General features: G+C 38.8%; 3 protein-coding genes across 5 annotated transcripts; 1 reads left to right on the forward strand and 2 right to left on the reverse strand.

The window, feature by feature from the left end:
• Positions 1-13,348: 13,348 nt before the first annotated feature.
• LOC142170340 (uncharacterized) lies at positions 13,349-14,104 on the reverse strand. The gene has a single exon (XM_075232233.1). The coding sequence runs from the start codon at positions 14,102-14,104 to the stop codon at positions 13,349-13,351; it is 756 nt and encodes a 251-aa protein (XP_075088334.1).
• A 20,277-nt stretch (positions 14,105-34,381) lies between these two features.
• Positions 34,382-49,860, forward strand: LOC107769230 (ribose-phosphate pyrophosphokinase 4). Of its 3 annotated transcripts, XR_001644353.2 has the most exons (8): positions 34,382-34,913; positions 37,366-37,681; positions 37,803-37,898; positions 39,026-39,094; positions 47,773-47,901; positions 48,194-48,275; positions 48,355-48,393; positions 48,584-48,683. XR_001644353.2 is itself a non-coding variant. In XM_016588431.2 (7 exons), exons 1-7 carry the CDS (start codon positions 34,549-34,551, stop codon positions 49,564-49,566), a joined length of 1,209 nt encoding a protein of 402 aa, XP_016443917.1. In that variant the 5' UTR covers positions 34,382-34,548; the 3' UTR covers positions 49,567-49,860. The 3 variants fall into 3 exon arrangements, 2 of the variants coding, with proteins under 2 accessions (XP_016443917.1, XP_075089273.1); XM_016588431.2 differs by lacking the exons at positions 48,194-48,275; positions 48,355-48,393 and adding an exon at positions 49,433-49,860; XM_075233172.1 differs by lacking the exons at positions 48,355-48,393; positions 48,584-48,683 and having other exon boundaries at positions 48,194-48,351.
• A 282-nt stretch (positions 49,861-50,142) lies between these two features.
• LOC107769231 (uncharacterized) lies at positions 50,143-60,700 on the reverse strand. Its single transcript, XM_075233171.1, has 10 exons — positions 60,103-60,700; positions 53,919-54,401; positions 53,611-53,768; positions 53,203-53,286; positions 53,067-53,119; positions 52,068-52,149; positions 51,661-51,768; positions 51,380-51,503; positions 51,120-51,205; positions 50,143-50,721 (listed from the first exon to the last, which is right to left on the reverse strand). The coding sequence occupies exons 1-10, from the start codon at positions 60,452-60,454 to the stop codon at positions 50,497-50,499; spliced, it is 1,755 nt and encodes a 584-aa protein (XP_075089272.1). The 5' UTR covers positions 60,455-60,700; the 3' UTR covers positions 50,143-50,496.
• Between the last annotated feature and the right edge of the window lie 248 nt (positions 60,701-60,948).

Here is a 60,948-nt window from a genome sequence, read left to right on the forward strand (position 1 = left end):
AATGAAGAAAAAATCCCAATTTATAGAGATTAAGCCATCGAACCCGAAACGGTTCATCATAATTAGCACTAGAATTGAAATGGCAGAGACAATCAAAGGTTACGCGTGAATTGACGCAATACGTCGGGAATCGGCATCATCAAGAAATTTTACGTCATGATGTCACTTCTTTTCTTGGACTAGATAGTTCCAGAAAATTACCTGGGAAATTTAGGGTTTGAAATATGCGATCCACAAAGACATGTTTATCTTACGATCGTTGTTATCCGCTCATTGAACTCACTCACGAAGATGACCTCAACAAGCGGAGGGACTAGCTGTATGGGCTAAAAATTGTCATAATTATATGTGAGCTTAATCAATATTAGGAAAGACTTCGAAGGCCACCACATGTCATCAATGTGATGTCAACGAAGGATATAGGCGAGGTCGAGGACCCAACAGAGATCGAGGACGAGGACGAGTATTCCCTTTAGCAGAGTAGTAACAGCTAGTTATAGAAATAAGACTAGACTTTAAAGGGAATATTCCAATGAATATTCCTCCAATCTGTACTATTAAGGTTTTTGTGGCCCATGTACCCTTATAAATAGAAAGATATGTAGTTATAGTGGGGATTAAACACTCATTGTAAAAAACAACTTGCTATATCATATATATACAAAACACACCTTTTCTTTAGAACTTTATCGAACTTTTCTCCCATGATCCAAGGAGAAAAGAATATCAAGAATCTCACCCTTTTCCCTTGGACTCGAAGAGAGTATCATCTTTAATGAGTCTGTCACACCTCCTTTTTTACACACCACCCAGAAGGGTAATATATAAAGGAGTTTTTCCAATTTAAGTGACATTATTCGAAATAGGATTATTTATTCAATTTTATTCAGTCGCCACTTGGGATGGTTTGTTTTCTTGTGTCCTAAGTCACTGGTTTATTTTAAATCCCAAATCGAGGAAAATTCGACTTTCCTTTTTGAAGCATGCGAACCAAAAATTCTGAATAAGGAATTCTGTTAACCCGAGGGAAGGTGTTAGGTACCTCTGGACTCCGTGGTTCTAGCACGGTCGCTTAAACTATCATAATTGGCCTATTATCTGATTTTAATACATGTTTTAGCTTATGGTATAATTTTAGACTTAATAACCGCTTTTAATTACTTTTTAGGAAAGTTCAACGTTATTTAAAACACGTCTTTGGATCACGCCACATGAAATGCACCCGCGATCCGCGACATATTTTATTTAACGTTGTTAGGATTTGGATTTGGGTCACATGAAATGCACACCCAAGTTTAGGGAGGTAAATTATTAAAATAATGTACCTAAAGTGACTACGCGTTTGCAACTTTGCGAGGGCCGTGAAATTTCAACTAAACAGCACACCTCGAATTCTAAGGATCAACACAAGATTAGTTAAATGAGGGCCATGCAATTGTTATTTTTGTTTGACATGGCGCACCTCGATCTAAAAAAACCAATAATTATTTAAAGAAAACTGAGGACTCCTAATTACTCAAATATTTCTTAAATGATTTGTTGAAGGCCAAAGAAAGTAATACTTCATTCTAAAGAAATGTTCAAGCCCAATCAAAGAGCCAAATTTGTATGGGACATGCACAAGTAGAATGTTCAGAGATTCACGTATCGAACCTCCACAACAGCTGAAAGTAGTCAAATTCTTAACGTGTGCCAAATTAAAATTAAACCAAAAGCCATTGCAAGCTTTGGGGCTCGAAACAGGCCCATCTCTCAAACTAAGGCCAGTTGTACGTTAATAAAGAGGGAATTTTATCCCTTTGGGCTTGACATCGATTCCCCAAACATGGTTACCCATATACAATGATTCAATTTCAGATCCTATTAGTTAACAAACATTAATTGAGAAAAATAATCCATTCATGGAATGTGACAATGAAACTGGGTCGAAATTAATTTAACAAGAGAAAACTTCATGATGGGCTCATATAACTTAGACTCATATCTGTGACACTAAAATTAAACCCAGAAAAACAGTTTGACAAAGGCATTTATTCGAAATCCAAAAATTCAAACATCCATTCGACTTAACAAAAACCAATATTTCTATTATCCATGCTTCCCCATTGTACCAACTTACGTATGGATTTAGTGCTATTCTATCTTGGTTTATTTGAAGAATCAATCAACATGGAAATACATAACACAAATTTAAACCTATGAGAGAACCATTGAAACTAATTTAAACCTACTTGAATCTAATACCCAACTTCACTGCAATCTTCAGGAACACTACATGCTACCTCTGCATAAATCCATTCCTTATGACCTTTCATACACATTTGATAATCAACACATTAAACCAACAGACTGTCATTATTACATTATTCCACACTTAAAGCAAAAATAGAAAGATGTATCAGAAAACTGAACTAAACTAAGTAACTTCAACAAATTAATGGAATCAGAATTTGAATTCATGACATCTTTTATTGATTTCAGGTAGGGATAAACAACTTCCACACATACTCAAGCAAAGTTGGTCAGTTTAGATCCAAAAGAGTATCTGGAAGTGAAAAAAATAAGAAGATGAAGAATCAGCAGTACTAGCAGCAGGCAACCAACAACAGATACCAACCAGATTCAACAATTAAAACCAAGGAAATCAGCTCAGAAACCCAATGGAAGAGTAACCCTCAACAAGCTTGAACCAAAAACTTTCAACAATCAAATATCAATCCATTTTGAATATCCGAATAAGAACCTTTGCTTTCAGAAAATTAAAAATAAAAGTTCTGAAGAAAGCTCAATAAAATAGTGAAAACCAGCCGTTTATATTTTCTGAGTTTTTCTCAATCTCCTTCTCATATCTCACCCATTCAACTCTCATTAGCAATGCTTTTATGGGCAAGCTATTAGGACAGCAGAAATAGTTCAGTTTTTTTTGCCCTCTAGACCTTCCACAATTTTTATTTTTGCAGCTTAGTCCCTAAATTTCTAACTTGTTGGCCAAGTAAACTATTTTCAGCTTCTAAAAAGCTTCCTAAGGCTGTTATTCAGAGATTCCCTAAGTAAACTACCCAAGTTACCCCTTAGTTACCCTGTTTTTACTCCTGAACCTCAAATGGGTTATGGGTCAAGTTGACCCTGGGTCGAATCCATTTAGAAAACCAGCCCAAACCTGAACTCAAAGGCATGAACCTCAAGCCCAAGCATAATCAAAACCAAATTATCTGAATAAAAATGAAAACAAAAAGGAAACAGAAGCAATTCGAGCAATTTTCAAAAATCCGATTAATGAACTGAAATTGAAACTAACCTAATAAACAGACTATTTATACTAATTAAAGAAAAAAGGCTTCTTAAACTAACATGGATATAAAAAGGACGACTCTGAAGAAATTGGGAAAGCAAAAGAGTCCAGAAGGAGAGGAAGAAGCAAATGACAATAAAAGATAGAAAAGTGAAAGAAACAATAAAGAAAAACTAACAAAAGAAAACAGAGAAATACCTAAGTGGCTCAGTCAAACGGGAATTGGAATGAATCTTCACATCCTCAAATTTAGGCCGAGCTTGACCTTAATCGTGTGTTCTTGTCAAGGACACATGAATAAGGTCAAACTAGACATTAAACCTCGCTGAAGCTTCGGTTTGGGGTTTGGGGTTTGGGATTTTTAGAGTTCAGAGCTTTGATTTAATATTTGAGAAGTTCTGGGGTGATTTGAGGGAAAATAATGACGGAACTGGTATGAGGGGTAAGGGTGGTTATGTGGTGTTATTTTGGTGGGGTTTGGAGGTGGCGCCGCCACCGGAGAAAATTGGGCGGCACTAGGGTTCCGCTTATTTGATCTGAAATTCGAAGAGTTTCGAAGGGATTCGAGTTGAATGGATTGGGGATTTGGGATAAGGAGGTGGAGGAGATTCAATTGTGTAATTTTGGTGGCATTTGGCCGCCGGCCGCCGCCGTGGGCGATTTCGGGCGGGCGGCAGACGGTGGTTTTGGGCGATGTTACTCTGGGGTCTCTGAGGTGATGAGAGATGATGAGAGTGGGGGGGGGAAGAGTGTTCGGACATATATATTTTGAAGATACCCCTAGTTCAGAACTGTCAGATCAAGAATGATCAATGATTGAGATCCCTTATGCACAAAACGGGGTCGTTTGGATGGTGAGGGGGCTGGACCGGATTTACAGGCGGGTTTGGGCCGGGTATAGGCGATTTGGATGGGTTAAATGGTGGGTTCGGCCCAAAATTCAAGCATTTCTCTTTATTTAAAGCTTTTCTCTTCTTTTTAATTTCAAAATCCCTTCTTTTCTTCCCTTTTTTTTAATTAAGAATCCTAATAATTAAAATCCTAAATTATCTACAAATGTGCAATTAAAGTAATTAACTAATTATAAAAATTATAAACCTCACTCAAATCTATATTAAAAGTGAAAAATCAATAAACCAAAATTAAAAGATAAAAATGTAAAAATGAGCTATTTTTTTATTATCAAATTTTTATAAAGCAAATAATTACTGATTAATTCTAACAATGTAAACAAATCCTAAATTCAATACATGATATTTTTGGTGTTTTTTTCATGATTAAAATAAAAATTAAACGTGCACAAACAATTAATATAAATCCTACAAAATCCTATAAAATGGCAAATAATTAAGAAAAAAAATCTATCTTCTTGGATTTTATAGGAGTATTTCATATAGGGAAAAAATCACGTGCTCACAACTGCCCCTCTTTGCTCGAAAACACGAAGGGTTTTCGGGCAAAGACAAATGAGTAATTACGAGGGATTTTTGCCCATTTGACACTCCATGAGAAGCATTTTTTGAAAAACGTCTGACCGAACCTTGCTTCAGAGGTTGCCTACATATCCTTGGCTATAAAGGAATCAGGTCAGTGTAGTTCTGGAAGTTTTGATAGTTGGGACTACCGTGAAGCTATGATTTCACTGTTGTTGTTGCTGCTACTGCTTGCCGACCCCCTTATTACACCGAAAGGAAAATCAAAAGCTAAGCTACCTAGGCCTATCAACTACGAGTTACAAGATTCCTATCTATAAATCTCTTGAAGCTTGATCTTGAGTCTTAGCTGGTTCTTGCTATAAACTCCGATCTGAATCTTGATGCTCGCAAGCTGTAGGTGCTGGTTCTTTCTTCAGCATTGGATCAAGTCGGGACATGCGAAGCTTGTGACTTCAAACATATCATGAGAAGTCTGCATCTTTGTCCACTTCAGCACTTTGGTTCTTTTCTTCTTTTCTTTATTACGGATGAAGGCTCGTTCGTTTGGCCACCTTGGATCCTGTGCCTTGAGGTCAAACCTGCTCAGATGCCAAAACAAACAAACGAACGAAATTTTTCTGCCCCAGTTTTCACTAGGAAAATTTCGTGAGTTATTTGCAACACAAATCTAAGCTATTTTTTTTATTAAAAGCAATAAAAATCGGGATTGTGTTTCCTTTTGAATAGGGAGTGAAGCCCTAACTTACTAGGTTATGCTGGAAAGCTGACCGGGTTATGTCAGAAAAGAAAAAGGGACCTTGGGTTATGCCACGGAGAACCATAGGTTATGCTGGGATAAAAGAAAAAGGTCCTTGGGTTATGCTAGGGAGATCCGCGGGTTATGCCGGGATAAAAGAAAAAAGGTCCTTGGGTTATGCCAGGGAGGTCCGCGGGTTATGCCGGGATAAAAGAAAAAAGGTCCTTGGGTTATGCCAGGGAGGTCTGCGGGTTATGCCGGGATAAAAGAAAAAGGTCCTTGGGTTATGCCAGGGAGGTCCACGGGTTATGCCGGGATAAAAGAAAAAGGTCCTTGAGTTATGCCAGGGAGGTTCACAAGTTATACCAAGAATCAACTAGGGAGTGACACCCTATAATGGAAAAGACTATCAGGTTATGCTGGCAGCGACTAGGGAATGAGACCTTATGTTGGAAAGGATGTAGCTAGAGATTGGAGGCCCTATGCTACCATGATTTTAATTTTTTTTTTAAGAAAATGAGTAAAAATGCAGGAAAGAATTTGAAGGAGATTTCCCTTTTGGATTGATTGTTGCTGCAGAGCTATTTCTAGCCCTTGCACATTTCCTTTTTGATTGCACCTGCTTTTTGTACGGTTGCTTTGGATTGCACCGATTTCCTATTTTCAAACAAAGAATAGTTGTTAGTTTGAAACGGTGGTTGGTTTTGTGGCCTTGATGATTGATCACTCGATCTCGACCCCACTTTGGTGAAAACCTCTACTACTTGCTGGCTTTTCTGAAGATTGATCTCTTTCCTAAACCGAGGGACTCAACTTTTCAAAATTTATCGTGACGGCTCGCCCGTATGGGGTTTTGGTCCTTTCACCTTATTCTGCCTCTAGGGGATTTTGACTTTGCTTTATTTTAATTTCACTAACTTCGGGTTTCAGATCATCGGCCATCATGGCCAGTGAGGGTCAACTTGATGCGCTCGCTGAGGCTGGGTACTTTCTTTGGATTTGGACTTTATTAAACAGAACCCTATAAAACCAATCTTGCCACCTTTTATTTGCATTAGTTTCGGAACAGAGTTAGACCAAAAGGGATTCAAGGAAAAGTAAACAAAGGACAAGAAAATGAATTTAATGAGAAGTGTCCTTTTCGGGGAAGAAAGGCAGACTTATCTGGGGTGCATGCAAACTTCAATAGACATGACATGTTTCTTGGGTTGGATTCCTGATCCGCACAAACTATCCCAACTTCTCATAAACCCACTGCGACTCGTGTCTCAAAACTGAGAAACCTTGCCAGGACTCTTTCAGCACCAATGGTGGTGAGGGGTTTCTTCTTTTCGATAAACGACGCCCTTTGCGGGTTTTCGCCAATCGGCCTCTCTTATTTCTCTTCTCACCATCGCCTTGTAGTGCTCTTTTGCGAGTTTTCACTAACAAGACTCTCTCATTTTAGTTTCTCTACTCACCATTGTCTCACGGTGCTCGTAGGTTTTCACCAATAAGACTCTCTCATTTTATTTCTCATCATTTAGGTTGTATCGGATCCAAGCAGCTGTATCCTCTGATCCTTGAACATTCTTACCGATTGATCAGAAGGATTTGACCAGGGTTTGGGTAAAAGAATTCGATCGAATTACACCTTTGGAACCGTTCAGGCGGGATCATTGCCGAATCATTATAACATCTGCCCCAGTTTCACTTTTTGGGGAAAACTAGATTATTGTTTTGGTGTGACTGAACCCCAGAGAGAGGCTGTCTACGTATCCTTTCGGAATCATGTCAAACGTAGTTCAGGGAACATTTTGTTTTTTTTTTTGTTTTTTTTTTGTATTTTTTACAAACATCTTCGAGTTCCAAGGAGGGTAATGAAAGAAAGATAACCGGCTCAAAGGGTTAGAAAAGGATTGAAGTGTTTGGGGTAGTAAGAATGAAAGCCTTCATCATCCCAATCAGATAATGTTGTCGCTGCAGAAAGACTAAACATAGTACCTTTTGATTGCATCCGCATTCACAGCTGCTTTGGGATCATTTCCTTAGATATCTACCAAGTATAATGCCCCTCTTGGCAATATCTTTTTGATGATATACGGGACTTTCCAATTAGGAGTAAATTTCCCTTTTGATTCCTGATGATGGGGAAGAATATGTCTTAGAACGAGTTGCCCCACTTCAAAATTTCTAGGTCACACTTTCTTGTTGTAGGCACGGGCCATTCGTTATTGATACAACTGCCCGTGGCAGACTGCAACCATTCGCTTTTTATAGATCAAGGTTAACTGTTCCAGACGGGTTTTAACCCACTCACTGTCTTCAATTTCAGCTTCAACAATGATCTGGAGAGAAGGGATTTCAACTTCTGCGGGTGTCACAGCTTCAGTGCCATAAACCAAAAGGTACGGGGTTGCTCCGACCGACGTGCGCACAGTAGTGCGATACCCTAACAATGCAAAAGGCAACTTTTCATGCCACTGCCTGTAACTTTGAATCATCTTTCTCAAAATCTTTTTGATGTTCTTGTTTGCTGCTTCGACGACACCATTAGCTTTAGGCCGATAAGGAGTAGAGTTCTGATGCATTATCTTGAATTGTTCGCATATCTCCCCCATCAAATGACTATTTAAGTTTGCATCATTGTCTATGATAATAGTTGTAGGAATGCCAAAACGGCAGATAAGATTGGAGTGCACGAAATCTACCACAACTTTCTTGGTGACAGATTTGAGAGTGATTGCTTCAATCCATTTTGTGAAATAGTCGATGGCGACCAATATGAATCTGTGCCCATTTGAGGCTTTTGGCTCGATCGGCCCAATGACATCCATATCCCAAGCAACAAATGGCCAAGGCGCTGACATGGGATGCAGTTCTGTGGGAGGTGCGTGAATCAAATCACTGTGCACCTGACATTGGTGACATTTCCGAACAAAACTGAAGTAGTCTTTTTCCATGGTCATCCAGTAATAACCCGCTTGAAGGATTTTCTTTGCCAAAACATACCCGTTCATGTGGGATTCGCACACTCCGCGTGCACTTCGTACATGATTCTTCTGGCTTCTTCGGTGTCAACACATCTTAACAAGTTGAGGTCCGGGGTCCTTTTGTACAAGACATCACCACTCAGAAGGAAACCACTTGCATGCCGTCTAATGGTTCTCTTTTGGTCTCCACTGGCTTGCTCGGGGTATTCTTTGGTTTTCAAAAATCTTTTGATGTCATGATACCATGGCTGAACATTTGGTTCTGCCTCAACCGTATTACAGTAGCCATGCCTTTCCCTGATTTAGATTTCCAAGGGATCAATGTGGACATTGCCTGAGTATGGCAGCATCGAGGCCAAAGTAGCAAGTGCATCAGCTAATTCATTGTGATAGCGAGGGATGTACCTAAACTCTATTGACTTGAATCGCCTTCCAAGATCTTCCACATGTTGCCTATAATGAATAAGCTTGACATCTCGGGTCTCCCATTCTCCTTGAGCTTGTCGAATAATGAGATCTGAGTCCCTCATGATTAACAATTCTTCCACATCTTGGTCGATTGCCATGTTCATACCCATAATGCAAGCTTCATAGTCGGCAGTGTTGTTTGTATAGAAAAATCGAAGCCTAGCTGTGGCCGGATAATGCTGACTAGTGGACGAGATCAAGATTGCCCCAATTCCAACACCCTTTGCGTTTACCGCTCCATCGAAGAACATTTTCCAAGCATTGGTGTTTTCAGATATTGCCTCAACTGAGTTTACCTCTTCGTTCGGGAAGTAGGTGTTCAAAGGTTGGTATTCATCATCGACCGGATTTTCAGCCAAATGATCTGCTAGCGCCTGGGCTTCATTGTTGTACGGGTGACATAGACTATGTCAAATTCCGTAAGCAGGATCTGCCACTTTGCTAACCTCCCAGTGGGAATTGGCTTCTGGAATATGTATTTTAAAGGATCCAACCTGGTTATGAGGTAAGTGGTGTAGGCTTGCAAATAATGCCTCAGCTTCTGAGCGACCCAAGTTAAAGCGCAGTAAGTTCTTTCCAATAAAGTGTACTTGGCTTCATAACTGGTAAACTTCTTGCTCAGCTAGTAAATGGCCTGCTCTCTCTTTCCGGTCACATCGTGTTGCCCGAGGACGTAGCCAAAAGAATTTTCCAAGACTGTCAGGTACAAGAACAAAGGCCTCCCTGGCTCAGGTGGGACCAAGACTGGCGGATTTGACAGATATTCCTTGATTTTATCGAAAGCTTCTTGACATTCATCTGTCCATTTGATTGCCATATCTTTCTTCAACAATTTAAATATGGGTTCACATATGGATGTCAACTGAGCAATGAATCGGCTGATGTAGTTCCATCTTCCCAACAAACTCATAACATCTTTCTTAGTTCTTGGAGGAGGCAAATTCCGAATAGACTTTATCTTTGTTGGGTCTAACTCGATGCCCCTCCGACTGACTATGAATCCCAAGAGTTTGCCGGATGGTACCCCAAATGCAGATTTGGCTGGGTTCAGCTTCAAATCATATTTGCGCAACCGCTCAAAGAATTTTCTCAGGTCCCGAACATGGTCGTCCTGGGTTTTGGATTTTATGATTACATAATCCACATACACCTCTATCTCTTGGTGCATCATATCATGAAAAATGGCAGTCATGGCCCTCATGTAGGTTGCCCCGGCATTCTTCAGACCAAATGGCATGACTCTATAACAGTATGTACCCCAAGGTGTGGTAAAAACTATCTTTTCTGCATCTTCTTCATCCATCAACACCTGGTGATATCCTGCGTAACAATCCACGAAGGACTGTATCTCATGTTTGGCGCAGTTATCAACGAGGATGTGGATGTTCGGCAAATGGAAGTTATCTTTGGGACTTGCCTTGTTTAAATCTCTGTAATCCACACACACTCGAGTCTTCCCGTCTTTCTTTGGCACTGGAACTACATTAGCTATCTATGTGGTATACCGAACTACTCGGATCACCTCTGCTTTCAACTGTTTCGTGACTTCTTCTTTGATCTTGTCACTGATGTCAGTTTTAAACTTTCTTTGCTTTTGCTGGACAGGGGGGGTAATCGGGGTAAGTTGGCAACTTATGAACCACCAAATCAACACTTAGTCCTGGCATGCCGTCATATGACCAAGCAAACACATCTTTGAACTCAAACAGGAGTTAGATTAATGCGTCTAGGGTTTTTCCGTCTGTGTGAATGCTTATCTTGGTTTCCCTGATTTCTTCAGAACTACCCAAATTAACCGGCTCAGTACCATTTAAGTTTGGCTTAGGTTTATTCTCAAATTGTTCCAATTCTCGATTTATTTCCCTAAAAGCCTCTTCTTCATCGTATTCCGGTTCTTGGTTCATTATTTCACAATTAGACAGCGTATTTGGATATGGGCATGAAATCCGCAAGCATGTCATGTTATTTAAAGCCGCATTATTAGGACTGAAAGAAGAAATAAAAGAGAAATATAACAAAATCAGAAAGAATAAAGAAAGATGAACGATGAAATATTGATTTCATTTCTTTTGAATTTGAAGATAACGGGGTTTATATTGGAAATTAAAAGACAAGAAACTAAAGAAAACATTCGAGCTACACCCTGGAATAACTCGTGATGCAGAATAAGTGGCAGGACAGGTCTACCGGGACTCCCGCCTGATTGGGAATGGCGTAGCCTTCTAATTTTGCAGCTTGGCATTAGGTCCTATATACAACACTTCAGTGGTGCTTGAGCCCTCCCTTGGCTGGACCATGTGGGTTTCATATAGTATCTTCCTCATTGCCCACAGATCTCTTCAATCTCTTCGGCCGTAAAGGCCTCATCCTCTTCTTCTTTATTGTACTTGGGCCTGACAAATGTTTTGTACAGATGCGACACTGGCTGCGGTAATACCCATCCATCATTCTTTCTATCATCTTCCCATCTTACATCAGCTGGAGTAGGTTGGAAGCCTACCCCAAAGAACCTTTCACTGGCGGTCAGGGTGACATGTTCAGCTATTCCTTGCAATGATTTCCCAAGCCCCTTCCCAGGTTTGTAGCCATGCCTGATCATTTCTTTGGCCACCATGATTGATGCATTTGAAAGAAATGGTTGAGGGCAAGGTTTTCCTTCTTCGCACTAATCCGCGACCACGATTTCAATGGCTTGATAGACTATGTGCTCACTCCCCTCTCTTGCTTCCAGACGTGAGACTGATGGGTCCCGATAAATTGATTGCTCATCTTCCCCGTGGACCACAATCTCTTGATCCTCATGCTCGAACTTCACCATCTGGTGAAGAGTAGAGGGTACAACCCCCACTGCATGAATCCACGGCCTACCCAAAAGAAAGTTGTAGGATGTGTCCATGTCCAGAACCTGGAAGGTTACTTCAAAGTCTACTGGGCCGATGGTTAGAATTAGATCAATCTCTCCAATTGTGTCCCTTTTGATACCATCGAATGCACGTACACCGACATTATTGGGTCAGATTCTTTTGATACCGATTTCCATACGCTGCAGAGTTGAGAGTGGGCAAATGTCTACCTCAGAGCCTCCGTCCAACATAACCCTTTTCACGTAGTACCCTTCGCATTAGGCTGTCAGGTGCAGGGCTTTGTTATGTGCGGCCCCTTTTGGGGGCAAGTCATTTTTGCTGAAGGAGATCTGGTTGATTGCGAAAAATCTTTCTGCCATTATCTCTAACTGCTCTACAGAAGTCTCAACAGGCACATATGCTTCATTAAGGGTCTTGATCAATACCTTTTGATATTCGGTGGAGTTCATCAATAGAGACAACAAGGAGACTTGTGCGGGAGATTTTCAAAGTTGGTCGATCACCTCATAATCCTCCATTTTCATCTTTTGAAAGAAGGTCTCCGCTTCTTCGGCACTCACGGGCTTCTTAGATGGGAAGCGCTTTCTAGTGGCATTGTTCACCTCTTCCAAATTGAAATACTTTTCAGCCGTATTATTTTCTTGAACCTCTCTTGAGATTTCTTTGCCCTTATAGGTCACCACCGATTTGTTGTAATTCTAGGGCACAGCGGCAGGATCTGTCATGGGCTTCTGTGGCGCGCGATCAATAACCACGGGCTCACTCAGCCTTGGTGGATTAATTGGACCCCGCATCACATAAGCTCCCCTGGGCACATATATTTGGGTTATCTTGTTCAGCTCGAATCTCCTGGGAGGACTCAAAGTCATCTTCTTTTCTTTGCGGCCTCGAGGGACATAAAGAACAACATCTTTGGGAGGGGTTGCTCCAGTTTCAACTTCAATTTTCTTCTCTGACTTTGGAGGGGTAGTTTTGTTCTTTTTCTCCCCTTTGTCTTGCTTCGGGGAAGCTTTTGGTTTCTTTTCTACATTAGCGATGGCAATGATGGCCTTCAACGCTAGGTCAAATTCCTTGTCTTCACAAATCATTCCAATAACCGGCCCATTATTGTGAGCCGGTAGTGGATTGTTGGTTACATTAGGAACATTTTCGTCCCTTAGCACTGTTCTTTTTTGTTCTATCAGATCTTCCATAGCTCTCTTCAAAGTCCAACAATTTTCTATATTATGCCCTTCAGCCCCTAAATGATAAGCGCACCGGGTTCCACGTTGGTAAGAGGGTGATTATGGGTTTTGCCTATTCGGGGGTACGGGTGGCAACAAACCCATTTGGACCAATTTTGGGAATAGGCTAGAATAGGACTCGCCAATTGGTGTGAAGTTCGTTTTCCTTAGCGGCTCCCAGGCACGGAAGTTGTTTTGTAGAGGTCGGGGATTGCAGTGAGCTGGGTAAGGAGGTTGATTTCGGGGAAGTGGAGCTCTATTCTGGTTAAATTGTTGTTGTGGCCTGACAAAGGTTTGGGCATTCATCACTGTGTATGGCTTAGGAGCATAAGCTACATCTTGGTGAGGATAGTAGTGTTATGGGACTCTTTCAGAGAAAAAGGATCTGGGTGGACAGGATTTCCTTGCGCTCGAAGTTTCCATTGACGTTTCTTCCTTTTTCTTTCGATTTGCTACTCCTCTAGACCCACCCTGGATGGCTTGGGAGGTAGCTCTTATAGCAGATTGGCTCAAAATTCGACCTGTTTTCAACCTATTTTCAACCATTTCGCCAATATTGATGGCTTCAGCGAACAGTTTACCCATTGCGGACATCATATTTTGGAAGAAGTCAGCTTCTTGAGCTTGGAGGAAAACTGTGACCATTTCAATCTCATCCATCGGAGGCTTTACCCTGGAGGCCTGCTCATGCCATTTAACAGCGTACTCTCGGAAGCTTTCCGAAGATTTCTTCTTTAAGTTTGTTAATGAGTTCCTATCCGGAGCAATATCAATGTTGTACTGGAATTGCCTGACGAAATATCGAGCAAGATCATCCCAGATGTGCCAGCGAGAAATATCTTGGTCCATGTACCATTCAGATGCGATGCCAACCAAACTTTCTCCAAAGTAGGCCATGAGGAGTTCCTCCTTTCCACCGACTCCTCGCAGCTGGTTGAAATATCTCTTGAGATGAGTAATGGGATCCCCATGCCCATAGTATTTCTCAAATTTTAGGGTTTTTAATCCCAATGGTAGATACACACGAGGGAACATACATAAGTTAGCATAAGATACACTTTTCTGTCCACTCAAACCTTGTATGCTTTCAAGGCTCTGTTCCATACTCCTCATCTTTCTCGCAATCTCTTCTTGCTCATGAGTTTTGGTGTTCTTTTCTTACCCTGCAGCGAACTCATACTGGGGTAGTTGAGGGTAAGTATAAGTGGGAAACTGAGGAGGTTCCATTGGGAAGGTGGGTGTTTGGAAGGTCAAAGCTGAGGAGTCAAAACTAGGCCTGGGCAGTGTAGGTTGTGCCGTGGCCGAGCAAGGTGGAGCGGTGAAGATATTTGAAGCTGCACCAGACATTAACACCTGGGGGCAGACCTCAGAAGGCGTTCCCACAAAATGAGCTGAGATAGTTAGGTGTCCTAGTGGTGTATTTGGGTGACTGATCGGGACAGTGGAGGTATCTCTTGCTCTAGGAAAGAGTTTGGGGAATCCAGGGATTGCGCTTTGTGGCTCTCTTCCATTTGCCCAAGCGTCCCACATTTCCATAACTCGGAGGCAGAGGATTCTATTTTCTTTGGTAGCTGCCGATTCTAAGGTCGGGATGCCTGAGATTGGACTATCATCCACGATGAGAATTATTGGCGATGTCATTTCTGAAGACATTTCGATGCTCCATTTTGATCTCGTAAAGTATGGGTGCAAAGCCAGATTACCTCAAAAACCAACCACCATTCTATAACAACCTGGACTGGAAGTAACAGCAGCAAACAGTTAGTTTGAAATTAATAACAGATAGGTAATCGCACGTTGGGGGTGTGATGCACCTATACAGTTAAATGTGTTTCTACATGTTTAGCAACGGTTGCATGCTTCATCCTGGCTTTTCTTCTTTCCACTTCCACTCTTTCCTTTTCATCTTTTTTTTTGGGTTACGATCGAATCCTATATAGATTGCCTACGTGTCATGATCCCGCATGAATCAGACCAAGCTTAGTTCTGGGGGCAAAAAGTGTAAACAATAAATAACAAAACATTTTGGAATTTTCATTTTTTCATAAAAAGGAAATGCTTTGATTACAACAACTCAAAACTAACAGACTCGAAAAGGAAATCAACAGACTCCAACAGCAAGATGACAATACAGACTCAAGAACCGACTAACAGACTCCGACAGAAAGAAAATACAGAATCGAAAATAAACTGACAAACTCCAACATAAAGGATAAACACAGACTCAAGTGAAAATCAAGAATACATTAATGCTCCTGGGGCCTGCGGGACATCATTCGGTCTCGCCGCGGGCCTATATGCGAGATCCCCTTGCAGCCACTCCAAATCACTCATTATCTGGTAGACGAAAGTCATCACTGCATCAAAGAAAGTAGTACGAGTCATGTCCTCGCATGCTTGGCACTTCACGGTAATGTAGTCAGCAATGGCTCTGATCCTCTCTCGGATTCTACCCTTTTCCTAAAACAATTGCCTATCTGCTGATTCCGGGCTCCTAACACTTCAGAGTCGTGAAGGTGTTGATTTTGCAATTGTTGTATTCCTTCCTCCATCCGAGCCATCAAATCGTAACAGTGTTCCCTATCAGCTTTGAAATCTTTAGCTTGCTTGGCTGCCTCATTCTCAAGAGTAGTTACCTCTCTTCTCAGGCTGGTGATTGTCCCTTCATACTTTCTCTTCATTTGTTGCACAAACTATGTCCGACCTTTTGCATTTTCCGCTAATTGAGCCCGGGCTTTTGCTAGACTGGCCTCAGACTTTTCTAGGTCATCTTGACACTCAAGGGCTTTTTTTTCAGGCTGCTTATAAGCCGTTCATCCGCTCGGCTTCTTTCCGGGTTTCTAGCAGCTATTTTCATCTTCCGGATTTGAGCTTTGAGGGCTTCATTTTCTTGAGTTAGTTTTTTCTTTTCTCCCTCATATGCGGCGGCTCGCAAACCATTTTCAAACTGAAGGTCCATGACTTTCTTTTCCAACTTGCTTATTTTGGCCTTGTAGCTTTCTTCTTTTGCCAACCAGCCCCATTGCTCTTGCGAGTCGCTTGTAAATTGTTGAATGTGGGCTCTCTTGACAGGTCTCTCGGGAATCTGAAATCTTTTACCGAACCAAACAATGTACTTAGGGTCCACTTCACCTCTAGCTAGATCTCGCACCATGGTCTTAGGTTCAAGAAATCTACATTTATTCCACACCTGATGAATTCTCCCTTCTGGAAATACGGCTTTTGGGCCCAATTCAATGACATGTTTACTCAAATCTTCGTCATGTGGGACGGTTTGAAATCTTCCTAATTGGCGCAAAACTCTGTGGGGAGCATACGGCTGGATGCTCCGGATGCCCATCAGGAAGAGATAACACACTTCAGCTGACATGTATATTGATTCGGTGACAGGAAGCCATCCAAATGCCCACTCAATTTTATCGGTAGTCAAGGAGCTCAAATGTGCAAGCCAAGCTTCAGTACCCTCGGGGAATTCAATACCCACTACTCGGCTTTCAAATTCTTCAACGCAACTCAAATCGGCCATACCGTAATTCATATACCCAACCCGGTGGCAAAGATGTTCCTGCATCCATAATTGTAGTAATAGATTGCAGCCTTGGAATAACTTCCCCCTTCCTGACAGATAGTCAATGCTTGGTAGATTTCAGATAAGATCAGGGGAACCACAATGCTGTTGGCTTTCTTGATTGCAACATCGATCATTCCTACGAGACCCACCTCTATATTACCATCTTTTCGCGGACAGACTACAATACCTAAGAATGCTACTATAAAAGCCAAACCCCGCCTTGCCTCCCATTTGTCTTTATTTCCGGCATGGGTCAGACCGGTGTTCGGCTCTTCAAAACCTCGGGGGTTACCATAGTGTTGATACAAGAATTGGAGAGTGCAATATCCTTCAGATAAATTTCCATCCTGAATATCCCAACTAATACTTAATAGATCCAAAAATCTGTGGGGAGATACCGGTCTTGGTGACACTGGATATCGACTTCTAAGGTTTTCATTAAGGCTCGCATAACCTGCAACTTTCTCCAGTGTGGGTGTGAGCTCAAAGTCAGAGAAACGGAACACATTGCGAGTTGGGTCCCAAAAAGGTATTGAAACTTCAATTATGTCCAACCTTGGCTTGACGTTCAAAAGTCTGACGAGGCCTCCCAGAACTTTTACCACAGTTTCTCTACTGCCTTTTCCTAGATCATTCCACCACATGTGGATCTGCAAGGGGATCTCTTTAAGGGCTGTGAAGGGTTCAATTTCATTTGTGCTCATCCTGTACATTTATTAAGGTGATTTAATAACTCATTTTGACCCAAAAGAGTAATACCATTTTTCAAAATTTTACTTCAAAAATAAAACCCGATTTTGCAGATACGGCCGTTCACCACTTCGGGGAAGAAGATTTAAGTCTGTACCTCCTAACCGGTCGAAACATAAAAAATGACCAAAGGTGGATATTCTTGCAAAAACAGCCTTCCGTTGCCCTTTTTGGGGACATTCGGCTTATTTTAAACAAGAATGGCATCACCCTGCTTATTTGTGACAAAAAATAAAATTTTGTTGTTTTGGGGCTATTTTTGCAAAAGGGATGTTGGACCCGATGGGGGTTGCCTACGTATCTCACATCTGGTGAGAATCAAACTGGCGTAGTTCGGGCCGATTTGACGAAAATAAATAAATAAAAACCAACTATTTTTCAAACAAAAGATTTTGTCAAAATTTTGGCAGAGTTTTAGTATATTTTGGACACTGATTTTTTTCAAAACAAGAAATTATCTCTCTGAGCCCTCACACTGCTATTTTCTTTTCCCAATTTCTTCTATTATCCACAAGTTGGTCAACATGTGAATCTGAAGCAAATAAATACACAAAGCAAATAGAGAAGAAATATCAACACAAGGATTTAACGAGGTTCGTCTAAGCCTAATCCTCGGGGCAGAGAGATTTTTCCACTATGAATGAGAAGAAAAGCACAATACAATCTATAAAATCCCCAACTACAATCCCTATATATAGATCCCAAAAGATCTCAAACATATATGAGAAAGGTTTTCCAATTTGACAAGAACTATAGGTTTTCCTTTCCCAAATCTATTAGGTCAATGGGTTTTCCTAAACCTATAGGGACTATGGGTTTCCTAAAAATACAAGGAAATAATTCAAGCCACAAATAACAAATCTTCCCTTTGGCTTGAATTCTCTTCATCAACAGGAACAACGTCTCTCTACCTTGCCATCAGCCCTCGCAAGGGCTCTATTGATTGTCGCACGTATCAACCAAGTCTAGGCAATGCCTAAACTTGTTAAGAGACTCAATCTCTTTAGCCATAGGACTAATCCGTTGATTTGATTCTGTACTCTGAATAGCTTCTGAGTAGCTATAACACTCAAGTGCATCAACGGTCTCTACAACTGCCAAAGCAAATCCCACTAGATTCGTATACCCAAGAATATTCTCATCAACTACGTTTGCAAACCTTTGTGGTCGGTTGATCACTTTTTTCTCTCTGCCTGTTGCAATGCTATATTGTGGTTGTTGTGCAAGTGCATCAACATTATCATCTTGATCAATATTTTGCACCTCTTCCACTTCCTCTACTTTAGAACTACTGGGCTAAGCTAGTGGAGATTCAATTTCTAGCTCTATGGCTAAGTCGCAAGTGTCACAACTGAGACTGATTCAGATCACTTTTCCCAGAAGCTACAACAGCTTCCCCTTCAACTACATTGGCCTGAAGATGATACAATTTAGAATGTAGTTTACCCTCTATGAGTACCATGGAGCCTTTACACACTTTAAGTATTCCATTCTCGGAGTGAAATTTATACCCTTGATCATCCAAAGTCGAAAGAGAAATCAAATTTCTCCTTATCCGAGGAATATGCCAACACTCAATGTTTCTGATAATTCCGTCGAACATTCTCAATTTGATGTTACCAACCCCCTCTACTGGTAATTGTGGAAAGTAGCACCAGAATTAAGAACCTAAGAATTTTGACCATGACTAGAACTCACAATACAAACTTCCCCTACATAGTCACTATCATCAGAATTATTGCCAGTGTCAACAATATTTGCCGAATTATCTATTTTTTGCTTCCCTCTTTTCTCCTTCAGCTTAGGACAATCTCTCTTGTAGTGATCTTGCTCCCCGCACTCATAACAGTGTTGCTTCCTTGCTCTAGACTTTGAACTTGCGGTTGACTTTTTCCTGTTAAAGTTCTTTTGTTGTGTTCTTCCTCTAATCACAAGACCCTCGCCCTCAATTCTGTTGTTTGGAAAGCTCTTTTTCAACTCTTTAGATTTTAGTGCATTACTAACATCTTCTAGTTAAATGATGTATTTCCCATATAGCAGTGTATCGGCAAAAGTATCATAAGACTGTGGTAAAAAACATAACACAATCAAGGCCGGATCCTCACTCTCAGTTTTGATATCCATATTCATCATGCCTATTATAATTGAATTAAACTCATCAAGGTGAGTTTTAACAGGTGTACCTTCGTTCATACGGAGATTGTATAACCTCTTTTTCAGGTAGAGGTAGTTTGTCAGCGATTTCTTAGAATACAAATCTTCCAGCTTCTTCCATGCCGTTGCTGCAGAAGTTTCTTCAGCAATTTCTCGAAGAACGCTATCTGTAACGCTCATGAAGATCGCATTCAAAGCCCTCTCCTCCAGGTCTTCCTTCTTTGTCTCTTTCATATCTTCAGGAAAATCCTCATCAATTGTTTTCCATAATCCTTGTAACACCAGGGACGATTTCATCCTAATCTTCCATAGACTGAAACTAGAATCTCCGTCAAATTTCTCTACTTCGTACTTTGTTGAAGATGATGAAGACATCTTAACCCTAGATTATATGTAGAAACCCGAACCTTGCTATGATACCAATTGTTGCGAAATATCGTGGGTTAACTAGCACACAATCACATACAAAGCAAATAGAGAAGAAATATCAACACAAGGATTTAACGAGGTACAGCTAAGCCTAATCCTCGGGGCAAAAGCATAGAGAGTTTTCCACTATGAATGAGAAGAAAAACACAATACACTCTATAGAATCCTCAACTACAACCCCTATATATAGATCCCAGAAGGTCCCAAACATATATAAAGGTTTCCCAATTTAACACATATAAACCCATTAGGACAATGGGTTTTCCTAAACCTATAGGGACTATGGGTTTCCTAAAAATACAAGGAAATAATTCAAGCCACAAATAACAGCTTTGCTAGGTATGATTGTTCAACTGAAGTCATTTGATAGGAACGTTATAGCTAGGGTTGTTCATTTGGATCGGATATCTGAAATTCGAACCGATCATTTCAATTTTGGATTGGATCGAATTTTGGATTGTGTTTATTAAAATTCGGATTACGGATCAGATTCGGATTGGTATAATTTTAATACGATCCGAAATCCAAAATTATTAGGGCATGTATAAATACTAAACTTTAATTTCGGATAGTTAGTACTTCCTTTACATTTTCCTCCAAGTTATTACCTTTACAATTGATGGATTTAGCTATATTGGCACCATAGTACTCTCATAATTGCATAAACATGAATTTTCTTATTGTGTTGCCTCTTTTACAAAGAAAATATACATATGAGTTAGCAACTTTGAGGCATAATAATCCGATCTGATCCGATCCAAACTTTAAAATTCAATCCGATCCGATATTAATTCGGATCGGATTTGAATTGCATTTTCTAGAATCCGAAATCCGATCTGATCCATTCACAGCCCTAACTACTTACGTAGCACATGCTGCGCTACCCGACCGATTATTCTATTACTTTAAGACAGTCGAGGCGCAAGATTTTGATGTGTATTATGTTTGGCAAATTTTGGAAGAGAAATTATTAAGCTAACCACAGATCTAGAAAGTTCGACATTTCTTCTTCAACTTATTCCAACGAGCGCCTCTTTGTTGACTAGGCGGGGAATTATATAATTGAAAGTGTCATCTTTATTTGATTTGCATACACTGCAGCAAATATGATATTAACCATGAAATAATTATATAAGACAGAAAATTCATCACTAATTATTTATTTTTGTTAACAAAAAATTATATTTCATACTTAATGCATGAGTCACATATTTTTGGTGACGATATATAATGTCGTAACAAAGTTTCCCACAAAAGAAATGGATTGACGCAATTTACTGAGTAAAATTTGGTCAAAAAGTTATCATTGACACATTAGTTTCGTTACTAATTGTGTAGACAATTTGTGACAAAAACTGTTATTTTTTCTTACAAAATTTAAATTTTGAATTAAAAAATTCCATCACTAAAAATTTGCTGTTCCACTCGTGGAAATTAGAATTTATGTCCCATGTGCGTGTCTCATTTCCACTTTAAATTAAACTATATTAAGATGTTGTGACATATGCAATCTAACGAGCACCTCTTTGTTGACTTGGCAGTGAATTATATAATGGAAAGGATCATCTTACTTGATCTGCGTAAACTACAACCAATATGATACTTAACCACAAAATTATTGTCCAAGATAGAGATTTCGTAAGCTAATTATTTATTTTCGGTTAACAAAAATTATATTTCGTACTTTAATGCACGAGTCATATACTTTTAGTCGCTATGTAAAATTTTCGTAATAAAAGTTTTATATTTTTGTAAAAACCTATGACGACCCGATTGGCCATTGGAGTTCTATCCCTTATTTTCTTGTTCCGAGACCTCGATTAGCTCCGTTTAGTATTTTTTGATTTGTGTGCGCAATCTGCATCTTTTCCTGGAAAGATTTTATGTGAAAAATTGAAGAAAACATGAATTTTAGCTTTAAAAATGACTTGAGTTGATTAAGATCAACATTTTACGTAAACGAACCCGGATCGGTATTTTGACGATCCAGGTAGGTCCGTATCGTCATTTTGGACTTGGACGTATGCCCGGAATTGAATTTGGAAGTTCCTAACTTAATTTGACTTGATTTGTTGAAAACTAGTAATTTTAAGGTTTAAAGATTTTCTAGGTTTGGCAGTAGGTTGACTCCGTAACTAACGGGTTCGTATTTTGATGTTGAAACTTGGAATAAGTCTGTATTGCTATTTAAAACTTATCTGCAAAATTTGGTGCAATTAGGAATTGGTTTGATATGATTATTACGCTTATATGTGACTCTAGTCGTTCTTAAGTTCCCTTTGAAATTTCATTTATTTTGAGGTTCGATTTGCAGATTTAAATATTTTTTGGTGATTTGATCGCGTGAGAGAGTTCTTATGATGTTATTACACTTGTGTGCATATTTGATTTGGAGCCCGAGGGGCTCAGGTGAGTTTTGGACATATTTCGGATGAGTTTGGATAGTGCAAAGATAGTTGGTGTCTTTGCGAACAACAGCTTGCATTTGCAAGCGTGGGTTGGGCTAGGCTAATATCGCAATTGCGAGAAACTTGTTTGCATTTGCGAACTGTCAGTGGTCACTTTTGAATAAGGTATTGGGACTTGTTTCCATGATTGGACGGGGTCCCGAGAGGCCCGGGCTGGCCTTATGCATATCTGGTTCTGGCGCATCGCAATTGCGATGGGAGGGTTGCAATTGCAACTATTACATTTGCAAACTCGGGTTTTGATTGTGTAGGCACGGGTTGACTTTTAATCACTTTTTAAATTTGATTAAAGATCGATATTGTTGGGGATTGTTTCCTATGAATTTATTTGACGTTATTGAGTTGCTGTTGTTTTTTTACTAGATTTGGATCGTCTGGAGTTGAATTTGGACGGTAGGCGATTGTTGCTTAGTTTTATCTTACCGGACGAAGGTAAGTCTTTTTTCTAGCCTTGTAAGAGGGAATTCTCTTCATAGGTGATACAATTGCTACTTGATTCATGATTTAAGAGCCACGTATATGCGAGGTGACGAGCGTATATGCGTAGCTATGTTTTGACCATATTCGATAATTGTTGACTTGAATTGTGCTTTATTGGATTAGGTGAAGTTTCTATCCATGTTTAAATTAATTCTATGACTACGTGATAATTGATATTCATGATTTAGGAGCATGCCTAGGTTTATGTGTTGATTTGACATGCACGGTTATTTTGCCATATCGATCTTTATTATAAAGTCATAGTCATATACTTGCCTTATATACTCCATGATTGTTGATAGTTTATATGGACTAATTAACTCATGATAATAATATGATTAAGCTTGAATATGTTAAATAGCTTATTGAACCGTTGTGATAAATTAAGCGACATTATTTGCCATAGTCATCCCTGAGTCATTTGAGTTGTTATATGCATTCTTATTATCATGTTGTTGCCCTTTTATTATATTGTTTCATACACAAATCAAGAGATGGAAAATGTTGTTATTGAGCAAAGCTGAGGATTTTGACACTACGGGTACTTGAGCGGATATTGGTACTGAGTATTTGATTGTTGATGTTATGATTGGAACGGGTTGCGCACCACTACGATTAATTAACGATCATTAAGTAGAAAATGATCAATGGTTAGATTATGGATTTGCCCTTTTGGAGTCAGGTGATTACCCATATTACCTTGGTCCCTGTGAGTGATTCTTTTGATGCTTATTGGACACATGGCATGTGCCCGCGGCACATGGATTTGTGTTGTGAGTTATTGAGAAAGGGATCTTATACATGCATATATATATATATATATATATATATATATATATATATATATATATATATATATATAGACTCATGCTATGAATTGATGAAGGTATTATTGACCGGTATCTTGCTTTATTTGAGAAATAGGATGCTGATATCTTATTGACTTCTTTTATTTGAAAAGCATGTCTAAATTCAACATGAACTATATTTTGAGCTTTGATACTTATTGATGATATCATGCCCATTTTCATGTTAATTATTCTCTCATCTGATTATTTGACTATTAGTGAGTGTCGAAGTCGACCCCTTGCCTGTATTTCTTCGAGTTGGACTTGATACTTACTAGATACTGTGGTTTGTACTCTTACTATACTTCTGCATATTTTGTGCAGGTTCTGAGGCTCGTTTGAGTGGCATTCATCCGATTCAATAGGAGGGCTTGTGGAGACTTTGTGGTGAGCTACTCTACTTGATCTATTCATATCACATGGAGTCCCCCTCCCTACTTATTTCTTATGTCCATCTATTCCATTCAGACATATAGCGTATTAAGATTATTTTATATACTCTTGTTAAATGCTCATGTTGATTGTGACATCCGGGTTTTGAGTAGTATTGGTAGTTGTGGTCATGTTTAGACCCTGCCTTGGATAGTTAATTTATGTTATTAGACTTGAGATTAGTTTGTTTCTTATCATATTGAGTATTTTGTTAAAATTAGATTAATCTACTTTAGAATTATGATTGTATTGTGTTCGCTAACCTAACGAGCGAGTTAGACGCTATCACGACTTTTGGTGAAATTTTGGGTCGTGACAAGTTGGTATCATAGCACTAGGTTTTAAGGGACTCAAAATCATAAGCATGCCTAGTAGAGTCTTGTGAATCGGTACAGAGACGTTAGTATCTATCTACGAGAGGATATAGGGCTTTAGGAAACTTTTTTTTTCTTGATTCCCCATCGTGTGTTGATTATTGTCCTGAATCCAAATCCTTCTATTTTGTTATGGTGAAGACTTGTGCTTCTGGAGCAGCAAAGGATGCAGGGTGGTACCACCAGTTGTGACCGGGAGAGGCAGAGGTCGGGGTAGGGCCAAAGCTCCTGCTAGGGGCCGTACTCTTACAACTAGAGGTGGAACATCCACCGGAGCCCGTGGCCAGGCCAAGCCAGTTGCAGAGAACCCAAATGTGGACCAGATGGAGGAATAGATCATAGACGATCATATTGAGGCTCTAGTGCATACCCAGCAACTAGAGGGTTTCATCGATGCACCCGTGTTTTATGAGGCTATAACCAAGATAGTCCTAGTGGCTCTAGCCAAATCTCAAGCAGGAGGGTGAGCTTACACCCCAGTGACTCGTACTATGGAGCAGGCGATTGTAGCAGCTAGGCATAAGACCTTGCCTGCTATGTGTCACGACCCGACTGCATATATTTTTTGGTTTTGGACCTAGGCCCATATGGATTTGTCTTTTTGGGTTATGCCACATTGAGCCCCAAAAGGGCGCATACCATGTGAACTTGTGTCATGCCTTATAAGGTTCTTCACTTTTCGCTCCCATTCTCATATGGGGTTTGCCTAAGGTGACATGTGCACTCCTACTTCAGAAGCTTGCCAGTCCTACTTGACCCGCCCTCCATCATAGGCATCACATTCACTCCCCCCTTGGGACTAAGCATCCTCGTTGAGGTTTGCCCTACCATCATCTCAACGATGTGGGATTCGCCTAAACTAAGTTAAACACTGATAGTTTTCCCATCATCGTACTGAGGGAGATTCGACTCTGATACCATATATGTCACGTCCCAAGCTCATGGCACGTATTGTCTATTTTGGCCTTAGGCCCGCACGAATTTGTCTTTTTTGGGTTACGCCACCTCGAGCCCCAAAAGTGTGTGTACCATATGAACTTGTATCATGACTTATAAGGTTCTTCACTTTCCTCTCCCATTCCAATGTGATATTGACCTAAGGTGACATGTGCACCCCTTGTTCAGAAGATTGCTAGCCTAGAAGCCTGCAGTCCTACTTGACCCGCCTCATCGGCCCACCCTCTATCATGGGCATCACACTATGTCTGTTGATGAGCAGAAGAGATTAGAGAGATTTCAGAGGTTATTTCTTCCACACTTTGAGGGCAGTGCTTCAGAGGATGGCCAGGACTTTCTAGATAGGTGCTATAAAATGTTTTGCAATTTGGGCTTGGTAGAGTCCAACGGAGTGGACTTAACTACTTTTTAATTTAGAGGAGATGGTAGGAGTTGGTGGCAGACAAATGAGTTGGGCAGGCCAGTTGGTTCATCTCCTCTTACATTGGATCAATTTTCACACCTATTTATGGAGAGGTACATTCCACTCACCACGAGGGATGAGTTGAGAGGCAAATTCGAACAATTTTAGCAGGGTTGTATGTCAATGAATGAGTATAAGGAGAGATTCATAGAGTTGTCTCATCATGCAGCTTTCTTGATCCCCACCAAGGTAGAGAGGTGATGAGGTTTATTGAGGGTTTGACTTATGGCATCAGGGTTACTATAGCTCGAGAGTCAGAGATGGGGACTACTTTTCATCAGGCGGTAGAGGTAGCTCAGAGGATCGAGCGTCTTCGTAGCCATGGTACAGAGATCATAATGAGGGACAAGATGCCTCATCGTTCTTGTAGTTTTAGTTGTACCTTATTTGAAGGTAGAGGTCAGATCATTAGGGGCTATTAAGGTAGGCTAGCTCCTTTTACATAGCACGGGGCCCGTGGTGTGTTGTCTCGGTCATCTTTTAGTTCTCTAGTTCTATCATCCTTTAGTGCTCTTCCAGTAAACTCATTCTATGCTCTGTTGGTTTAGGGTTCCTCTAGTGGGCATTCAGGTCCTCAAGGGCAGTATTCGTTTTAGCAACCTCATTCAGCTTGGGGTTTCTATCAGTGTGGAAAGCTTGGTCATATGAGGATGCATTTCCCAGACTTATCAAAGGCGCAGCTCATTAGGGTTCTTTGTCCATAGTTCTGGAGCCAATTGCATCACCCAATGACTAGATAGCTAGAAGGGGAGGGCAAACAGTGAGATGATGCTCGAGAAGAGGGGGTCAGGTTAGTGGTAGTTAGACCAGTGGTGGTCAGGCCCGTTGCTATGATTTTTCGAGAAGACCCGAGGTGATAGCCTCCGATGCTATGATCACAAGTATGGTTTTGGTTGTCATAGAGATGCTTGTATGTTCTTTGATCTGGGTTCTACTATTATTATTATTATGTGTCATCATACTTTGGTCCTCATTTGGATACACCCGTGGTTCTCTTGATACTCTTGTGCATGTATCTACACATGTTGGTGATTTTATTATAGTGGATCGTGTGTAGTGATCTTGTGTGGTCACTATTGGTGGTTATGAGACTAGTGTCTATTGTTTAGTATGGTGGACTTTGATGTGATTTCAGGTATGGATTGGTTATCTCCATACCATGTTATCCTTGATTGTTATGTTAAGACTGTGACGTTGGCTACGCCGGGTTACTGAGGTTATAATAGAGAGGTTCTCTTAGATACACTCCCAGTATAGTGATTATATTTCTGAAGGCTCGGCGAATGGTTGAGAAGGGGTATTTGGCATATCTGGCTTTTGTTCGAGATGTTAGTGATGATACTTCTCTGTTGATCCAATCACAGTAGTGAGTGAGTTTTCGAATGTATTTCTACTAGGCATGCCACTTGATAGGGATATTGATTTTGGTATTAACTTGGTGTCGGGTACGCAACCTAAATATATTCCTTTGCATCGCATGGCTCCAGCGGAGTTGAAAGAACAGTTGCAAGAGTTGTTGGATAAGAGGTTCGGCAGGCCTAATGTATCACTGTGGGGTGCACCAATGTTGTTTGTAGAGAAGAAAGATAGGTCTATAAGGATGTGTATTGACTACTGACAATTGAATAAGGTTTCCATCAAGAACAAGTATCTGTTATCTTCCATTTATGATTTATTTGATAAATTTCAGGGCGCCAAGATGTTTTTAGAGATTGACTTAAGATCAGGGAATCAATAGTTGAAGATTAGGGCTTCGGACATCTCTAAGACAGCTTTCAGGACTCATTACGGGCATTATGAGTTTTTGGTGATGTCTTTTGGTTTGACTAATGCCCCAGCAGGTTTCATGCATTTGATGAATAATGTATTCCAACCTTACTTGGATTCTTTTGTTATTGTGTTCGTTGATGATATCTTGGTGTATTCCTATAGCTGGGAGGAGCACGAGCAGCATTTGAGGATTGTGCTTCGGATTTTAAGGGAGAATAAGTTGTATGCTAAGTTCTCCAAGTGTCAACTTTAGTTGGACTTAGTGGCATTCTTGGTTCACGAGGAATCTGGTGATGGAATCAAGGGGAACCCGAAGAATATTGAGGTAGTTAAAAGTTGGCCATGACATTCTACTGCTACATAGATTAAGATCTTCTTAGGTTTGTTTGGTTACTACCATCATTTCATAGAGGGATTTTCATCTATTGCAGCCCCATTGATTAAGTTGAGTCAAAAGGGATTCCGTTTAGATGGTCAGATGAGTGTGAGGAGAGCTTTCAGAAGCTCAAGACTACTTTGACTATGGCTCCAACTTTGGTATTGCCTTCAGGATTGGGGTTGTATATGGTTTATTGATGTTTCACGTGTTGGCCTTGGTGTGTGTTAATGCAATATGATAGGGGGATTTCATATGCATCGCACCAGTTGAAGCCCATGAGAAGAAATATTGGGTGTATGATTTGGAGTTACTAACTACCGTGCATGCGCTAAAGATTTGGAGGCACTAACTGTATAGCGTGTCTTTTGAGGTGTATATGGATTATCGGAGTCTCCAGCATCTGTTTAAATAGAAAGATCTGAATTTGAGGCAGTATAGGTGGTTGGAGTTGTTAAATGATTATGATATAACTATTCTTTATCATTGGGGGAAGGCTAATGTGGTAGCATACACCTTGAGTAGATAGGCGGAGAGTATGTTAAGTTTAACCTTCATTTAAGTTGCGGAGAGGCCTTTAGCTATGGATGTTCAAGCATTGGCCAATAGATTGGTGAGATTGGATATATCTGAGCCTAGCAGAGTCCTTCCTTGTGTTGTTTCACAGTTATCTTTGTTTGAGCGCATTAAGGCTCATAAGTATGATGATCCTCATTTGTTTGTCCTAAAAGACACAGTGCAGCACGGTGGTGCTAAGGAGGTGACTATTGGTGATGATGATGTATTATGACATCAGAGTCGGATTTGTGTTTCTAATGTCGATGTCTTAAGAGAATTGATTCTTGAGGAGGCTCATAGTTCACAATATTTGATTCATCGAGGTGCTTTGAAGATGTATCGTAACTTGAAACAGCATTACTAGTTGAGAAGGATGAAGATGGACATTGTTGGACATGTTGCACGGTGTATGAACTGTCAACAAGTCAAGTATGAGCATCAAAGGCCGGGTGGTTTGCTTTAGAGTTTAGAGATACCAGAGTAGAAATGTGAGCGCTTTGGTATGGACTTTGTGGTAGGGTTGCCACGTACTTGAGGAAATTTCATGTTGTTTGGATCATTGTGAACAGACTGACCAAGTCTATGAATTTCATTCCAGTCATGACTTCTTACACATCGGAGCAGTTGGCTAAGATCTACATCAGGGAGGTTGTCTGCTTGCATGGTGTGCATGTGTCTATCATCTCGGATTGTGGCACTCCATCAAATCACATTTTTGGAGAGTCGTTCAGCATGAGTTGGGCATCTAGGTGGATTTGAGTACAATATTTCACCCTCAGGCAGATGGGCAGTCCGAGCAGTACATTCAGATCTTTGAGGAGATGTTGAGAACCCCTGTTATTTATTTGGTGGCTAGTGGGATCAGTTTCTACCACTAGCAAAGTTTGCATACAGTAATAGCTGCCAATCGAGTATCCAGATGGATCCATATGAGGCCTTATATAGGAGGCAATATCGTTCTCTGATTGGTTTGTTTGAGTCTGAGAGGCTAGGTTGTTGGTCACCGATTTGGTTCACGATTCTTTGGAGAAGGTGAAGTTGATTCATGAGTGTCTTCATATAGCACAGTCCTAGCAAAAGAGTTATGATGATAGAAAGGTTCGTGATATGGCTTTCATGGAGGGTGAGAAGGTTCTTCTCAGAGTTTCACATATGAAGGGTATGATAAGGTTTGGGAGGAAAGGCAAGTTGAGTCCTTGGTATATCGGTCCATTTGATGTGTTAGAGAGGGTTAGTCAGGTGGCTTATAGACTTGCTTTGTCACCCAGCTTGTTGGGAGTTCATCCGGTGTTCCATGTCTCCATGCTTTGGAAGTATTATGAGGATTAGTCACACGTACTGGATTTCAACTCGCTGCTGTTAGATGAGAATTTAGATTATGAAGAAGAGCTAGTAGCCATTTTAGATAAGTAGTTTCTGAAGCTGAGGCGAAGGATATTGTATCAGTGAAGTGTCAATGGAGAGGTCGACCAGTTGAGGAGGCAACTTGGGAGATTGAGTGTGATATGCAGAGCAGATATCCTCTTCTTTTTGGCACTCTAGGTATGATTCTAGACCCATCCGTGAATTAATATTTATTTAAGAGGGGGAGAATACTTGTTTATCGGATTCAAATAATTGTTCCAGAAGTGGGAATAGGTTCGTTTTGTCATTTGGGACTTGTTTGTAAAGTTTGGATGAAATCCCAATTGGTTAGGCTTAAAGCAGATGCATGGTTGGAAGTTTGGAATTTGATGAACTTAGGAGAAGCTTAACTTGAATTTTAATCATTGATTCTTGGTTTTTATGTTAGTCGTGGTGTTTTGTGCATTTGGACAAGTTTGTCTTAGGTATTGGGACTCGTTGGAAAGATTGGATGGGGCCTTAGAAGGCCCGGGCATGTTTCGGAATGGTTTCGGAGCTTTTGGTGGCCTTGTGCATATCCGGTTCTAGTGTGTCGCAATTGCAATGGGAGGGTTGCAATTGCCACTATTGCATTTGCAAACTAGAGGTCACATTTTCGACATGGTCTTGTTGGGGACCTTGCATATGCGAGGGGTTAGGTCGTATTTGCAACAGTGAAGTCATGAGAGGACCTTTGCAATTGCGAAGGTGTTGTGCCGCATTTTCAACTAGGCGGCTGGTGAGGTCTTCGCATTTTCAAACCTTTGGTCGTATTTGAGAGGGCCGCAATTGCAAGCCAGAGGTCGCAAATGCGATCTAAAGCTAGGTTAAGAGTTGGAATTTTGGGATATTTTCTCATTTTCTCATATTTGAATCCTAGACTTCGAGGGGTAGAGATTTTGGAGAGCAAATTCACTAATACATTGGAGGTAAGCAATTTTCACTTGGATTTGACTTTATATCTTAATTCCCAATGGATTCTACACCTAAAACATGGGTTTTCAATAAAAAAAATTGGAATTTTTGTCCACAACTTAAGAGGGTGTATTTTGAGGATTTGAAGGCTGGTGTGGACTCGAATTTTGGAATATAACCACATATTTGGACTTGTGGGATTATGGGTAGTCGAGATCTACCCTTTGACTCGGCTTTTGATCGTGTGAGTCTGGGTTGACTTTTGGGAATTGTATAAAAGACCGAAGATTTATTGTTTGGGGTTATTTTTTATGGCTTTATTTGACGTTATTGAGTTGGTTTTTACGAGATTTAACTCATTTGGAGATGAATTTGGATGGTTGGCGATTGTTTCTTTATTTTAGCTTACTGGGCAGAGGTAAGTCTCTTATTTATCCTTGTAAGAGAAAACTTTCCCCATTGGTGATATAATTGCTACTTAATTCAAAACTGTGCTACTTCCAAAATGCTCCGGGTGGTCCAAAATCACTCGAGCCACCCGTAACCTCATCAAATCACACCAATAAGTCTATAAATAATATTCGTACGTATCCAAAGTCTCCAAACACATACGATAATATCACAACAATGAATCAAAGGCTAAAATACAAATTGAACTTCTCTTCAGTTTAAGAACCTTCAAACTTCAAATCAAGCGTCCGATTCAAGCCTAGCCGATTTGAATTACAACCAAACTTTGCACACACGCCCCGATGACATAACGAACCTATTCCAACTTTTAAAATAATAATCTGAATTCAATATTATCAAAGTTAACCCCCTGTCAAACTTAGAAACTCTCCAAACCGTCAAATTGCCAACTTTCGATAAAATAGCGTCATAATATTCTAGGAACCTCCAAATCCAAATTCGAATATACGCCTAAGTCCACAATCACCATACGAACCTATTGGAATTATCAAATCAGTAAATCGATGTCATTTACATAAAAATCAAACCTTGATCAACTCTTATAACGTAGGCTTCCAACAAAGGAACTAAGGGGTCATTTGGTAGTGTGTATAAGAATAGTGCGAAATAAGGTGTATTAGTAATGCATGGATTAGTAATACATGTGTTAGTAATGCAAGCATTAGTTATGCAGATATTATTTCTTATCTATTGTTTGGTGTGGTGTATTAAAATTATAATGCATTGCATAATTTTTAAGAAAAATAGTTGTTTACAAAAATGCCCTCATATTCTCTAGCTTTAAGGGACTTTAAGGATAATTTTGTCTTTAACCATACTAATGCATGCATTAATAGCCTTGGTATTACTAATGAAATGGTTTTCTATGCATTAGTTATACATATAATAATACCAAATATGATGTATAACTAATACAAGTATTAGTTATACACAAGTTGAAAAAATGTACCAAACAAGGTATTAGTAATGCATAGAGCTAATGCTTGCATTATTTTTTCTAATATCTCCTACCAAACGACTCCTAAGTGTTCCATTTCACTCCAAAATCTTCCCAGAACCATATCAACCATCCTCGCAAGTCAAAAAATAACAACCAAGCATATAAGAAGCATCAAATGAGGAAAAGATGGCTCAAATATACAAAACGATCGGTTGGATCGTTACATTAGTGATGAACTACATCTCTTGTAATTTTTATGGCATTCTTGTGAGACGCAAAGTAAGAAGCTATGGGTTGATTAAAATTTGGGTTAAATGCAAGTGTTGTTTTGATTTTTATTTATATTAATATTTTATTTTATAATTTTCTCTTATCAGTGTTTGTAATATATGACTGAGGATTTTACATGATAGAATTTCATTATTTACTGATCTATCTAAATACAATCAATATTAATGATTTTCAAGAACTCATACCTTTTTAACTTTATATTATACTCAAGGCAAAATGGCCTAAATGGAACCTATACATGTGCCACTTTGTCATGACGGTCTCCAAACATAACAATTTTTCAATTGAACACTTACACTCCTTCAAACCGTGTATAATAAATGCTTATGACAGGAGACTGGCAGTGCATGTAATACAATCTCCTATACGTAGGTTCAAACCCCCTGGACTAAAGTGGAAGGGTTGAGCTGCAGTTACACAAAGGCAGCTACAAGAACAAAGTTACAGAAGGGAAAACTCTGCTATAATCACTCAAGCCACACCAAAGACACAATCCACACCAAGCAACCAAGCTACAACAAACATGAATTGAAGTGATCAACTGATATTTTGAAGACTTAACGATGGATGTTTTTGTTAACTGTCTATGGTAGACAATATTTTATAAAGCTACTTCATTATATATGTTTCTGTTGACGGCCTGTTGTAGACAATATTTTGTAAAGCAACTTCCTTATTTTGGATATTTTATAACTGCCTATAACAGGCCATGATATTATTAGTGGAAGTGTTGTTGCTGTAATGGAACCTTTGTCAATATCACAAAGGTTCCTTCTTTGTTGAAGCTCGACTTTCAATCGACTTTCAAAAGAAAAGGAGATGACACAAATTGATGAGCAATGAAGAATCCTAGCAAAAAAAAATCTATTTTTCACTGTTGAAGCTAACAAGAAGAAGGCATCAGATTTGGATAGAAATTAGCTTCTATAATGTTCAATAATGGAGAATAAGATAGAAAGAAGAAGATGGCTGTTAAACAGGCCACATTATTACCGTTAGGGCTTTTTCAACTACCCTTACGCCCCTTATAGGCGTGTGAATCATGCACTAAAGCCAAATATGACACATAGGATCAGCCTCGTATCATAAGCGTTTATTATACACGGTTTGAAGGAGTGTAAGGCAAATTGTTAAGTTTGGACGACATGACAAAGTGGCTCAAGTATAAGTGTCATTTAAGCTATTGTGCCATACTCAAATACATTATTTAATAATATATTTTAATTGTATACTTGATATAGGTACATGTGCAAAGCGCATTACAAAATATCGTTCGTCTTTTTATATTTTGAATATAATTTAAATATAATATTTATATAATTCTTAAAAAATTATAGTTACCGAGATAGATTACACGCGCAACATGCGTATCCTATAACTAGTTAATTTATAGGTGTAAGTTATGTGTTGCGTGGCAAAAAAGAATTTACACATCATTTTACATATTAAGCAATTAAAAATAAATTTTTATGATCCTATTAATTGGTATAACTCACTTGTTTTCACATATTAGAATACGGATAATTGCAATATGTATAACTTATATTATATATATGACCAGAATCTAAGTTATATACGACAATAATGGAAAGAATTTTATTATTGATATAGTTTAATTTGAGAAAGTATGATAATTATATGTTTATTAAATTATCGGTTGATATTTATTTTTATGAGACTTGATTACATAAAGTTTTTTGTTACAACACCCGTATATGGAACCTAGGAGTATATATAAGTAGTTGTAAGTTAATGTAGCTTGGTCCGAGTGAAAGTGTTTTTATATTTTGTTTCCTTACAACACAAGAGAGCCGCCAGCTCTAGCCGCAATTCTAATAGTCCTCTTTAGTTCCGTCGCACACGCGGCGGACGACAAGGCATACCTCCACCCTTACGCAACCCGTTAACACTGACACACTTCCACCCCATGTCAGCCACAACTCCGCCGTCGCCGTCGCCGCCGGTCTTCTCTTCGCATTGCTCAAAAACCCTTGACAAATTCCATAATTCCACTTTTATCTTCTCGCGATCCTTCAAGCGTAATAAGGATTTTTCCATTCGATGTGAATTTGAGAGTAACCAAAGGTGGACGGTGGGTTGTGTATCAGCGACTGATCCAATTCATATTATTCTGAAACCTCCTTCAATCCCAATGTCTGCTGCTGCTGCTTTGGGTCCTGCTGGTAAGCATTCGAAAAGAGTTTGCTTATTCTATTGCGATGAGATGAAAGATCTTGCTGAGCGAATTGCTTCTCAATCTGATGCCATTGAGCTCCGTAGTATCACTTGGAGGTAAGATTCGCCCAACTCCTTATTTATTTATTCGACATTGTTTTCTTAGTAAAATTATCTTCTATACTCCCTCCTTCCCAATTTATGACATTGTTTGATCAGGCACAAAGTTTAAGAAAAAACACTTTCGAAACTTGTGATCTAAAATAAGTTAATAGACATACTAGTCATTGAGGATAAAATTGAAAGTTTAAAGTCAAATTCTTTCTCAATATAGAAAGATACTACACGGTTCGTTCACTTTTACTTGTCCACTATATTAAAAATATATTTTTATTTTTACTTGTCCATGTTAGTAAATCAAGAGAAACACAATCTTTTTTTCATGTTTTACCCTTGTCATCAACTACTAATTCCGCAAATTACTTCTCAAGACTTTAATATATTTTTATTTTTACTTGTCCATGTTAGTAAATCAAGAGAAACACAATCTTTTTTTCATGTTTTACCCTTATCATTAACTACTAATTCCCCAAATTACTTCTCAAGACTTTTTAAAATGCTATCATTATTATGGGTAAAATTGTAAAATGAGTACTTCATTTATTTTGTGTAAAGGGAGTGTAAAGTCAAAAGTGGACAACTAAAAGCAAACGTAGAGAATATTTTTTTCGGACAGGCAAAATAGAAAAGAATATCACATAAATTAGGGTAGAGAAGTAATTCTTATGAGTTAGTAGAATTTAAATATATTTTAACTAATCATATTAAGTAGTGGTATGTTATTTTCTTTAAAATTATTTACACAGTTCCATTTTATATAGCTGTATTTGATTAAGCATGGAGTTAAACAAATTTTTTTACTTGTATAATACATTAGTGATTGTGGGAAAAAACATTGAATTTATGGATAAAAGCCGGTTTGATAAATAAGACACCATATCAAAGAATTTAAATTCTTGAAAGTTTGTGAAGGTTGTAAAGACCTTCGCCAAGTAGGGGTAAGGTCTGCGTATACGCTACCTTCCCCATATCCCACTTGTGGTATTAAACTGGATAAAGGAATAATGCTATTGAACGATTTGGGATGTCCCAAGATGGAAAGTGTCATATAAATTGGGACAGAACGAGTAATTTATAACTAATTAATGAGCGTAGATGAGGTGGAAGACCGAGAAGAAATAAAAAGGGCAAATTGCTAGCTTTTATTAAGGGTTGTATACTGAACCAGAACTTTTAACTATTTACCTAATTTTTTATTCTACTCTTTCTTTTGTGTAATATACAAATCAAACTAATGCGTTAAGTTCAATGTCACATAAAATGGGGCAAAAGAAGTACCAAATTCATTCTGGTTAATAGGTCCACAAGGGTATACTTTGGAAATTGGAGTTTTACCTGCTTACGATGAGATCAAAGTTCCCTTCTTGGCGCCATAGAAACATGCTTGTCAAAATAATTTTAAACTAATAGTTTGATTAGATATATCTATGTTATCTAGACTTGGATAACAAATTTAAATCGAATTTAAGTAAAATGAGTGAGAGCGTAGAATTAATTGGGTTTTCTAACCCCTATACTTGCTGCATTATTAAGGGGACATAACTTAATTGAGTAAGAGGACCACAAGTACTATTTATTGTATTATTTTGCAAAGTTGATTTGGTCTAAATCAGTGTTGTCAAAGGCTCATTTAAGACGCGCTTAAGCCTGAAGAAGCTCAGGGTCACCTCACTTGAGCTGCGTTTGTGTAGGCAAGGTACCAAGACGTGCCCCTTATTGCCCATGAGTTCTATCTTGAATGGAGCAATGCTAGACTATCAATATGTGTTAGATATAGTATATTACTCCCTCCGTTCCAGTTTATGTGAACCTATTTCCTTTTTGGTTCGTTCCAAAAAGAATAATCCCTTTCTAAATTTAGAAACAATTTAGATTAAACTTCCAATTCTACCCTTAATGAGAAGCTTTTATAACCACACAAATACTCTGAAACCCTTTTTGACTTGTTTAGGACCACAAGTTTCAAAAGTTTTCATTTTTTCTTAAACTCTGTGCCCAGTCAAACAGGTTCCCATAAATTGGAATGGAGGGAGTAGTTGTTAAGGAAACAATATAAATGAATTTGTTACTTTTCTCTTTAATTACATATGCTCCATCCGTTTCAACTTATGTAAACCTATTTCCTTTTTAGTCCGTGCCAAAAAGAATGACCACTTTCCATATTTGGAAACAATTTACCTCTATGCAATGATTTATAGCCATACAAAATATATGTGCCTCATTTTACACCACAAGTTCAAAAGTTTCTCTCTTTTCTTAAACTCCGTGCCCAGTCAAATGGACTCACATAAATTGAAACGGAGGGAGCATATTTTTCTTTTTTTCTTGCATTGCGCCTTTTTTAACTAAAGTTCACACTTAAATTGCACTTTGGGCTTAAAGCCCCAACTGACCTAGAATGCTTTTTAGAGCTTTTCGCCTTTGACAACATTGGTCTAAATAAATTCAGGACTTTCGAAGATGGATTCCCAAACCTATTCATATCTAATGCTCATGGCATCCGTGGACAGCATGCAGCTTTCCTTGCTTCATTTAGTTCTCCTGGAGTGATTTTTGAGCAACTATCAGTTATTTATGCATTGCCAAAGCTCTTCGTTTCCTCATTCACGCTTGTCCTTCCGTTCTTCCCAACGGGCACATCTGAGCGCATGGAAGATGAAGGTGATGTTGCCACAGCTTTTACGCTTGCCAGGATTTTGTCAAACATCCCAGTTCCTCGAGGAGGACCAACTAGTTTAGTTACCTTTGATATCCATGCCTTGCAGGTGTATACCAAATTCATGGCTTCCTGAAAAATCTGATATTTTTTTATATTGGTCATTTTCTAGCTTATATGTCATTGTAATCTTAAGCTGACGCTTGTTTATGTGACTTCTTCGATTACAGGAGAGGTTCTACTTTGGAGACAATATACTACCATGCTTCGAGAGCGGGATCCCCTTGCTTCTGAATAGGCTACAACAACTCCCTGACTCTGACAATGTAAGTTTTTTTCCCTTTCCTTTTATCGTGGTATGAGGTAACATAAACAAGTTAATCATATGTTTGACATTACGATGCTGGAAATAGCGGTGTTTCTCTTCCGAATTTATTTGTATTCTTTGCAAAATCTGATTTTGAGGAACTCCAGTAAACTAACATGTTGATGAATCTTATAGCACATAAAGCGAAGGGATCGTGAGGATATTGAAACAAGTAAACTTCTCATCTCTTTAAGCTAAATGTTTTTATCCCTTCAGCCCAACCTCTTATGGGTAAAACTGGGTGGATGTGACTCGGTATTCTTTAATAAAAATGAGTGTATTAAGAATCAAAGCATCTTCTCTGGCAGATTAGCTACATCAAGCTTAATAGCTGTTTTTTTCCTTTTTGATAACTGTGGTGTCCGGGCCAATTTCCCCACACCTCAACTAATGCACTGGACACCTGCTAGCTCCCACTAGCACATATTCCGATTAACTTTGTCCATCAAAACTTAGACCGATGGAAAGAAATCACTATCATTTTTCACCTCTGATGGGATTTGAATCCTGCTCTGTAGTTATTTGAGCTTGATTGTTGCTAGGCCATACACTTGGAATTAGTAAAGCTTCTTAAGAGTTGTTCTAGTTTTGATGTCCAGTTCAGAGTCTTCAAAGATTTGCTCTCATACAGATGTACTGTTAGGTTTATGTTCTATTCCGATGTGCTTATAAACAGAATGAATTTGTATTAGTACTGCCTTCCAATAACCAGAGCCTATAGTTATTTTTTCCAAACTCGTGCTTAGATTCAACGGTTCAGAATTCAAGCATGAACTAGTTATGAACGATGAGTCTACACTATGATTTTAAAATTAATGAATTCCTTTGGGTTGCTTTTCCCATTACATGAAGAAAAATATAAAGGAAATGAATTCCTTTGGGGTGCTATTCCCATTACATGAAGAAAAATTAAAAAGGAAATGTAACGGTCTTTTTGGTCCTAAAATTTGTAGATCACATAATGTGCTTGTGACATTGCAGGATGCCGTGTTTTCACTTACTACTTGTACGATTGAAATAATGGAAGTGGTCAATGGTTAAATATTTCTTTCCTGCTAATAATCGGTGTCCTGTTGCTTTCTGTAGATATCTCTAGCTTTTCCTGATGATGGTGCATGGAAACGTTTTCACAAGCAGCTTCAGCATTTTCCAATGGTATTCCTTCAAAACTAGTTTTTTGCTCAAAATAACTCCATCAGCATGGTGATCATACATTTATATTCATACTTTTATGCTTGTAAACTTGCTCCTGTATGTTCTAATATGGGATTGAATTATAGTTCCCCTTTTTATTGTCTCGTATCTTCAGTTTCTTCGTTATGCACTTGTATTTTACAAATTGCAAGGACTGTTGACCTTTCTAAATGCCCTCTAGTACCTATGCTGAAAGTTATCATAACCCCCTTAAATAAGTATAAATTGTATTTTACGAATTGCAAATAGGATTATTGACTTTGATAAATGTGTTCGAGTACTTGTGACCCAAAGATGAAGGCCATAAACCACTCCTTTATATGACCCAAAGTAATTAGAAATTTTTTATTACCAGGGAAATGTGTACAAGCATAAAACAAAACCATATAGCTTTCATACTAAAGTTGGACATATAGCCCCAACTCTAAAGACATCTTAAACTAAACAGCACCAATACTCCTAATTCAAATCTGAAACAAACTAGCTAAGGATAAAAGTTTAGCTCCTGCAGTTGTTTGGCTAGTCTGGGACTCATACTTCCTCTACAATGAATCTCTTGAACTATTGCTCTAACAATATCATCACTGTTCCTCTTCTTCATGCGGAAAGTTCTCCCATTTCTCTCCTGCCATATATGATAGACAGCACTAGAGTTAAGGCCATTCTTTACACTGCTGCTAATGCAGTGTTATTAAAAGCGCTCGCTTTAAGCGCTGAAGCGACGCGAGGCGTAGGGCCATCGCTTTTCTGCTACAAAAGCGACTCACATTTAAAAAGCGCTCGCTTCTCGCGCTTAAGCGAGAAGCGCCTCGATGGAAAAGCGATAAAAAAGCGTGCTTAAGCGAGCAGAAGGCATCTACTAAGGTTTTTTTAAATTTTTTTGGCAAATAAGCCATCTGTTAACAAATAAACATACGCTCTTCAACGACTTCTTCTCCAGCGACGACGAAGTCTCCAGTTCTCGGTAAGTTTCTTCAACGACTTCTTCTTCTTCTCTTCTTCTTTCAATTTTTTTCACTTTTTAAGCGCTGATTTTGTGCCCTAAACGACTTCTTCTTCTTCTGTTCTACTTTGTGCTCTGTTTTATGCTTTATGCTCTGTTTTTTGCTTTATCATCTGCTTTATGCTCTGTTTTCTGGTTCGTGTGAATTAACTGTTATTTTTTTTTTGGTTGTTGATTGTAGTATCTATTATTTGCTTCTTGATTCAAGAATTGAAACATTTGCTTAATATGTTATTTTTAATGAGTTCTTAGCCATTTATCTATGCCTATTTTATTTTTTTTATTTATGTGTTAAATTGCGCTTCACATGAAAAAAGCGAGCGCTTCGCTTCGCGCTTTTCGCTTCGGTGAAGCGAGGCCTCGTCGCTTTTTTGCACTTAACGCTTTCCAAAACACTGTGCTAATGGTTGTCTTCCTGATGCATATTTTGTAGCCCTGCTGACCTCCTCAGTCCAACCTTGTGCATCCCTATTGATTCCTATCCAGTACAGCAGCTTTCTCCACGTTGCTGTTGAGTAGTTGCACTTGAAAAATAAGTGTTCATGGTCCTCTGCTCCTCCTTCACATAATGAGCAAAATGGACTGGTTAGTATGCCCCATTTGATAAGCTTGTCTCTGGTGTATAACCTGCCCTGTAATGCTATGTATAGTATAAAGATCCACTTAGGACTACTCTGATTGTTGCACAACAGCTTCCTCCATTCAACTTCAGGAAAGTCTCCTCTAAGTTTGTTATAGATGTCTCTAATGGAATAGCTTCCTGCATTCAAAATATCCTCCACTCTTATATTTGCTTCTGTTAGGTACTTTGCAGCACTTAGGTCATTTTGAGTTAACCATGAAGCTTGCTTGGCATATGTATTCCATACCACACCTTTCTTTATGTAATATGTATGCATCCATTATATCCATAATCTATCCTCCTCCTTACATAGATTCCGTAGGTGCTTTAGGACTGGTGCTTTATTCCACCTTAGTATGTCAGTGATGTTCAGCCCTCCTGCAGACTTGGGCCAACACAACTTCTCCCAAGCCACCAATGCCTTCTTGTTGCCTTCAGATCCACCCGTCCAAAGAAAATTTTTACAAATAGTTTCAAACTTCAGAATTATCTTCTTTGATAATGGAAATATTTGTGACCAAAAGGATTGGATGGCAATCATAACACTCTTAATCAATTGCAACCTTCCCGCATACGACAGGAATTTTGCTGTCCAATGGTTCACCTTTGCAAGCATCTTGTCTGACAGAGGTTGACATTGAGCCATCGATAATCTTTTTGTACTCAAAGGTACCTCCAGGTATCTAAAAGGTAGAGAACCTACAGAGAAACCCAGGCTTTGTGTAATCAGCTGTTCTATATCTAGTGGAATCCCTCCAAAATAGATATAACTTTTGTCTTGGTTTGCTATCGCGCCTGATGATCTTGAAAATTGTTCAAAGCTGTGAGAATACACGAGAGAAAAATCTATTATTGATATTCTATTAAGTGCTTTACAACAGCCCTATTTATAACTATACACAATACATATTTTACTCATATTCCATGTGGGACTAGGGTTATTTTCATAACTATCTAACGCTCCCCCTCAAGCCGGTGCATACAAATCATATGTACCGAGCTTGTTACATATGTAACTAATACGAGGACCGGTGAGGAATTTGGTGAAAATATCTGCAAGCTGATCATTTGATTTCACAAACTTTGTAGCAATATGTCCTGAGAGTATCTTTTTCTCTGATGAAGTGACAGTCAATCTCAATGTGTTTAGTTCCTCATGAAACACCGGATTTGATGCAATATGAAGGGCAGCTTGATTATCACACACAAGTTCCATCTTGCTGATTTCACCAAATTTCAACTCCTTAAGCAAATATTTGATCCAAACTAGTTCATATGTTGCCACATCCATTGCTCGATATTCTGCTTCTGCACTAGACCGAGCAATCACATTTTGTTTCTTGCTCTTCCAAGACACCAAATTACCTCCTGCTAAACCCAATATCCAGCTGTAAAACGTCTATCAGAAGATGATCCTACCCAGTCAGCATCTGAATACCCAACAATTGGCTTATGGCCTCGAACTTCAAACAATAATCCTTTGCCTGGAGCTGATTTTATATATCGAAAAATGCGGAAAACTACATCCCAATGACTATCATAGGGAGAATCCATAAACTGACTCACCACACTCACGTGAAAGGAAATGTCAGGTCTAGTTACTGTGAGGCAATTTAATTTACCAACCAATCACCTATATCTTGCAGGATCGCTAAGCGACTTCCCCATTCCTGGTAGAAGTTTAGAATTTGGATCCATAGGAGCGTTAACAGGTCTACAACCTATCATTCTTGTCTCCTCAAGAATGTCTAAGGCATACTTCCGTTGTGAGATCACAATACCTGAGCTAGACTGAGCGACCTCAATACTCATAAAATACTTTAATTTGCCTAGATCCTTAGTCTGAAAGTGTTGAAAGAGATGTTGCTTCAACTTAGTAATACCATCTTGATCATTACCGGTAATAACAATATTATCAACATAAACCACTAGATAAATATTGAGATTTGAAGTAGAATGTTGATAAAACACAGAGAGATCAGTTTCACTATGAATCATGCCAAACTCCTGAATAACTGTACTGAACTTACTAAACCAGGCTCGAGGAGACTGCTTTAACCATAAAGGGACCGGCGCAACCGACATACAAGGCCACTAATTCCCCCTGAGCAACAAAACCAGGTGGTTGCTCTATATAAACCTCATCCCCAAGGTCACCGTGAAGAAAATCATTCTTAATGTCCAACTGATAGAAAGGCCAATGGTGAACAACAACTATGGATAGAAAAAGGCGGATTGATGCTATTTTAGCCACGGGAGAGAAATATCACTGTAATCGAGCCCAAATATTTGGGTATACCCTTTGGCAACGAGATAAACCTTAAGTCGATCAACCTGGCCATCTGGACCAAACTTGACTGCATACACCCAACGACAACCAATAGTAGATTTACCCGAAGGAGGAGGAACAAGCTCCCAAGTACCACTCGTATGTAAAACAGACATCTCGTCAATGATAGCTTGTTGCCATCCTGAATGAGACAGTGCTTCACCTGTAGACTAGGAATGGAAACAGAGGACAAAGATGATACAAACGCATAATGGGGTGATGACAAACGATGGTAACTCAATCCAACATAATGGGAATCTATGTTGTGCGGACTTTTCAAAATGTTGTCGCACCTGTGTCGGATCCTCCAAAAATACACTACTTTTGGGGGATCCGACACGCACTTGGCGACATTTTAGGAGAGTACGAGCAACATAGATGGAAATTAGGATTAAGTGTGGACCATATACCTTTCTGAAGTGCAATTGGTTGACTATAAGGAGACAAGTCCACAGTAAAAGCATGGTCAAGTACAGGACGTGAATCAACTGGGCTTGATGCTGGGCGCAGACGACGATGATAAGTTAGGAGTGGTGAAGTTGTAGAAGGTTGAACTGGACTAGGTGATGGAATTAGAGCTATAGGTGGTGGAGTTAGAACTGAAGCTGTAGATGGTAGAGCTGGAGCTGTAGAGGAAGATGAACGGGAGATAGTGACTGAATCTCCAAAAGATGGAACCGATAGCACCTTAGAAATATCTAAGTGACTACCTGAACTGTGAAGTATGATTGGGCTTCAAAGAAGTTAACATTAGCAAACATAAGGTACCGTTGGAGGTCAAGTGAATAGCATCGATATCCCTTTTGCATTTTCGAGTAACCCAGAAACACGCAGTTAAGAGCACGAGGAGCTAACTTGTCTTTTCCTGGAGTAAGGTTACGAACAAAACACGTGCTCCCAAAGACACGGGGTGGAAGAGAGAACAAAGGTGGGAAACAAGACAGAGAATGGAACTTGATTCTGGATAGCTGAGGATTGCATACGATTAATAAGATAACAAGATATAAGAACTGCATCCCCCAAAACGCAACGAAACATGAAATTGTATGAGTAGGGTACGAGCTGTTTCAATAAGATGTTTATTCTTTCTTTCAGCTATCCTATTTTGTTGAGATTTGTACGGACATGATGTTTGATGAATAATCTCATGAGAGTCCATAACTGCTGAAATGGGGAAGACAAATGCTCTAGGGCATTATCACTACGAAATGTGTGGATAGAAACCCCAAATTGATTTTGAATTTCAGCGTGGAAGGTCTGAAAAATAGAAAATAACTCAGATAAATTTTTCATCAAAAATATCCAAGTGCACCTGGAATAATCATCAATGAAACTGACAAAGTAGCAGAATCTCGAGGTAGACATCTGAATGGACTAAAGTGAAAGGTAATTTTGCTCAATTATCAAGACGTCGAGGAGAAATGGGACCTAGTACGCTTACCGAGCTGACATGATTCACACTCTAGAATGGACAAGTGAGATAAATCAGGTACCATTTTTTGAAGTTTTGACAAACTAGGATGTCCCAACTGTTTATGTAATAAATCTGGTGAATCAGTAACAAGACGAGTTGTTGAAAGAAGATAAGATGTGAGTCCATGTGATTTTGTAAGGATAAGTAATAAAGTCCATTTGATTCATGCCCAGTGCAAATGATCTGCCTTGTACTGCATTCTTGTGTAAAATCAAGGTCATCAAGAAATAAAACAAAGCATTTAAGTGATTTAGCTAAGCGACTAACGACTGTGAGATTAAAAGGACTACCGGGAACATAAAGAACTGAATCTAAAAGTAAGAAAGGAATTGGGCTTGCTTGACTTATTCCAATTGCCATGGTTTGAGACCTGTTGGCCATTGTGGCTGTTAGAAGAGATTGAGAACATGAAATAGTAGTGAAATGAAATTTGTTACCAGAAATGTGATCAGATGCACCTGAATCAATGACCCTGAAATCACTTATAAGACCTTCCTACAGTTGGCAGTTCAGTTAATCTGCAATCTTCCATGAAATCCCTTATTTCATTTTCCTGGACTGTGATACCATTTATCCTGTCATCCATATCCAACATTGCGTTAAAGTCACCCATAATCAGCCAGGGACTATTCATCTGATCTTCTAACTCCCTTAGTGTCTCCCATAGGGCCACCTCTATGAGAAATTTTATGTAGGCCATAGATAGCAGTAAAAACGAAACGCCTAGTTGAACTATTGTTGCGTACTACCCCATGTATGAATTGTGTATGCCTCTGCAGTGTAGTAAACTGTACGCTTGTAGGGTCCCATATCCATATTCTCCCTCTGACATTAGAGGAAGCATTGGAACACCAGTTCCAGCCAGATACAACCTTTTCTATAATTTCCTTAGCTTTGGTTTCTTGAACTCTATGTTCAATTATTGGTATTAGATTTATCTTATTTACCTACAAGAATACCCTCATCTCCTTTTGCTTATAGACTTTATTAAAACCCCTCACATTCCAAGTAGTATCATGTTGAACTAGTTTGGGGTGGTGCCTCTTCCACATCTTCACCTGTACTACCTTGTATTTACCTGCAGCATCCCAAATCACATTTTCCTCTTGTATCCCTACTCTCAATGGAGAAAATCCATGGGTATGGATGAGAGTGCTCTGAATTGGAATCAATTGGCTTGTTTGTACGCACCTTCCTTTTGCTCTCTGCCAGACATCTCGATCAGCTCCTAGTGCATGTGATTCAGCCTGCTGTGATTGAGTCACTCGTTTGCCTATGTTCTTGTCAACCTGTTTTATTGGTCCTCTTTCCCACCATTGGACTTCTGGCTTTTGGCTCCTAACCTTCCTGCATATTTGGATTTTTATCCTGCTGATTTGATGTTTCTGCCTTCTGCTTTTGTTTCCCATCCTGTTGCTTTATCACTTGTGTCCCTGGTACTCCTTTTGGTCCATTGTAGTTGCACCAACCATTAGACACTTATTACAGTATTGTGGTACCCAGTCATACTCTACCACCTCATCAAATTCCTTCCCAGTTTGATCCTGCACTCTAATGCTTCTAGGCAACTCCTTCGTAATGTCCATTTCGATGAGCACTCTGGCATAGGAAATCCTTGTTGTACTCGTGATGCATTCATCAGCATATATAGGGCATCCCCGTCCACTAGCAATTCTACTCAAATCGACCCTTCCCCAACAATTCAGTGGCAAGTTTGGAAAATTTACCCATAATGGAATAGTCTTTAGAACTTCATCATAGAAATTAAAATCAGCAGACCACGATTTCAGGATTACTGGCCTATTATTTATGGTGTGTGGCCCTAAGTAAACTACCTCATTTTTTGTCCTCCACGGTATTGAAAAGTATGACAAAATACCCCTCATTATGATAGTATACCTTTGGTTTAGCAGCGAAATTCCATTGTGACGCTACGAATCTCTCATGGCACCAATTGGTGGAGATTCTCCAATTACATATGGAATAATAGCCTTTTTCCATTTCTCATTCTCAATCTCCATTTCATCCTGTTTCAGTTGTACCTTCCTGATTCCATCCTGAATCAAAGGGGGAATAAATACTAGATCCATTCCCCTTGCCGGCATCCTGTTACCAGAGAACAATTTTGCCCATGTTTTCTGGCTGTTCCCATTGATCGGTTCTACCTTTTTCTGAGGTACTGGAATGGCATCACGTTGTTTCTTCTCCCTCTGCTCTTCATTTACAACTATTTTGCTTGCGCTAGATTTAGCCTCTTGAGTGAAAGCTCCACGCATCTCCTAATCCTCACCGTTCGAAACAACCGTTCTCGCTACAGTAGAATTTTCTGGGCTTACTACTCCAGTCGTCATACCAGCTGAATTAGGTGTTGAATTCAGCGTACTAGTACTCGGGTTTCGTGAATTGAGTGTTGAATTCAACTCTGGAGCACTTACTCCTCCTGAGTTCGGGGTTATCGAGCCTTTCTCCTTTTCACAAATTAGGGTTTCATTTTGCGATGATACCCTTCCCATTCCCCCACTCCTTAAATAAGTACACAGTGACTAACATTGTAAAATGATCCCTCCCTGCCCCTTACCTACCAAACAAATAAAAGATAAAGAGAGAAAACACCAACCCTAGCTGATTTGGGATTTTATGCATGATTGATGGTTCATTGATGTTTTATCTTTGGGGAGTGTACCCTTCCCATTCCCCTCCTCTTTAAATAAGTACATAGTGACTAACATTGTAAGTTTGTAACATGATCCCTCCCTGCCCCTTACCTACCAAACAAATAAAAGATAAAGAGGGAAAATACCAACCCTAGCTGATTTGGGATTTAATGCATGATTGATGATTCATTCATGTTTTATCTTTGGGGAGGGGGTAGGGAAGAGGGAAGTGGATCCCACTATGTTATGAGCTTCTTAAAATGTGCAGTATGTGAGCTTACGAAGTTTGCGCGCATGTCTGTATTTGCATTGACCGCTACCGTATGCTATTCAGGTTGTTAGTTTTCTGGATTTGGCAGGCTGTGCATGTCATCATCATCTACTTGTTCTGGTTGAATATAGTTTATTCCTTAAGAAATTGTTGGGTCCTTCAATAATCAAGCTGCTGGATTTTTTATCATCTTACTGAAAGACTATCTTTGCTTTTCAATTTTCTTACATCTGGAACCACGTTCACGCTGCTCATTTATATATGGCCTGTTGTGGTTGATTATCAGATTGTCTGTGCTAAAGTTAGGGAAGGTGATCAACGAATTGTACGGATTAAGGAGGGAGATCCTGCTGGACGTCATGTGGTGATAGTGGATGATCTTGTACAATCAGGTGGCACCCTAACAGAATGCCAGGTGAGAAAGCTAATGGTGCTGACTGCTGGTTACATCTGAACAAATTTGCTTCCCCTCACATTAGGCTAGAGCGCTATACGTTTATGATCTGGTCGGTTAAAAAAAAAGAACGGAAAAAAAACATTCTAATCTAGAGTCGAATGCTCCTCTATATTTGGTTCTGATACTTTTGTAACTCATTTCCATTCTGGCTAATCCAAGTTACTTGGCAGAAACTGGTGAAGCAGAAGCTATTTATGTATGGTTTTTTGTTTGATGTAGTCTCTGATAGTGAAAAGTTGGCCGCATTTAGGTAAGTCATGAAATCCTAGCATTTAAAAGGTAGAACCGAAACAAAGCGCAGAAAGTACCATTCTTGGGTCCATGAATTCAAGGTACTGCTTTATAGCTGTTAGTTCTGTATGCTCTAAAACTGGAGAAAATCATTTAGATTTCTTTTTTTTCTTGTTGAAGGGTTGTCTTCTCAACGAGAAAATTATGAAATGTGGAGAGGTAATAGTAGCATATGTATCTTCTTAACAAACCTGATTGTTAGTATGCGCATTTTTAAAAATACTTAGATGCAGAGTAGAAGTATAAAATATTTTACCATGCTGTATTGAGTTGACATTCTTGAAAATTGAAATATACTTTTTCTCTTTTGTTATTTAAAGTAGCAAAACTATTCTCTGCCTTTTTGCAGAAAGTGTTGGCTAGACATGGAGCTCAAAAAATAAGTGCTTATGTGACCCATGGAATTTTTCCAAACAGATCATGGCAGCGTTTTAACCACGACAAAGGAGGTAGGCATGTGTTCTCGGGTTCTTATATTAGTATTAATAATTTCCTTCTATAAGATTGCTTCTGCCAAAATGTCAAAGCCCTTAAAATCCTTGCAGAAGGCTCAAGTGTGTGGCATCATGTTTGAGATCTCTTATGATTTATTAGACTTTTATGTACCCTTATCGGGGAAAAAATCCTGTATCTTTTAACAGGTTTTTCCCTAAATAATGCTAAATTACCATGCTTTAATGTGCTTCTTTTCGAAATCTTCCTCTACTGTTCTTTTGGGCGAGTGATGGTCTTTTCTGTTTAAATTGTGCATTGCCTCTATCCATTTCATGAAAAATTCCTTGTATAGTTGTTTCATCTTTCGTTGAGCCGAGGGTCTATCGGAAACAGCCTCTAGGGATAAAGTCTGCGTACACACTAGTCACTACCCTCCCCGGAGCCCAGTTGTGGGTATATAATGGGTTTGTTGTTGTTGTTGTTAGACTGGACCAATTATGTACTAATAAAATTTGGCAACTGAAAGTAGATGTTATTCTGCAATACAACACATTCAGGCACCAAGTGTGTTTGCGCGTGATCTTTTCTCTTTAGGTTGAAATTTCGTCCGTATTTAGCAAATTAATATTAAAATTTGTTAGCATAGCTAGAAGTTTTTAAATTCTCAATGAAATGGACAACTGCACTCTGAATGCCTGTCTTGAGTTTTGGTCTATCCTCCTTTTGATTTTTCTCATCCCTGTTTACCTTTTAACCTTTTCAGGTAGTCCGGAGAGTGGGATGACTTACTTCTGGATCACAGATTCATGCCCTCGAACAGTGAAGGAGGTGAAAGACAGAAAGCCATTTGAGGTTCTGAGCCTCGCCGCTCCCATAGCAGCTGCACTTCAGATTTAATTGCAGATCCTCCTAAGCTGTTATTTCATTCTTTATATTCACCTTTGATTCAAGATGTATAGAGAAAGCAAGGAGAAGTGAGCTCTTCCAGGCAGCACTACCGCAATAACTGGTGCTACTCAAGTGTCTTGTGTCAACTAGGAATTTTGATTAGACAGAACTTTCTTAGTTAATCTAAGCTTCGATTGTAGCATAACTAAGATGTTTCTACTCTTTCAAAGTTCTTCACGGAGATGATGAATGTACCTCGAGAAATGGATCCTTTCTTTCACATAAAATTGCTTTCTTGCATGATATGCAGTTCTTATTTCTAGCCGTTGTGACTTTCAAATTGGGAAGAAAGTGCAGTCATGCTACAATTTTGTCAGTGGATCATTTGTTGGCATCATGCATGTGCTTACCATGATAAAAGAGGAGGACATAACAAAGGAGATACTGGAATTTCTAGGTTATCTTCAATGAAAGCAAACTTTCTATCTATACCCCCTCTTTTCTATTCCTTCTTGTTCATACCTGCAGATTTTCAGACCATTTTTATCCGGCCTTCCAACTGGAAATCAAAGCTGACAAGAGCTATTAGTTCGTTCAAGTACCCTTACATGAATAAGCTAATAGTGATACTGACAATAAGTTCATAACTAAATATCAGAACAGTTCTTTAGATCAGTTCTCAAGTCCTCTACGGAAGAGACCTTGTCAAGTAGGGAAAAAGGGGGAACAGGATGAGAGAAGCTTGCCCAAGCAAAATTGAAACATGTGAAAATCTTTCGGACATGTACAACAGATTTAAAAGACAAAAGATACAGAAAACAATTCTGAATTTCAACTTCCATCATCTGCACATGCATATGGACATAAACCCATTACACCTTTGCTGGGATAATAATGGCTGGCCTAGGACGAGGAAGGAGAAAATCCAACATGCCTCAACTATGATATCACTTTGTTAGATGTCTTGATGTAATTCAGGAATCTTGTCAAGGCTTTGCCACTATCAATGGCTTCTCTGGCTCTATCAAAAGCTGCACTTATGTCTTGCGCTCCATCAGACCCAAGCAAATGATCGATCATACCAGCATTTAAGACAATTCTATCATATGTTGGACCCTTCTCTCCACGTAAAGCTGCTAAACCCAACTCTATATTCTTTGCAACCTAAAGAAATTTACAAAGGAACAGAGGTTTAATCATCTTGATTTACATTACCACCAGACGGACAAAGCTCGAGGAATAGGCTGGAAATACGAGAGAAGCACTCAAGTTGAGGCAACTGGCCTTGACTTCTGTCTAGAAGTTTCAAATCCTAAACCAAGTAAACCGATGATATTGGACCACATGGTTAACTTCACAAAATATAGTCATTTATAAACTTTTAGAATTGATGCAGCCACCAAGATAGAAGTCCCAGTATATACAATGGCAAAGAGCAATCAGTGTAACATGCAAAATGATAAAAATCACTTATCGCTCTGACAAATTTTGGTGCTAGTAAATTAACAGTGAAACCTGGAAACACAGAGCATTTGAAAGAGAACAAGAGAGACAGAGCTTACAGATCTATCTGTTCTTGGAGTATCTGTGGGTGCAAAGCCATAATCCTTAGCATTAACCTCAATATTGAAACTCTCACGTGATACACCTGCAACATCTTAAAAAGCTTGAGCTTGCTGAAAAGATGCTTAAAACCAGCTACCTCATGGTCTATTTTCTTTAGAATGGGTATGTTGTTTTTATGTACTTGGAGAAGCAGGAATTTAGCAACTCAACATAGAAAGTAAGGGATAAAATCACTGACAGTATGGTAAACACGTACCATCAACTGCACAAGCAGGTGCCAAATTCACTGAACGAAACCCTGAGCAATAATTCACAGGAAATCTTTTTGATGCATTTGCTGTCCGCAACCTCGTCGTCATTGAAAGTGCACCTTCCTCACCCTAAAGATGCAAACATCTACAGAGATTATGTACAACTCGCGAAATCAATATTGCCACTGGTTTTCTCAGGTCAGAGATGATAATAAACAGCAGAGGGGACCATCACCACCGCCCCACCCACCCCAAAAAAGAAATCTTCTTTCAGGTCATGAAGTACCTTTACAACCAAACCAGCATGCACACCCCTTCTCCTCATAAGCATTAACAATGGTTCTTCATAACCTTCGTGATAGAAACCAGCAACAATTGCTTCCTTCCCCCGAGCCTGAAGAGAAAACAGAACAATTCAAATAAAGACCAATTTGTCCAAGCTGCACGGAGCTTCTGCTTTTAAAAATACAAATTGAAGAAAAGAAAAAGCCATCTAAGAGCCTATAACTTCTTTCTAAAGAACCTACATGTGATTGAGAGTCAATTGAATTAATTCATGACCAGTTCCAAGCTAAGCTCATAAAGTAAGCAGAACAAGATAATAACATACTTGAAATTTAGAAATTTAAATACGTAGACCTAAATGCATTTTTTGTATTTGGTACAAAAGAAACAAACAGTAACATGACCTACCCGCACAATTTGTTGAACTTTCTCAGCCGTCGCCAGTGGTGGGCGTTTCTTTATATGTTCCCTTAACCCTATCAATGAGTATCTGAAAAGACAATAACATATGGACCATCATGTTAGCTGCTTCTTATTATCATGGAAGTTTAACACAGGTTACATTCATAAAGCAATGATCTAAGGAACAATTTCTTTCTACAACTGAGCTGTGCCTTAAACGGACATATATATAAATACAGACGAAGAACTGACTAGGTGCTTAACCTTCGGGGTCAGCCAATTAGTGGCAAGTAATTTTGCAATTACGTTGAAACTTTTAGCCTCTAGTGATAAGTATAACATATTATCCATTTAAAAAAAATGCAGAAGCCATTTCAAAAAAAAAAAAAAAAAAAAGCATAACTTATGCATAAATATTTTAAATATAAATAGTTTTATTTCTTAATTTTCACACGATATTCAGGAATGGAGTAACTGTTCAAAGCCTAGCTAGATATCAGAATTTAGTGTGTTATACTTGCAGTCTTGCACCAAAAAGAAACTGCCTTCTCCCCAAACAAACAAATAAATAAGAGCATGGTAAAAGTACTCAAATAGAAGACATAATGATATCTCACATATTTTTTAAGTAAGCCAAGGAAAGTCAAAAGTGAAGAAGAGACTCAACGGAAGGAGCCACGTTCAGATGGGAAACTGAAATATTAAGAACATCGGGGAAGGGAGGAGTCCAACATATAGAAAGGCTTTGGAACCGCCATACACAATATCTCAAACCATCAGATTCCATGAACCTAGAACTTTAAAAAGCCTTCAGAATTGGGAAGACCAGATTGCAGAATCTATAGCAGAAATATATCCTTTCTATTTTTAACTGCTAGGACAGTTGCTGGGAAGTTAATTGAGGCATTATCTTTCCCTTTAGGACGTGCAAGAAAAAAATAAAAGAAAAAAAAAACAAAAATAAAGAGATAATGATTTGGTTTCTGAAAGGTTGGATCTACGTACAAAGATGGGCGAGCTTCTCGTTGACTTATATAAGCAAAACCAACTTCATCATCCTGAATACAATTTGGATTACTAATAAACTGCAACAGTTTATGTAAGTTTAATGCAAAAAAGGTATCAAGGGACGGGAATGGACCTCAAGAAGCTTTTTAGCTTGAGAGGGGGTTAAGTGTGTGTTTGCTCCCATAAACATCAGCATTTGTTCTTCAGTGATGCCTCCCTGGAATAAGAAAATGAGGTTTGGTTAAACCACTTGCTTCAAAAAAAAAAGAAGAAGAATTGAACGGATGTAGAAATCTATCTGCTATTATTGGATCATAACATTTTCTGCAAACTCAAATTTTCATTTGAAGGTGACTATTTGAGGACAGCTTCTTGCAGCAGGTGCCTCTTCAAGTAAATATTTCCTTGCGTATTCATGTTTTCTACTAGTAACATCTTTTCTATATATATATATATATATATATATATATATCAGACATAATTTTAGATATAGATATTAAGTAATGGATGTCTTATTACAGCATATAGGCACATATGACACCTTTGGTGGCATCCAATCCACACCATGGAGCAAGCAAGATTCACCATAGCAGGATCTAACAGCAGCAACAAACAGTGTACTTCTGAAGTAGCGGGTATTTCCATCATAAGGCTCACCGTAGTGAGTCAATGAGTTTACATCAGCAACTGGTGCAGGGCCTGAAAGGGATGATGACAAGATTAAAGTAGATAATAAAGAAATGACATTTATCAGCAGGCACGTAACAAGCAACAACCAATGTCATTTAGCAGCAGGCACGTAACAAGCAACAACCAATTCTTTTTAGACAAAAGGAAATAGTATATTACCAAGTTCATTATCAAATGCAAGGCAGTAGGCTTTCAGCTCACGATCTGTTTCCCGATTCATTCGTTGGCCTATCATAAATGCAGAAAACAGTGACTCACTTGCACTAGATGATTCCATTTCTCCTGCTTTCAATGGAAGGACATCTTTTAGAACACCCTGAACTTCCTCATATCCAAGATGACCCCCAGCCAAAACTTCCCTAAGGGCACCAACGAGTCTCATCTCCGCAGTACCATTACCAACGAATTGAGGGCCTATTGAACTGCCAACTCCCATTATCGAGCCTTCTGGATCAGCAATAAATATGGTATCCTGGGGAAGCACTCGAATCAATTGCGGCCAATAATGGTTCATTGCACGCCTTTCCCCTTCACTCCATTGGGTTGGCTCTGGGAAGGCATTTGCACGAATGGTCATTGCAGAAAAAAATGCCCCAAGTTGTGCTTTTGATACTGGTTCTTCGTCTTTGAGCTCTCCCTTTGCTAAAATCAAACATTATGCTACTAAGTAACTTCAGTAGTCATCAAGAAGTCTTACACAGATATATCCATTTTAGTGGCAAAGCAAGTTTTACTCTGGGATATGGGAATTCATGCCTCAATAATTTTTGTAATTTTGCTTTATTAAATTACTTTGACCTTGTCAATTTTATCTTCTGAAGGTATACTTGCCGTGATTTAAATCAAGCAACATCGGCAAGCAAATTTCTGGAAGAGGGCCAAAATCAGGACACCAGATGTACTAACCATCAATAACTCCAAGCTACAATACGAACCTGAATTATTTGAAACATACTTAGTTGGGATTACTTAGACTGTTTCTACAGTTGGGATTACTTAGACTGTTTCTACTTTTCCATTTCTTTTTTTCTTTTTCCTGTTTCTTTTCCCTCCTTTATCGCCTTGAAAATGGTAGATTAAATATCAACTATACAATCTCAAACTAGTTGGAGCCAGCTATCTGAATGCTCTATATCCATAGGTCTATCATTCTAATGCCAAGATTTATAGGGTTCTCCACCCATGGGTGATAGCAGTCAAAGAGGTAGAGTAACAACTTTAGAAACCAACATTCAAATCTCAACAAAGGTGACACTAGGTAAATCTTTACCATCTGTCACAGCTTTAGTGGGTAGAGTTACCCAATATTATACTGGTGGAAGGTGGCAACTACTGATGTTGAGCATATTTGTGCAAGTTTCGATATTAATTTACTTGCATTTTTATCGCCTTTTCAATTATGGGGATTATACTAATTGTTTGATATTTGGTGAATTAGGATAATTATATAATGGAGTGGAAGAGATTTACTAAAAGAATTGAAAGATAAATGCATGAAGCTTGGAAAGCAAGAGTTACAAAGCCTAGGACTACCAAAAAAAGAGGAGCAATCATTGGAGTCAAAGAATTTGGCAGGGAGCTAATACACGATCCAAGACATTAAAGCAGCAAATGGAACGAATTGGATGGTAGCTGCATTTTGGTCGAGCGACGCACACCTGCAGTGTGCAGTAAAAGGAGTTTTGGAGCCTAGACTTAGGCACGCGCGGACGCCCAAGTACACACGTACAGTAAAAGCCTAACTTTGGTTGGACTTGGTTAAAATCACTTAAGACTTTTCCTACACTTATAAATAGACCTTAAACTTGTTCCTAAAAGGGAGTTTGGTCTTTGTGAAGGAGAAACATGGCTACGACACTTTGGAGCCCGGATTCAATAGAGTTTTTCTTTCCTTTATCTTTTCTTTATAGGATGTTTTTTAAACATTCGTATGATTATTTAGATGATTATGAGTGGCTAATTTCTTAGTCCTAGGGTTATGGGTGCTACATAAATGTTGATGTTTGACGTCTGAACTGATTATATTGATTTATCGTATTGGTTTGTCTATTCAATCCCGAGCTTATTGTTTAATTGCCTGGCCAACTATTGAATACTATTTGTGAATCTATGATTAAACTCGAGAGAGGGAAGAGGGAATTTTAGATTGCAAATAGGATTGAATAGAGCAAGTTTCTAAACCTAGGCCTCGAGGAATGGATTCCTGGTTAGTATAGGAATCTACCTGATAGTCTTGCTTGGTCATTATACAGGAATTATTAATCTGTCCTTGTTAATTTTAATTCGATAGGAATGTAGGCGTTAGGTTAACTTGCATAGGCGAGTAAGAACTCGGAAGATTCTTACGAGCAATATTAACCTTGTCAACCAATAAACCAGATAATTTAGTTAGTCAATTTAAACGGATAACTCAACGGGATTGTTAGCTAGCCTATAACGTGGAATACTCACTCTTATTGGTTGAAGGGGAGCCTTGGAGTAACTGGTAAAGTTGTTGCCATGTGACCAGGAGGTCATGGGTTCAGGCCGTGGAAACAACCTCTTGCAGAAATGCAGGGTAAGGCTGCTTACAATAGATCCTTGTGGTCCGACCCTTCCCCGAACCCCGCGCATAGCGGGAGCTTAGTGCACCGCCCTTTTTCATTCTCAAATAAAAAAAAAATTCCCTAAATTGCTCACATGTTTCGTTCGATCCTTTATTTTACTTATTTGTTTTACAATTCTTGCAGTAGTTTAATCAATTACCATCACTTTTGGACAAAGTGCTTGAATAAATAGTTCGTTTTATGCATTTGGCCCCAAAAACTACCTGGTGGAATAGCGAGGTACAAGCAAGCAGACCCGTAGACTGTATATAATGTGTGTACAGATATATGTATACGTTTCGTGCACATGTATGTTCTTAGATTCTCTAAAACTAGCATTTTATGCAATCTCACTCTTGCCTTTACATGTACATATAAATCTCCAACCAAAGTAACCCCCAAACATGACCTAAAATAAAGTGTAACCCAAACAACTAAGCAATAATCTTGACCAATTTGATCATATATATGGTTCCTTTGAGTGTTCTTAGCTTAGTCTTTTAGAGCAGTATGCCAGGAAATATAAGACTTCTCCTGTTTCTGTAATATCACACTGTATTGAATATACAAACAAGTTCTACTCAAAAGGAAATGAGAAAAGTAAAACGAGCTTAAATTCTAATTTTCTGATGGTGTAAAAAGTACTTATTCAAATCAGGTCATTTAAAAATTAATTTTCGGGAGTTTGGAACACTTGGTTCATGACCAGAGGCTTTAACTAAGAGAGTTGACCAAAGTCAATATTTTGGGTAAACGGGCTCGGATTGATAATTTGAAGGTTCTGATAGGTTTGTATAATAATTTTAGACTTGTACGTATATTTGAAGAACTTTAGCGTTCATAAGTTTGATTTGTGTTATTGCATTTCGTTTTGTATTTTGAGCCTTTGGAAAAGTCCAAATAGGTTATTTGGACTTGCTGGGATGGTTGAGAGGTGACCTGAAGGGGTCAAGAGTGATTCGGGCCTATTTTGTGAAGTTTGAAGCTTGAAAAACTTAAGAAAGTTCATATCTGGTTTGGAGCTTGATTCTTAGTTGTAATATTTCCAGATGTGCTTTGAGCCCTTGGACAAGCTTCTAGAGGGTATACAAACTTGTTGGGATGATTGGACGGGATCTCGAGGGGCTCGGGTGTGTTTCGGGATGTCAGAGGAGCTAAAGGGCAAAGCTAGAAAAAAATTGCAGGTTTGCACACCTATCGCGGCGCACCCTACGAGTAGGCCAAATTTTGTTGTAGAATTCTACAGCTTTAGCCCTTTGTATAAATAGCCCCATTTCGTATTTTTGGCATATTTTTCTAGCTGTTAGAGCTTGTGGGACTCGGTTTTGGAAGATTTTGGCCTAGAGCTTCATCTACAAGGTTGGGGTAATTGATTCTAACCTAAATATATGCTTTTTACATGAATCTACCGCTATATTTAACATCAAAACATGGGATAGAACAAGAGAAATTGGAGTTGTCCAAAAGATGGAAAATTGTATTTTAAGGTTTTGAGTGCCGATTTGGAAACTAATCACATATTTGAATTCGTGGAGTTATGGGTCGACGGATCTGACCTTAAACTCGGGTTTTGACCATGTGGACCCAGGTTGACTTTTTGTTGACTTTTAAAATTTGATTAAAGATTGAAATTTTATCGTCTAACGTTGAGTATTATTTGGCTAGATTTGGAGCGTTTGGAGGCCAAGGATAGAGGAAAGGGCATTTTGGAAGATTGAGGCTTATTTCGGATAAGGTAAGTATCTTGGCTAATTTTGATTTGACGGAATTTTCTAAAATGGACTTGTATGATAAATACTATGTGTTTGGGATTGACGTATATGCGAGGTGTGGGCGCCAAGGTTATACCATGTTTGGGGTAGATTTTAGGCTTCTTTGTGCCTTGTACGAGATATATTTCTTCTTGTTTTATGCCTTAAATGTTGTATGACTGCTTGAGTAACTTTATTTATGCTAGAGATTATGTCTAGCCTTTTGATGCTTTATTTGGACATGATGGGCTATTTGGCATGTTGAATTACATGTTGTAGTCTAAGTTGCTCCGACATGGCAGTTGTGCCGCACCCGTGTCGACACAACACTAGTATGGATATCGGTATGAGAACCGTACCGGATCTGGTAAAATTTTTTGGGTACTTTGACCACAACAGACGAAAAAAATTCGACACGAGATATCCCGAAATCATAACCAAAGCTAGGTAAATTTGAAGAAAATAGCATACCTTATATAGAAAATCAACCCTTCACTTATCTACAACTTGAGAATAAAAAAGAAATCCACACTTTACAAGCTATACCAATACATAAGTATTCCACAAATTTTCTCATAATTTAGAGATAATTTTTATATTTTTGAATTAGTTTTAACCGGATCCCGCACATGTATCCGTAGGATCCGATCTCTAGATCCACACACGTGTCCAAGCAACTTAAGTTGTAGTCATACTTATACACATGCATACATCTCGGCATACTGATTTCTCTATCCATATGCAATATACATGCTTATTTCTTATTCATATGCATACATCCCTGAATATGAAACTCTGTTATGGACTGAGGTTGGCACGATCGGATATTCCATGCAATTATTATGATTTGGAACGATGTACATTCCATACAGTTTGATGACTAATTTCTGAGATATTAATGATTCATTATGGAGCTATAATGCTCGAGCGCGTTGATTTGGATCCATCCCCTTGAAGCCATGTGATTATCCACGTTATTTTGGGCCACGTGTGAGCAGTGATATTGGATACCGAGGAGGTGTCGAGCACCTAAGAAGTGTTGGTTAAAGTAGAGTTGAGTTTTTATCATGCATAGACACTCTAAACTCACGTAAAGGCATGCATTCACATGTTATTTGGTGCATACCATCCTTATATGCGGATTCGGTATGTTTAATACTTGTTCCTTGACAGGGCCACCTTGCTATTTATATCCGCGGGGTCTTGGTTGTTTTCTCCATTTACTATATATTTTTATAAGTGTGAATCAGGTTAAGTATGTTTATTTCGTCTAAACCTCGACACTACTTCATCGGGGTTAGACTTGCTACTTACTGAGTGTACGTTAATTATGTACTCATACTACACTTCTTCACATTTTTGTGTAGATCCTGGTATTGGTCCTAGCGGCGTCCAGGAGGGTGCTTAGTTGCTTAGCTTTGGAGACTTCGTGGTGAGCTGCTATGTTGGATTTGCAGCTTATGGAATCCTCTATCCTAATGTTTATTTTGTTCTAGACAACATTTTATATTTGAGACCTAGTTGTACACTTGTACTCTTTTTAGTAGCTTATGATTCTGTACCACCGGGTTTTCTGGGAGATTGACGTAGTATTTTTCGCATTTAGTTGATGTTGTCAGACTTATATATGTTTTATCTATATCATAACAGCTGTTTATCCTTTATTTTTGTCTTACTTTGATTATAAGTGTTGGCTTAACTAACGGGTTAAGTTAAGTGTCATCACGACGGGGTTTCGGGTCGTGACAGGATAGTTCTCAATAGCAATGATTCATGTCCCAGAAAAAATGATAAGTAATAATTACACTGATGGATGGTGTAAAAAGAATTCTTTATCTGTTTATATAACGTAAATCCGAAAAAATGATAAGTAATAATTACACTGATGGATGGTGTAAAAAGAATTCTTTATCTGTTTATATAACGTAAATCCTAAAACATGTCACAGTACCAGAAAAACAAAAGAAATGAATAAAAATTAGAGAGACAAAGTCAAATCAGAATAACCTGATTTCAAAATGGTGTCCAAAACCTTGAAGGCATGTTCCTCAGTGAGAGGCCTGGTTTGAGTTGGCCCAGTACAAACTTTGGTTTGAGCTTCCAGTACAGTCTGATTGGGCTTTGGTAACTCAGAATTCCGATACGAAGTTGACAGAGACGGGTTCTTAATATCGGGTTCTTGTTCATCAATCGATGCCGAATCCAATACAGCATTAATGGCCGAATAACTGCTTTTCCCGACCCAATAGTCGACGCGTTTAATGGGAATTCGAACGGAAGTTTGAGGATTCAAAAAAGGTCTGGTTTTTGTAATTGGTACTGGAGATATCAATGGGTCGGGATATAACAAAGCTTTCATAGCTATATTTCTTTGTTCTGGCAACTCTAATAAAGTTCTGATTTTTGTGAGTTGCTGGGTTTTACGAGTAGATGAGATCGCCGGAAGTCGGAACACGTGCGTAAGGACGGTGACCGTTTACCTCGGCACGATAATGAATAAGGAATATATATTCGCACAAACACAGAATATTACAACGATGTTGCAAGTTGTCTCAAAAAATTGCTCTTTCATCTTCAGCTCTCCTTTCGTTTCTTTTTTTCCTTTAATAATAGTCTCAAGGTCTCGATGACTATAAACTTATTTTAAAATTATGCTTGAGTTATAAATTATAAAATAAAAGTCCAAGTGAACATAAGAATTGTAAATTTTAAAATAGGGTAAAAAAAAAATTCAAGTAAAAATGGTATTTGAAATATAGAGTTGTGTTTGGACACAAATATAACTTGGGTTGTTTTTGAAATTTTGTGAGTGATTTGAGCGAAAATTTTAAAAAATAACTTTTTGGAGTTTTT

The sequence above is a fragment of the Nicotiana tabacum genome, chromosome 16 (assembly GCF_000715075.1).
Source record: "Nicotiana tabacum cultivar K326 chromosome 16, ASM71507v2, whole genome shotgun sequence".
Classification (NCBI taxonomy): domain Eukaryota; kingdom Viridiplantae; phylum Streptophyta; class Magnoliopsida; order Solanales; family Solanaceae; genus Nicotiana; species Nicotiana tabacum.

What these genes read in the sequence shown, in the direction of transcription:
- LOC107769231 (XM_075233171.1), bottom strand. Translation starts at nt 60,454, where the DNA reads ATGAAAGCTTTGTTATATCCCGACCCATTGATATCTCCAGTACCAATT. An exon ending in ACCTGCTTGTGCAGTTGATG is followed by an intron (nt 51,206 to 51,379) that starts GTACGTGTTTAC and finishes AAGATGTTGCAG; the next exon opens with GTGTATCACGTGAGAGTTTC. An exon ending in CTCCAAGAACAGATAGATCT is followed by an intron (nt 50,722 to 51,119) that starts GTAAGCTCTGTC and finishes AAATTTCTTTAG; the next exon opens with GTTGCAAAGAATATAGAGTT.
- LOC107769230 (XM_016588431.2), top strand. Translation starts at nt 34,549, where the DNA reads ATGTCAGCCACAACTCCGCCGTCGCCGTCGCCGCCGGTCTTCTCTTCG. An exon ending in CTCCGTAGTATCACTTGGAG is followed by an intron (nt 34,914 to 37,365) that starts GTAAGATTCGCC and finishes AAATAAATTCAG; the next exon opens with GACTTTCGAAGATGGATTCC. An exon ending in GCACCCTAACAGAATGCCAG is followed by an intron (nt 47,902 to 48,583) that starts GTGAGAAAGCTA and finishes GCCTTTTTGCAG; the next exon opens with AAAGTGTTGGCTAGACATGG.
- LOC142170340 (XM_075232233.1), bottom strand. Translation starts at nt 14,104, where the DNA reads ATGAGGAGTATGGAACAGAGCCTTGAAAGCATACAAGGTTTGAGTGGA.